This window comes from Henckelia pumila, chromosome 4 (assembly GCF_033568475.1).
Source record: "Henckelia pumila isolate YLH828 chromosome 4, ASM3356847v2, whole genome shotgun sequence".
NCBI classification, from domain to species: Eukaryota; Viridiplantae; Streptophyta; class Magnoliopsida; order Lamiales; family Gesneriaceae; genus Henckelia; species Henckelia pumila.
Genome location: NC_133123.1, coordinates 121,531,258 through 121,603,346, shown reverse-complemented (window position 1 = coordinate 121,603,346; position 72,089 = coordinate 121,531,258). Strand labels below are relative to the sequence as shown.

Here is a 72,089-nt window from a genome sequence, read left to right as displayed (position 1 = left end):
AGAATTGTGTAAACAAAATGAAAGGAGGTTGGGAGTATTTATAGATAAAATCATAAAAAGTAGGTTTTTTTTAAAAAAAAAAAAAAATTAGACGGTTGACCCGACGGGTCGAGCGGGTCGACAACGGCCACAAGATCATGGCAGTTGATCTCAACGGCCACGAAATTGTGGCCGTTGAATGATCCAACGGCCACTTGCTAGTGGCCGTTGGATATGGGCGCCCTGATGGGCGCCACGTGTCCAACCCGCCGAGTTGCTGGTTTTCCTAAGGGAAAACCGGGATCGGACCGCCTAGTGGCCGGTCCGGTCCCGGTTCCGGGTTGGGCCCGTTGACCCAGTTAACCGGCCCATTGACCACGGGCTGGGTCCGGGCCCAACCCGGCCCTTGGCCAGGTCTAGTCCTTTCTCCATATACATTCCGATTGGTATGTTGTATGAACAATATAAGGCTGAATACTTTGCAGCTTATATTGACTCGGGAGCAGAAATTTGTACAGCAAAAAGGGGAGTCTTCCCTGAAGAATGTGAAGAAGAATTGCCAAAAATTGCTGGACGAGATTTCTCTCGAAAAATTTTAATTCTTTGCAAAGGAATAAAACAAGCAGAGATCCTTATGGGAGGAGCAGGTCAAACACCCTGATACAAGGTTAAAAAACCACCAATCTATTTCCATGATACAGAAGCAGACATCCTGTTAGGAAATAACTTCTTACAAATGTTTAAGAAGTACACACAAGACAATGAGTCAAGAAGACTTATGTTCACTACAATTTGTGATCATAAAATTATCGTTCAAAGACTCAAGGTTGCTTTTTATCGACAATTGCTGATAATATTTCACAGCCAGCGTGGTGATAAAGGACAACTTTTTCACCCAAAAATGAAAGATCCAAGAAGGTTTGGAGAAACCATGTTGAAAATAACAACAGAACAAGAACTTCAAACAGAGGATATGGAGCTTCTCAAAGTAACTCTAAATCACAGAGATATAGAGTTAGAAAATAAGGTATCCTTTGAAGATGTCAAAAAGAGGATCAAATAAAGTTACAATGAGCATCCTTTGGCATGGTGGGATAGAAATCAACTCAAAGCCAGTCTTACTCTAAAGGAAGGCAAAGAGTATGAATTTTTCAGATATAAGCCTATCCCAATGAACATAATAGATCAAAGGGATATGAGAATGATTATCAAGGAACATTTGGACCTTGGTCTAATCAAAGAAGGAGTTTCACCATATAGCAGCCCAGGTTTTCTGGTCAGAAATCATGGTAAAATAAAAAGAGGAAAACCCAGGTTAGTTATTAACTACCAAGGTATTAATAAAATCCTGGAGTTTGATGAGTACTTCATACCTAGTAGAGAACATCTAATTAGCTGTGTACGAAATGCTAAAGTGTTCTCAAAATTTGATTGTAAGTCTGGATTCTACCAGATTCGAATGGAAGAATGCAGTAAGAAATTCACAGCCTTCTCTACACCACAAGGACATTATATCTGGGAAGTTATGTCTATGGGATTGGCTAATGCACCCCAAATATTTCAAAGAAAAATGGATAATCTTTTTAAAGATTATTTCAACTTCATGTTTGTTTATATTGATGATATTCTTATAGCATCAAAAAACATAGATGAACATGTTAAACATTTAGAGATTTTCTCTAAAATTTGTAAAGAAAAGGATTGGTTTTATCTGAAAAGAAAGCAGTCATAGCCACAAGAAAAATTGAATTCCTTGGGATTGAGATTGATGAAACTGGAATAATTCTACAACCCCATATTGTGGAAAAGGTAAAAAAATTTCCAGATAAACTCAAAGATGTAAAACAACTCCAAAGTTTTCTAGGAGTAGTTAATTTTGCAGGGATGTTCATAAAAAATCTGGAAATGTACAAAAAGGTGTTCAGCCCTTTGTTAAAAAAGGATGCAAGGTTTATATGAACCGATGACCATACTAAAGGGGTGAACCAATTAAAGGAGATATGTAAGAATCTCCCAAAAATGGCTATACCCATGGATGAAGATGATCTGGTGTTATTTACGGATGCTAGTGATGAATGGTGGGCAACAGTGCTTACTAAGATCACTCCGGATGGAGAAATACCATGCAGATACTGTAGTGGTTATTTTTCAGAATCAGAAGCTATCAGATGGCATATCAACGAGAAGGAATTTTATGCAGTTAAAAGGGCTTTCGAAAAATGGCCATTATTTTTACTTGCTAAAAAATTCACTTTGAAGGTTGATAACACTCAGGTAAAAGCTTTCCTAAAGAATAAGATTGAATCTAAACCTGAGAAAGCTAGGTTATTAAGATGGCAAGCTTTATGTCAAAATTATATTTTTGATATTGTTATTATTAAATCTCATGAAAATATTCTTGCAGATTTCTTAACAAGAGATGGAAGGAAGTGACGTAGATTCCATCATGAAAATGCAGAGGCATCTCAGGGAACACCTTGGGCTGCTTCAAACCGAGTTCAACCAGCTTGTCCTAAGTGCCGATATGGCGGGCAGGTTACAACAAGCTGATCGGATCAAAGTATCCAATCGAATCACAGGATGTATGCAAGCTCAAACTCAACTATGGGCTGCTATTCAAGGGCCAATTATGCGTGCCATAGAAAAACCACTGGTTTCTCAAAAACAAGAAATGTTAAAACCATTGGTTTTACAAGAACAAGAAATACAGCCACCGGTTGTAAAACAATATGTTGAGGATTTTAATACTCAAGAAACAAGCGCTAATCTACCATCAGCTTTTGATGATCTAGATAAAGCAACAATTGATGATGATAACTCATCAAGTCAACCCTCCGCCTCTGAAGTAAAAGAGAAAGAGATCAATCTTAGGTCCCACACTGACAAGGGCAAATCTAAGATCGATACTAACCTAGCTGTCATTTTTCCATTTCAGGTTTATCAACAAAGATGGGAGAAATTAAGCACAAAAAGTGAAATCAACCCGATTACTTGCAGGGTTGATGTTGCAGGAATATATCCAAGGGTTTGGCTAAAAAACAATGTCAATCCTAAGGATGTAAAACTATGGTATGAATTTGGGGCTCTAGCCTCAGTTTATACAACTTCACCAGGCTTCCAGGAAATATCACAACTACCAAAATGGATTCAGGAAGCAGTCCAAGAAACATTTCAGGAAGCAGTCCAAGAAACATGGGCAAATAATGATCATTTGTCCAGAGGAGATGTGCTCGAGTTATACTTCTTTAGTGCAGCTCCAGAACCAACAGGAAAAGGATCACACGAGCCCTTTCATTTCATCAAGCTAAGGAGACCTGACATGAATAATCAAATATTTATCAAGGATCCTATATCTGAAGAAATACCATTGGTGTCCACTTTTGGAGAAAATGAAATTTCAACCAGAAGGGCATGGGGTATTTGGGTTTGTCTCACCGAGATGGATAAGGTCAAGTTTTCGTTCAAATTTTATCAAAATTCTGTGAACGGATCATTCCTGTTAAACACAATGACAGAAAAAACTACGGCTTTTGCGGAAGAACTCTTCGAAAAGAAGAGGAACTTTTTGTGGAACAACAAGCTGACGGGGAAGTAAAGAAACTCGCCGAAAATTTTGTAACATGGCTCATATCGGAAGATGGTCAGAGAATATCTGCCCAGAATGTCCAAACCAGAAGGATCCAGAATTCGGAAAAACCTTCAAACCCCAAACGGATCAAAAAGATTTTTCCGAGACAAGAAAAGTGGACAGGGACCACCAAAACCGCATTTTCCCAGGGGCCCACTACAAAAGCAAAAGATGCCCCGACAACAATAAAAAAAGGCATGTGAGAAGAATAAATCCAAAAGAAAAAGTCGAGCATGTGACTCCTCCACTAGTAAAAGATGTCATCGGGCATGTGACTCTCCCACTAGCAAAAGATGCCATCAATAATGGCATAAAGAATTCAAGACAGCTGTAAGATTCCCTGAAGTTTCTCGGTGAAACGAGTGGAACTTCGGCTATAAATACAGGATTTTGAGGAAGCTGAAGACATCGATCATTCCCTTCAGTTTTCTTACGAAATAAAAATTATTGTAATATTTCTCTTTCTAAGTTTGTGTTACATTTCTGTTTCATGTATTTCAAGAACAAGGCTACTATGAGTAGCTAAACTAGTTATCTCCTCCTCTTCAAAGGAGGTTGATTTATGTAATAATATGTTGTCTGAATAAATTTCCTAAGTCTCTTGTTCATCCATGCTTATATTTTATAATTAATTTTATATATCATACGCCTTAAGGTAGAAAATGAATTAAGGCTGTGCTGGGTGTCGTTGAAGGAGCTTGTGCAGAAACCATCTGTTGCGACTGTGTGGTTGAGTGTGAGGAGCACTTCGTAAAATTCGGCAGGTATGACCCAACGACACTATGGTCAAAGAGGTATTTAATTTTAATTAATCTTACGGAAGCATGATGGGCTTATGCATAACTTTAATAAAATTGGGAAATAAAGGGCAGAATAGGTATTATTTAGTTTCAAGGACATGTTCGAGACACTTTTTAATTGAAAAGGGATATTTTCAGGATACGAAAAAACAAAAGGGATATAATTGGCTCAATAACGAAACTAGAGGGATATATTTAGGAATTATCCCAAAAATGAACATATTAACCATTTCAATTGAAAGTTCTGAACGAGGTCAAGTCAACGTCGGATAAATACGAATACCATCATTTCCATCCGACGAACAACCATGAAAGCATGTAAACAAGTGAATAAGGATACACCGGAACAAGGCAGATATACGCTTTCCAAGAAGAAGATTAACATTTCTTATAATTTCAATTTGAATTTGACAGCATCATGAGTAATCACATTAATGTTCGGGGGTAGACACAATTTTGTTCACCATGAACAGGAGAAATGTGCAAAAACAACTTGGCCTACAAGAAAAATGCCGATGCCCGTAAACGAATAAAAGAAAGAAAAAAAGTACTTTCTCATCAACAATTACTTGACCATCATTCAACAATCAACATTAAAACAAAGAGTATATGACGATCATTGCACCCATTATGAAAAAGAAGCAGAGAACAAAAGTGCTCAAGTTTAATCTTCCCTTGTTGATTCTAAAATAATGTGATGACAAGGATGGAATTTATGACTACGAGGAAGCATTGTTTTCTCTTTGGCCTATAATTATACGAATTGGATATATTTTACTGATCCTTGAAAAAATTTATGAAGATGACTTTCATCAGAAGTGCCTTATGTCAGCCGCAGACCATTATATATTCCAACAAAAGCTGTTGAAATTAACAGAAGACAAAAAATTGTTTCCCTCACTTTCTCTTGTAAATTTGATCCCACTTTTTATTTATTCTAATCTACCTGGCCTTACCTTTCCTTATAGAAGTTATTCAAAACAAAAAACTACCCAGCGATCGACTTTTTAGAAACAACATAGCTTCTATTCTAATCTAGCTTTAGCCTAAAATCTCATAAGCAACCAAAAAAAATGCTAACCATCGTTAAACCTTCAAAATATTCTTCCACATAAGAATATGACTAATCAATAAAATGATTTCTCAAGTCCAACAGAATTGTGCTGACTAAGGTTAGATTGCTTCAGTATTCAATTAAGCTAACTCATATATTTTTGAGCAATTATATAACTTTCAGAAACACATAATAATGTGACTAATACATTGGTTTCTTGAGCCAAAATAAAATGCGGGCATGTGGCCAATAAGATCAAATTGTTTTAATTTTTTAATTTTGATTCAGCTAACTCATATATTTTTTGGCATTTATCTAACTTTCAAAAAGACCAAAATATTTATTGTCGTCACGCATTCAAGTACGAAATTACATTAATATAACAAGTGAACCAAACACCGTGAAAGTGCAGGTCAACAGATCAATTAATTGTACTTGAATAACCAACTTTCAGCTACAACATTTGTCACACCACCAAAAGAGGGTTCTGAACTACAATAAAGATCCGAAGAACTTCCAATCATAGAAAGAATAACATGCACTATCGGTGCCATCAATTTACCGCCCGAGATGATGCTGAAGAAGGCGTTGGGAATATGATATCAAGTCATATACATTAGCATGGCTGCTGGGAAAAAAAAGCTTACATTTTCTTTTGCTTAAGAACCCTCATAGCTCTAGCTTTGACAGCTTCTTGCGCAGGACCTGGTCGTGTCTTTTTTATCTCGCTAGCTCAGAATCAAGTTTCTTGATCTTATCATCAACACTGTCACCTCTTTTACCAATCTGCAACAAAGATCATGAGCAGATTTAATCCAACAGTTATTGAAGCCCCAAATCACGATTATAATTTGGGACCCATAAAACAAAAAGGCAACACAATTCTCAACATAAAACGATCACAAGTCAATCATGATATACATACAAGAAACGAAATAAAGAGAAAAACCCGATCGGTGGTGTCTTGAATGAATGGAGGAGGTTCTTTATCTTTCTTGGCCCCAAAAACTCTCTCATTCTATCAATTACAATTATAGGAATTAGGGTTTTGGAATGGATCAAATAAAGAAATGCTGTGTGGAAGAGAATAAGATTGATTGTTTGGAGAGCTAAGGAAAGTGCTGAATGGAATGGGTTGGTCAAATTAATTGTTTATTTCAAAGAAATTTGAAATCCGAATTATTTTACACAAAATACATATGAATAGCGTTATTATCCATGTTCCGTCTTCAATATAACCGACAATTGCTCAAAAATCCCTAAACCTAAACCCAACTTATTTATCACTACCTACTCACAAAAAATTAGTTTCCACCTTTTTCTCATAGAAACGTTTTCCCAAAATCCCTAAAATACCCTTATACTTGTAAATAAATAAATAAAAAGTGCGAGAATGGATATAAAAAACAAAACTAATCCCAATAGTATTTACATAAAAATTCAAATTAAAATTAAAGAACATAAACCATACCATATACAAGCTCATGTTGATATAGGAGCAAATATGTGTTTAGCAAGTAAACATATACTTCCAAGTCATTATTGGAAGAAATATGATAAATGATTAAAAGTTTGAATAGGAGATGGATCAATTATCATGATTTATACAGTAACGGAAAAATTAAAAATAGAAATTGAGGAAACAAAATTTATAATACCATTAATATACCAAATAGAATCAGGAATGGATATTATACTAGAAAATAACTTTTTAAGGCAATATCTTCCTTTTAAACAATTTGAAGATCATATAACTTTAAACAAAGGATCATCAATGATTTACATTCCTAAAATACGAACAACATTTCGTGTAGGAAATGAAGGAATTACCAAGAATTTTCATAAACGAAATACAAACCCAATAGAATTGAAAATAGAAAATATTTTAACATTTAATCCTGAAAAAAAAATCATGAAGAAATTTCATGATATTTGTTTTGAAAACCCTCAGGACAAAATTAAGAAAAGAAAACAATTTATTGCTTCAATAAAACTTAAAGACCCTAATATTACAATCCGTGAAGCACCAAGAAGATGCAACATGGATGACGTAAAAATATTCGAAAAAGAGGTTCAAGAATTACTCAAACTTAAGACAATCATTCCAAGCAAGAGTCCACACTCTTCACCAGCCTTTTATGTCAGTAAGAAAGATACTGATAAGGAAAGAATGATAATTGATTATCGAAAAATGAATAATGCAACAATTATGGATGGATACTACATCCCGAAAAAAATGATTTACTATCTTACATAGGAGGAATGAAATATTTCTCCAGTTTATATTGTAAATCAAGATTCTGGCAAATTCAGCTAGAACCACAAACACAATTACTTACAACATTTAGTTGTCCAAAAGGACAATATCAGTGGACGGTATTACCTTTCGGACTTAAACAAGCACCAGGTATTTTCCAAAGATACATGGATGAATCTTTTAAACCATACGTAGATTTTTGTTGTGTCTACATAGATGACATATTAATGTACTCAAAAACATTATATCAACATTATAAAGACCTCATGACAATATTAGATATTTGTCATAAAGATGGAATTATACTTTCTGGAAAGAAAGCACAGTTGTTTAAAACAAAAATAAATTATCTAGGATTACAAATAGAAGACGGAAAACATTGTTTACAACAACATATACTTAAGAAAATTCATGATTTCCCTAGTGAAATCAAAGATAAAGATCAATTAAGAAGATTTCTAGGATTATTAACATATTCTGGAAATTATATTAAGAAACTTGCAGAGATAAAAAAAACCTCTACAAGTAAAACTTAAACAGGACTATAAATGGAAATGGACGAAAGAAGATACTAATTACATAGATACTATTAAGAAGGAAATAATTAGTAATCTTCCTGAATTATATTTTCCATCAAATAAAGATATAATAATAATTGAAACAGATGCATCAGACGAATACTGGGGAGCATGTTTAAAAGCTTATACAGGAGAAAGAAATTTGGAAGAACTAACTAAAACAGCTACCAGGAATAATGAAGAATTATGTAATTATACATTAGGAACTTTTCAAGGTGCACAACTAAATTATCACTCAAATGAAAAAGAATTATTAGCCTTAATATTTACAATTAAGACTTATGAAATTTATCTTATCTCTAAACCATTTTTAGTAAGAACAGATAATATGAATTTAACATATTTCAAGTCAAGGAAAATATCAAGAAATGCAGGGAGAAATGCAGCAAGGTTAATTAGATGGCAATTGGAATTAAATCATTATCAGTTTGAGATCCATCATGTCAAAGGAACGGATAATTCATTACCCGATGCATTAACCAGAGAACTTCACCCAAATTATACTATTTGTAGTAACGGGATAACAAAATAGATCCTAAGTGATCCAAAAAATGACTACGAGTCATCCGAACATGTAACGCCCCGATTTTATCTTAATTGACTTTATTTGAGATAATCGGAGATTCCAGAGTTCAAGAGCCGACTTGATTTTGATTAGGGTCTTTTTTGCAAATTTTGGATTTTTCAAGGACTAAAATGAAATTTTGGACTTACATAGATATTTAAGCTTGGTTGACTCTTTCTCCTTCATTCATTCTTCTCCTCCAACGTTTCTCCCTCCATTGAAGGCGTCCAACATGAGTTTCAAGCTTTCAGATTTCTTCCCGAGCTCGATCCGTCCGTTGGAATTTATTTCTGAAGGCAGATTAGTGATCACGGCTACGAGAGCTTCGTTCTACCGTAAGTATTTCTCCGATCAGATACGTTTCGTTTTTGGGATGTCGTTAGAATCGATTGAGTTGCTAGTATGTTGTTCTTGGCAAAGTTCTGATCGTTTATTATCTGTCGGTTTTGAAATAGAGCGTCGTTCGGATTTGTTATGATTTTGAAGGGATTTTCGAAATTTGAGTTTTTATGATTTGTTGGAATTGGATTGTTATGGTTGAATGTTGATTAATAAGAGTTGTTTGGATTGATATTATGCTGTCTGCTTTCCGGTTTGATCAGAATACAGCCGTTATGCCGCCGGTTTGAGTTTTGAAGTGTCAATCGGTTTGTAGTGTTTGAGCCAAGTCTTCGATTGAGTTGTATTTTGATCTCGAGCCTTTATTACTTCTTTTGACAGATTCGTTTGAAGGCCGTTGAGTTGCGAGATTGAAAGAGTTGTATCGCTTTGAATATTGTAGCCGGTATAGTATCGATTTCTTATTATCGATTGAGGAAGTTTGATTGAATCTTGATTGAGAAATTGTTGTTGTTTCCAGGTTGGAGCATCGACGTTTGAAAGAGGTATAAGATGACTTAGACTGGAATGGAACGTGGGACTCGAATTCGACTTGATTCGAGTGTTCCGCAGAATCACATACTTGCATGTTATTTGCTTTTACTCGAATTTAGTTGATTGAGTTATGTTTGCATTGCATTCATCTTGAGCTAAGAATCCTTGATTTTATCGGGCAGGATGGCCCTTTTATGTTAGACGTTTTGGGGGCTATATTGTGAGTGGCCTGGGTGTAGCCGTTTCACCTAGTGCTAGCATACTCCTTATAGTCGCACCAAAGTCTAGAGGATGGAGATACGTAGCACCACCTCGATCGGGAGAGTCGGTGAGTTGTTTATGTGACCTCATCCTCGGGATCCCCAAAAGCAAAAGCAGCAATTTCTTGATTATCCGGACTTGATAATCCCACATTTAAAGACATGCATTGCATTATGCATTTGAATTAAGTTTTGAGATGATTTTTGGAATTGCTTGTCTTGTATATATATGTATCATGTTTTGATATATTATTTGATATGCATGATTGTCTCTTTTACTGGGAATATCATTCTCACCGGTTTATCCGGCTGTTGCTTTGTTTTGTATGTGTATTTGGCAAAAGGAGGGGCAGGACCAAGTCAGAGTAGACCTGGTTAGCGTCAAGAGCAAGAGATAGAAGTGAGACTCGTTTAGAAGTCGAATCAGCATGTCAATCTAGTTTATGTTTTGCGAACATGTTTTGTCATTCGAACTTCTCGTTTTGTATTGTAAGCAAGAATCGATGTAGGTACTACCGAATCAAATGTTTTTCTTCCCTAAACGTTTCTTGTATTGTTATTGGCTTGTCAGATACTTTAAATGCAAATGTTTAGGTTTGGTTGGATTTCTTTTCGGTGCCTTGGATTTCTGGGCGAGAGGACGGCGCGGGCGCGCGGCCTTTTGGCGAGGTAAGGGCGCGGGCGCGCTGGTTCTTTGCTTCGGCGCAGGCGCGCGGTCGTTATTTTTTTTAAAAAAATCTTTTGATGGCTTCGATTCTTGTTTTCTTGTATGTTTAATTGTTGTTTACTCCGAGATTAGTTGTATAGAAACGAGGTCTCACATTAAGTGGTATCAGAGCGATAAGATTTTTGGACTGAATTTAGAAGTGAGCGGGGTAGATCGAGTCCGCATGAATTGAATTCTCGTATGTGATTGAGTTATTTAAATTGATTTGTTTAAATACCATGCGAGCATGCTTTATTAATTGAGAATTATTTAAATTACATGACTATGTGATTTAATTTATGAAGCATGAATTATTTGAGATATGAACTGTAATTCACCTGTATTCGGAATTTTGAGAGATTGCAAAGACCGAATTGCAGCGATTGAGATATCTTGTGTCCTAACCTTTGATTATCAGATGGGTCCTCGACGAGTAATTAACAGGAACCCACCTCCAGTTACTCCACCGAATGAGCAAGCTAGTACCGAAACTGTTCAGATGGATGCTACAGCGACGCCGATGGAAACCTTGCTGAAGAGGTTCCAATCGTTTAATCCACCGTTGTTGTTGGGTACAGAGAATCCAGTTGACAGTGAGAGCTGGTTGGATGACATTGATCAGTTGTTCGATTCCCTCGATTACTCCGACGACCGCCGAACTAGGTTAGTCATTCATCAGCTTCGTGGTGTGGCTAAGAACTGGTGGATCACGATGAAGAGGTCCTTGGAGAACCGAGGTACAACTATTAACTGGAATCTGTTTAAGTCTGAGTTTTATAAACGGTTTTTCCCAGTTTTGTACCGAAAGGACAAGGGAGCCGAGTTTGCAAATCTAAAGCAGGGGAATTTGAATATTGAGGATTATGTGGCCAAGTTTGATAGTTTGCTGAGATTTGCACTGCACATTGCCGACAACGAAGAAGCAAAAGCTGGTCAGTTCATTAATGGTTTGAACCCGGATATCTTCACGTTGGTAAACACTGCTAGGCCAGATAATTTTGCGGATGCCATGAATCACGCAAAAGGAGCTGAAGCAGGTCTGTGGAGACAGAGAGGAAATCAGTTTGTGCCTCAGCAGCAGCAAGGACAGTTTCAGGCACAATCTTCTCAAAATCAGAACCAACCGTTCCATTACTAGAATCAATCTTTTCAGATTCAGAATCAACCACCGAGTTCTGAAGGTGGTAGCAGTGGAGGTAATAAGAAGGATTACTACCTCCCGAAGGGGAAGCAGTTTAAGAAGCACAGAACCAGTTCTTCGAGCTCTAGTGGCTCGAGGCAGTATGGATTGGGATAGAGTTCGAGTCAGTCAGGCATGTCTTGTGCCAATTGCGAAGGTCGTCATTCCAGTGATCAGTGTAGAGGTATTTTTGGAAGCTGTCATATCTGTAACCAGGTGGGGCACTTTGCAAGAATGTGTCCTCAGCATGTCCCTAAGCAAGCACAGAGTGGAAGTTCTTCGAGATAGTCAGCTCAGCCTCAGCAGCAAGCACCTACTGTCCACTCTTTCCAACCTCAGCAGCAGAATAGACAGGAATTTAATCAGTACGCGAACCAACCTCCCAGACAGCAGGCACGTGTTTTTGCTCTGTCTGAGGATCCGCAGACTCGGGCTGCACCCGAGAATGACTTATCATGTAAACGTTTGATTTGGTTTTCCTACTCTTATTGAATGTTAGATTTTGGTGAGTCTCTTGCCTTCTTATTGAAGAATCTGTTTAATGTTAATCGTGCTCCTTAACTTTGGTTGAATCGCTTGAATTGTCGAATGCTCCAGTAGTGTTGGTAAATTCTATTAACCGGATCTTTCAGAAGAATTAGTTGAGACTAGGAATTCTTATCGTTGATTTCTTACCTTTTTGGAATGAGAATTGTACTGATCTTTCAGAGCTTTTGAGAATCGTATAGCAGATGTTGGTACCAAGCAGTTGTATGTTATTCTTCGATGTCTGAATTCTTTTTGGATCGAATGGTCTTCTTCGATTGTATGATTTGATAATGGAATTTATGTCGATCAGCGCCTTCTTCTTATTGAGATTTCGGGATGTATTCTTATTCAGAGGAATCATACTCTAATCTAGACATCGAGACAACTGAAGACGCTCGAGACTCAATGTCTGAATCTGGACATTGAACTCGCAGCGATCTTATTGATTAGAAGATCTGTTATCTATTGTCTTATGAGGAAATTTACACGATCTTTTCCAATCTTAAGAGTTGGAATAATTGTTTTCGCAGACGGAACTGATCTGGAGGCAGATAAGAGGATTAGATTGTAGGATATTTCTGACTTCGAATCTTTATCTGAGGAATTGTATGCAGCAACTGATGTTTTGAGCTGTTCTTATTTTATCTACTATCTGACTTCGATTGACCGATTGTTGGAATCTGCTACCGTTTTCTGTACAGAATGACTTTCAGTCAAGACTAGAGGATTGATATCTTGTCAGAGGTCGTCAGATGTCATGTTTTGCCGAAGTCTGTCAGTTTAGACAGAGATCTTTGATGCACTCGTTCTTTCGTCAAGGACTTCGATGATATTTTGTTGTCTGATTTCAACTTATTCAGTTCGATATCCTCAGAACGACGGACAGCCAGATCAGAAGAGTCGAACTTTAGATGTTATGCCTTGAGTTGGAACCAGAGATGTTTCGGATTGTGACTAAGCAGAGGAGGATTATGCCGACGAGAATAAGTCAACTTTTGATTGGAGGACTTGAAGGAGTATTTTAGAGACACGGTTCGCGTTGGAACCATGTTTGATTTCGAGGACGAAATTTTTTCTTAGAGGGGGAGAATTGTAACGCCCCGATTTTATCTTAATTGACTTTATTTGAGATAATCGGAGATTCTAGAGTTCAAGAGCCGACTTGATTTTGATCAGGGTCCTTTTTGCAAATTTTGAATTTTTCAGGGACTAAAATGCAATTTTGGCCTTAAATAGATATTTAAGCTTGGTTGACTCTTTCTCCTTCATTCATTCTTCTCCTCCAATGTTTCTCCCTCCACTGAAGGCGCCCAACGTGAGTTTCAAGCTTTCAGATTTCTTCCCGAGCTCGATCCGTCCGTTGGAATTTATTTCTGAAGGCAGATTAGCGATCACGGCTACGAGAGCTTCGTTCTACCGTAAGTATTTCTCCGATCAGATACGTTTCTTTTTTGGGATGTCGTTAGAATCGATTGAGTTGCTAGTATATTGTTCTTGGCAGAGTTCTGATCGTTTATTATCTGTCGGTTTCGAAATAGAGCGTCGTTCGGATTTGTTATGATTTTGAAGGGATTTTCGAAAGTTGAGTTTTTATGATTTGTTGGAATTGGATTGTTATGGTTGAATGTTGATTGATAAGAGTTGTTTGGATTGATATTATGCTGTCTGCGTTTCCGGTTTGATCAGAATGCAGCCGTTATGCCGTCGGTTTGAGTTTTGGATTGTCAATCGGTTTGTAGTGTTTGAGCCAAGTCTTCGATTGAGTTGTATTTTGATCTCGAGCCTTTATTACTTTTTTTGACAGATTCGTTTGAAGGCCGTTGAGTTGAGAGATTGCAAGAGTTGTATCGCTTTGAAGATTGTAGCCGGTATATTATCGATTTCTTATTATCGATTGAGGAAGTTTGATTGAATCTTGATTGAGGAATTGTTGTTGTTTCCAGGTAGGAGCATCAACGTTTGAAAGAGGTATAAGATGACTTAGACTGGAATGGAACGTGGGACTCGAATCCGACTTGATTCGAGTGTTCCGCGGAATCACATACTTGCATGTTATTTGCTTTTACTCGAATTTAGTTGATTGAGTTATGTTTGCATTGCATTCATCTTGAGCTAAGAATCCTTGATTTTATCGGGCAGGATGGCCCTTTTATGTTAGACGTTTTGGGGCTATATTGTGAGTGTCCTAGGTGTAGCCGTTTCACCTAGTGCTAGCATACTCCTTATAGTCGCACCAAAGTCTAGAGGATGGAGATACGTAGCACCACCTCGATCGGGAGAGTTGGTGAGTTTTTTACGTGATCTCATCCTCGGGATCCCCAAAAGCAAAAGCAGCAATTTCTTGATTATCCGGACTTGATATTCCCACATTTAAAGACATGCATTGCATTATGCATTTGAATTAAGTTTTGAGATGATTTTTGGAATTGCTTGTCTTGTATATATATGTATCATGTTTTGATATATTATTTGATATGCATGATTATCTCTTTTACTGGGAATATCATTCTCACCGGTTTATCCGGCTGTTGCTTTGTTTTGTATGTGTACTTGGCAACAGGAGGGGCAGGACCAAGTCAGAGTAGACCTGGTTAGCGTCAAGAGAAAGAGATAGAAGTGAGACTCATTTAGAAGTTGAATCATCATGTCAATCTAGTTTATGTTTTGCGAACATGTTTTTTCATTCGAACTTATCGTTTTGTATTGTAAGCAAGAATCGATGTAGGTACTACCGAATCGAATGTTTTTCTTCCCTAAACGTTTCTTGTATTGTTATTGGCTTGTCAGATACTTTAAATGCAAATGTTTAGGTTTGGTTGGATTTCTTTTCGGTGCCTTGGATTTTTGGGCAAGAGGACGGCGCGGGCGCGCGGATATTGGCACGGGCGCACGGCCTTTTGGCGAGGTAAGGGCACGGGCGCGCGTTCTGAGAGCGCGGGCGCGCTGGTTCTTGGCGAGGCGCGGGCGCGGGTGCGCGGTCGTTATTTTTTTAAAAAAAATCTTTTGATGGCTTCGATTCTTGTTTTCTTGTATGTTTAATTGTTGTTTACTCCGAGATTAGTTGTATAGAAACGAGGTCTCACAGAACATGTCTCAGAAAGCACGTGGAATATAAATTGATGAAATGAGATTTATATTCAGAAACATGAATTATTTTATGACTTTCAGTCATCCGAACATGCCTCAGAAAGCATGGAGAATATAAATTGACGAAATGAGATTTATATTCAGAAACATAAATTACTCTATGAGTAAAATAATCAATCTCATTTAAAAATATTGGTTCAATTCTTGCAAAAGAATTCATAAATGCAATGATACGCATAATAAAACTATCCGCATTACTCACGACAAAGAGTTAAATTACTAACCATTTTATATATATATATATATTTTCTTGTGCAGGATGGACACATTAAACCAATTAGAGGAAATATTGATCGACATACAGGAACAAATTCAAATTCTTCAATAAAAGGAAAAAAATTTAATTGGAAAAATTCAGAGGATAAAAGAAAAGATAACAACCTTGTCATCATCATCCTCGCCAAGAACTTCAATCAAGTTAGCAACTCCATTTGACAAAATAATAGAGATGAATGAGAAGAAACAGTCATGAAAGAGTGGGTGCCCGGATAGCCAACTTGTGGCTAAGGGCTTTTATGACTCTTTGTGTAAACAATCTTTGTTTAATATAATTTACATTTTATTAATGGCAATGACTTTGTCTTTCTTCATATTGTTATATTGTAATATACTATTGTTGTTTTGATAAAGACCTTGAATATACTATAGTGTATGTAAGATGTGGTAGTACATGGGGATGACTATCATGAAACACATCTTATAGTCACTGTATATTCTAAACAGTTCCTAGTCGATTGAGCCGTCCGATAATAAGGATAAGGATCGCTCGAGTTTGAGACTAACATTTGCGATGCAGAGTACCATGTTTCATTGGTAGGGAACATAGAGATGTTCGAAGCATGCAAATGGATATTCATATGATGAATGATCAAACTACCCTATTCGGACTTTCCAAGTGGTTATCACTTATCAAGTGGATAAAGTCCGCGGTTTTGATTGTACACCATTAGTCCTTATTACTTGAAACATCATTGAGACTCTATATACTAGTACTGTGCTTTGACTCGTTTACCGACTCTATGGGGGTCATCAGGTGTCGGGATTGGGTACAGTTACGACGCATATAGGAGTCGATGCTTTGTTGTCAAGGATTCACCACATACTTGCGAGTGTGGATATCCTATGCGATCTGAGGAGATATTAGTGTGACAAATCTCTGGCCAGAGTACATGATGTGTTTTAGGTTAATGGGTTATCCTAGTAACACATGCGATGTCATTAATAGATCTCCAAGATGTTGTGCATAGTTATCGAATCTCGAACGACTCTCGATGCACCAATGGTTGTTGATTCGATCGGGATATTTGGTTGAAGGGACCGTACTGTATGCTAACCAAAATCTACTGGTTCTTGCAGGCACTATCAGTAATACCTAGGGAATCATGGGGCGATGTTGCTAGACGCTCTTACCATGATTCGTTGGGTAAGTCGGAAATTGTTTTTCCGAGTCACAAGGAGTTGTGAGCCCACGGCTAGCTGTATTCCTGAACCATTGAGGGTTACATAAGTAATGGATTACTAAAACCCCGTAGAGATAGTTAAATTTAAAGAGTTAAATTTAATGAAAGAGAAATTGGATTTCTCAACTAAAGGGAGTGAAATTTCCTAAAATGACATAGTGATGGGAATTTTTGGAAATCACTGAATTCGGATTCAGAAAAATTATCTTGACTCTAAAAGATGCAGAAATGGTTTCTGTGCACATTGGTGAAATCAGTTTATCAATCGGAGTCACGATGAATTTTATATTAATTTCTATAACAACGGGCTTGGCTTGTTGGGCTTAAGTTATGAATTGTGGGCTTTAAGGAGTTAGAGTCCTGATACAATTATAACTAGAAATTATCTATAAATATATGTGCAGTGTTCGAAAATTGCAGGCAATTCATTATCAAATTTTCGAAAATCACACATATTATATTCTAAGGGTTTTTCGAAATCCTTGTCCCTCCCGGAGAAAATTCAGACTTGTGATTTTTGTGAAAAATTACAATTCTGAATTAACAGATTATATCTGTTTATTCTCTACGCAAACTTTTGATTGATTTCTAGTGCAGTCAATCAGAGGGTTCAGTTTTCTGTTTGTGGACCTGATTCCGGAGATTGATCGTGACGCAATCGGTTCCCGGGATATACAAGAAGAGCAGATCTAAATCTGTTGGTGTCAATAATCTCGCTTCGAGATTGGAGGTAAAATATTTAATTGATTATTATTTATTTTACTTGTGTGATTTAATCGTTAAACGTTTTGATACCCATGATATGAAATTGTTTCATATCAAGAAAAATAAAATTTTTAAACTTCCGCTGCACCGGGTATCAATTCAATTGATCTGAACACAGTTTTCCAACAGTGGTATCAGAGCCAGGTTGCTCAGATCAAACGATTAAATTAATCGATTGTACAAAATTTTTGGCCTCGGATTTTTGAATCAAAAATTTTATTTTTTCTGACGGGCAAGAAAAACGGGCAGCGATTGGATCGCTTCCCATGGGCAGCGATGTAGGGCAGCGCCGTGGCTGCCCAATGGGCAGCGGCGGGCTGCCCAGCCCGCACCCGGTCAGAGCACGGGCTGCCCGGGATTGTCCCGGGCAGCCCGGAAAAATTAAAAATTGATTTTTTTGAAAAATTTGAATTTTTGAAATTCTAGTGTTTGATCCGATCGAAAATTGTTTTTGATAAGATCACGGGGTATCGGATCGAATTGTTCGAGTCCGAAATTTTAAAATTGATTTTTGGATAAATTTGAATTTTTGGAAAATTTAAATATTTTATCCGTTAAATTAAATTTTGAAAATTGATTATTTTGGTACAATTGATGATAAGATGTGATCTTATGGATGGATAAGATAAAATATGATTTTATCTTTTAAATTATGATGCCACAACATGTTTATCCAATTATTTAAATTTTGAATTTAAAATTGGATAATGGGATGATCGATTGCCATAACCAATTTTGTAGGTGTATGTTAGGAATTTATATTTGTCTTATTGTTGTTGGTGTTTATTAATGGGCTTGGTTTATAGCCCAATATGATTGTCATATGTAATAAAAGTGGGCCTGGTTTATGGCCCGTTCCCACCCCTACAAATGTATCCCATATTTGTCATCGAAATTTATTGTAAATTTATTAGACTTAGTGGGAGACAAAGATTTGAAGAAATGGTGGGCCCAGCAGACAATGAAGACTGAAGAAATGTAAATTGGAAGCTCAATGTAATAGGATTGCATTGCATACCTGCATATTACCTAGGATTGGACTTAGACTCGTGATTGGCAACCACGGGTCGAATAGATAATGGGATCGATCATCCTTAAATAATATATGATATTATTGATGTATGCATGTTTAGAACAAATTGTATGAATCCCGCAAGCATACATAAAAATGAATGATGAGACAAATTTTCAAAATTAAAAATCCCTCATTTTAAATATGATTTAAAATTTATATCAAGATTAATAAAAGGGAATTTAAATATTGTTTAAATTTTTCTACCTTCCATCAACGATCAATGTATGAGATGCTACCCGCGGATATGGTCCGGCTCATATTATTGGGGGGGCCCGTTCGTCAGAAAGCTGTACATTGGATCGACAAATGTTGTAAGTTGGGTGGAACTCCCATGGGATCGGCTCATATTATTGGGGGATCCACATGGCGACCGTCCATCATAACTTAATATTGATGGGTCATCTTGACATGTCACAATAAACGGCGTCATATTATTGGGCCCTTATTGGACATGAGGTAAATACATGGGGGTTACTTTGGAAGTAATTGGACTCTACCTTTTGAAAATTATGGTTGGCTGATATTATTTGGGACTATGATTTGTCAATTGGACTCCATGTTCTCACTAAGGAAAAAGTTTCCCGTTTTCACTAGAGGGTGGTGAAATCGTTAAAATAGTGGGAGTGTAATTCATAAAATTAAAATTCGCCATATTTTATGTCTTAGTAAATTAATTAAACAATCACTGATTATTGTCTGTTTCCTTTTCAGTATATCGTTACAATGAATTCGCGTAATCCACTATTTGCAATTCTCGAACAAAACAAACTCACTGGCGCAAACTATACGGAATGGTTCCGTAAGTTAAAAATTATTCTTACTTCGGAAAAGGCTTTCTACGTGTTAGAGAAGCCGCCTCCGAAGGACGCCCCGGCTAATACAAGTCCGGAAGAGTTGGCCAAACTTGATTTATGGTGGGACCATGATATCAAGGCCAAATTCTACATGCAGGCTTCGATGTTTGATGAACTCCAAAGGCGATTTGAGGATGCCGTGAATGCTGCTGACATTCACAAAGCACTCAAGGAGCTATTTGGAGCTCAGTCAAGGTCGGAGAGGTATGCCACTGTCAGAGAGCTCATGACAAGCCGCATGCGAGAGGGGACTTCTGTCCGTGAGCATGGGGTGCGCATGATTGGGCTCATTGAAAAGTTGGTAACACTCGACTTGACTTTGGAGCATGAACTTAGCGCGGACTTGTTGCTCCTTTCACTTCCTTTGTCGTTTGACGGTTTTGTGGTGAACTTCAACATGAACAAGATAGAGGCCACCTTTAAAGAGATGGTCAATATGCTTGCCACATATGAAGCCACACTAAAGAAGGATAAACCGGTACTCTTGGTTGGGTCTTCTTCTAACTCGAAGAAGGGGCCAAGTGGAAAGGGTAAGAAGCATTCTGCCCCGCCCAAGAAGAGTGTACCAAATAAGTAGGGGAAGGCCAAGGTTTCATATGAGAAGAAGGATGAAAATGTTTGCCATTACTGCAAGAAGCCCGATCATTGGAAACGTAACTGCTAGGAATACCTCGATCAGTTGCGAACTGAAAAGGGTATGTTTTACATTGAAATAAATGTTCTCTTAATACTTATTCTTGGGTATTGGATACCGGATGTGGATCTCACATTTGCAATGATTTGCAGGTGATGACAAGAAGTCGTAAGCTAAGGATGGGTGAGACCCAACTGAGACTTGGGAATGGTTCAAGAGTCGAAGCCAAAGCGATAGGAGACATTTATTTAATTTTGCAAAACAATTTTAAGTTATTTTTGAGAGATGTTTTGTATGTTCCGGATTTGGTCAAAAACATTATTTCTATTTCTATGCTTGATAGAGATGGTTATTCTTGCAATTTTGTGAATGGGATTTGCAATATTTACAAGAATGAATGTTTGATTGGAAATGGACAACTTGAAAACGATCTATATAACTTAAAATTAAAAGACGTTTCAATGAATTATGTCGATAAACCGGTAACAACAAATAAAAGGAAAAACGATAGTCAAAACCCGGCAAATCTTTGGCATGCTAGGCTAGGTCATATTTCCTCAAGGAGGATGAACAAGCTAGTGGGAGAGGGCATGTTTGATATGTCTGATATTAACTCTCTACCTACTTGTGAATCCTGCCTGAAAGGAAAAATGACTAAATCTCCATTCAAGGGGAAACCTGAGCGTAGTCAAAATCTGTTGGATTTGATCCATACAGATGTTTGTGGTCCATTTAGAATTGGTACTCAATTTGGCCACACCTACTTCATTACCTTTACTGATGATTATTCAAGGTATGGGTATTTATATTTAATGAAATATAAGTCTGAAGCATTTGAAAAGTTCAAAGAATTCAAGGCTGAAGTAGAAAACAAACTAGGCAAAAGTATTAAGGCACTTCGATCGGATCGTGGTGGAGAATACTTAAGTGCCGAGTTTTTGGACTATCTAAAAGAGAATGGGATTCTTTCTCAGTGGACTCCTCCTATGACACCACAGCTGAATGGTGTTTCGGAGCGTTGTAATAGAACCTTGTTGGACATGGTTCGATCCATGATGAGCTTCACTGAGCTCCCACCATCGTTTTGGGGCTACGCGCTTGAAACGGCGGTTTTGTTGTTGAACAACATTCACACTAAAGTAGTAGATAAAACACCATACGAGTTATGGAATGGCAAAGCTCCTAAGTATTCGTACTTGAGGATTTGGGGATGTCCTGCTTACGTGAAGCAGACAGTGGGAGATAAGTTGGATAGTTGATCCATCTTATGTTATTTTGTGGGGTATCCGAAGAATTCAATCGGATATTATTTCTATCATCCTGCTGAAACAAAGGTGTTTGTTCAAGGAATGCCACCTTCTTGGAGAAGGAATTCTTATTGGATAAGAAAGGCAAGATGATGGAACTCGAAGAAATTCGAGAAGAACCCGAAATACAAATTAACGATCCTACACCTCAAGAATCATCACAAGACACGCCTATTGCTAGAAGATTCGAGAGGACTTCTAGGCCTCCTGTTTAGATATGGTCTTCTTCTTGAAGGGGATCAAAGTGAACCCGATATTGGATGTGATCCAAAAAAAACTTCAAGGAAGCAATTTCTGATGCGGATTCTAATTTATGGCTTGAAGCGATGCAGACGGAAATAGACTCGATGCATTCAAACCAAGTTTGGTCTTTAGTAGATCCTCCTGATGGAATTGTTCCAATAGGATGTAAATGGATTTACAAAAGAAAACTTGGGCCTGATGGCAAGTTGTTGACCTATAAGGCACGATTGGTTGCAAAAGGTTATACTCAAAGACAAGGAGTTGACTATGATGAAACCTTTTCACCAGTCGCAATGTTCAAGTCCATAAGAATCCTAATTTCCATAGCAGCATGGTATGACTATGAGATATGGAAAATGGATGTGAAGACTGCATTTCTTAATGGAAACATTAAGGAAGAAATCTATATGATGCAGCCTGAAGTATTCACATCCATGGGAAGCGAGCATAAGGTATGCAAGCTTCAGAGATCAATTTATGGTCTCAAACAAGCATCAAGAAGTTGGAACCAGAAATTTGATGAAACAATAAAGGATTTTGGTTTCATCAAGAACCCGGAGGAACCATGCGTGTACAAGAAAGTAGTTAAGGATGCGGTAACATTCTTAGTACTTTATGTTGATGACATCCTACTCATTGGGAATGACGTAGGGATGTTGCAGTCAACAAAGATATGGTTATCAGGTAGATTCTCGATGAAGGATTTGGGTGAGGCATCCTATATTCTAGGGATACAGATCTATAGAGATAAATCTAAGAGAATGATAGGACTCACTCAAGCAACCTACATCGACACTATATTGAAAAGGTTTTCAATGGATGAGTCCAAGAGAGGACATCTACCTATGTGTCATGGAGTTTCTCTATCCAAGTCTATGTGTCCCAAAACTGACAAAGAGATAGAGAAAATGACACATATACCATATGCGTCAGCCATAGGTAGTATCATGTATGGGATGATATCTACTAGATCGGATGTGGCCTATGCTCTGAGCGTCACGAGCAGATATCAAGACAATCCAGGTCAAATGCATTGGAAAGCCGTGAAGGATATTCTTAAGTACTTGAGAAGAACTAAGAATATATTCATGGTTTATGGTGGAAGAGAATTGAAGTTGGAAGGCTACACTGACTCTAGCTTCCAAAGTGACGTGGATGACTCGAAATCAACCTCTGGATTTGTATTCGTGCTCAATGGCGGTGCTGTCTCTTGGAAGAGTTCCAAGCAAGACACCACAGCAGATTTCACCACTGAGGCAGAATACATTGCAGCATCAGCTGCTGCTAAAGAGGCGGTTTGGATGAGGAAATTCATCCAAGAGTTGGGTGTGATTCCAGAATCTGTTGGTCCAGTCCCGGTGTACTGTGACAACACTGGTGCCGTTGCTCAGGCAAAGGAACCAAGGTCTCATCAAAGATCCAAACACATACTGAGGAAATACAACATCATCCGGGAGATCGTGGAAAGAGCAGACATTACAGTCGAGAGAGTGGCCTCTGCAGACAATATCGCTGATCCGCTTACGAAGCCCTTGCCAGGACCATTGTTTGACAAACATCGCGAAGCAATGGGATTACGTAATATGACTAGTTGGCTTTAGGGCAAGTGGGAGATTGAAAGAGTGGGTGCCCGGATAGCCAACTTGTGGCTAAGGGCTTTTATGACTCTTTGTGTAAACAATCTTTGTTTAATATAATTTACATTTTATTAATGGCAATGACTTTGTCTTTCTTCATATTGTTATATTGTGATATACTATTGTTGTTTTGATAAAGACCTTGAATATACTATAGTGTATGTAAGATGTGGTAGTACATGGGGATGACTATCATGAAACACATCTTATAGTCACTGTATATTCTAAACAGTTCCTAGTCGATTGAGCCGTCCGATAATAAGGATAAGGATCGCTCGAGTTTGAGACTAACATTTGCGATGCAGAGTACCACGTTTCATTGGTAGGGAACATAGAGATGTTCGAAGCATGCAAATGGATATTCATATGATGAATGATCGAACTACCCTATTCGGACATTCCAAGTGGTTATCACTTATCGAGTGGATAAAGTCCGCGGTTTTGGTTGTACACCATTAGTCCTTATTACTTGAAACATCATTGAGACTCTATATACTAGTACTGTGCTTTGACTCGTTTACCGACTCTATGGGGGTCATCAGGTGTCGGGATTGGGTACAGTTACGACGCATATAGGAGTCGATGCTTTGTTGTCAAGGATTCACCACATACTTGCGAGTGTGGATATCCTATGCGATCTGAGGAGATATTAGTGTGACAAATCTCTGGCCAGAGTACATGATGTGTTTTAGGTTAATGGGTTATCCTAGTAACACATGCGATGTCATTAATAGATCTCCAAGATGTTGTGCATAGTTATCGAATCTCGAATGACTCTCGATGCACCAATGGTTGTTGATTCGATCGGGATATTTGGTTGAAGGGACCGTACTGTACGCTAACCAAAATCTACTGGTTCTTGCAGGCACTATCAGTAATACCTAGGGAATCATGGGGCGATGTTGCTAGACGCTCTTACCATGATTCGTTGGGTAAGTCGGAAATTGTTGTTCCGAGTCACAAGGAGTTGTGAGCCCACGGCTAGCTGTATTCCTGAACCATTGAGGGTTACACAAGTAATGGATTACTAAAACCCCGTAGAGATAGTTAAATTTAAAGAGTTAAATTTAATGAAAGAAAAATTGGATTTCTCAACTAAAGGGAGTGAAATTTCCTAAAATGACATAGTGATGGGCATTTTTGAAAATCACTGAATTCGAATTCAGAAAAATTATCTTGACTCTAAAAGATGCAGAAATGGTTTCTGTGCACATTGGTGAAATCAGTTTATCAATCGGAGTCACGATGAATTTTATATTAACTTCTATAACAACGGGCTTGGCTTGTTGGGCTTAAGTTATGGATTGTGGGCTTTAAGGAGTTAGAGTCCTGATACAATTATAACTAGAAATTATTTTTAAATATATGTGCAGTGTTCGAAAATTGCAGGCAATTCATTATCAAATTTTCAAAAATCACACATATTATATGAAAGAGTAGGTGCCCGGTGAGCCAACTTGTGGCTAAGGGCTTTGATGACTCTTTGTATAAACAATCTTTTGTTTAATATAATTTACACTTTTATTAATGGCAATGACTTTATCTTTCTTCATATTGTTATATTGTGATATACTATTGTTGTTTTGATAAAGACCTTGAATATACTATAGTGTATGTAAGATGTGGTAGAACATGGAGATGTCTATCATGAAACACATCTTATAGTCACTGTGTATTCTAAACTGTTCCTAGTCGATTGAGCCGTTCGATAATAAGGATAAGGATCGCTCGAGTTTGAGACTAGCATTTGCGATGCAGAGTACCACGTTTCATTGGTAAGGAACATAGAGATGTTCGAAGCATGCAAATGGATATTCATACGATGAATGATCAAACTACCCTATCCGGACTTTCCAAGTGGTTATCACTTATCGAGTGGATAAAGTCCGCGGTTTTGGTTGTACACCATTAGTCCTTACTACTTGAAACATCATTGAGACTCTATATGCTAGTACTGTGCTTTGACTCGTTTACCGACTCTATTGGGGTCATCAGGTGTCGGGATTGGGTACAGTTACAACACATATAGGAGTCGATGCTTTGTTTTAAAGGATTCACCACATACTTGCGAGTATGGATATCCTATGCGATCTAAGGAGATATTAGTGTGACAAATCTCTGGCCAGAGTACATGATGTGTTTTAAGAAATGGTTTTTTAGTAACACATGCGATGTCACTATTTGATCTTCAAGATGTATTGCATAGTTATCGAATCTCGAACGACTCTCGATTTACCAATGGTTGTTGATTCGATCGGGATATATGGATGAAGGGACCGTACTGTACGCTAACCAAAATCTATTGGTTCTTGCAGGCACTATCAGTGATACCTAGGGAATCATGGGGCGATGTTGCTAGGCGCTCTTACCATGATTCGATGGGCAAGTCGGAAATTGTTGTTCCGAGTCACAAGGAGTTGGTGAGCCCACGGCTAGCTGTATCCTGAACCATTGAGGGTCACACAGAGTAATGGATTTTTAATCCCCGTTGAGATAGTTAAATTTAAAGAGTTAAATTTAATGAACGAAGAAGTTGGACTTCTTATTTAAGAGTAGAGGAGTAAGATTTCCTAAAATGACATAGGGATGGGCATTTTTGGAAACCACTGAATTCGGATTCAGAAAAATTTATCTTGACTTTAAAAGGTGCAGAAATGGTTTCTGTACACATTGGTGAAATCGGTTTATCAATCGGAGTCATGATGAATTTTATATTAATTTCTGAATATGCGGGCTTTGCTTGTCGGGCTTGAACTTATGACTAATGGGCCCTAAGCTGTTAGCGGCCTGCATTATAAATAAGTTATTGCAGTACAGAAATTACACAAAACAGGTCACTAAATAATTTTCGAAAAACCCTAATTTTATTAAGTGTGGCCGCCGCCCCCCTCCCCTCTACTCGGAAAATCCAGTCTGTGAATTTTGAATTACAGTCTGGTTTAACGGATCAAATTCGTTAATTCTCTTCGTAGAAACTTCTGATATATTTTCTAGTGCAATCTATCAGAGGGATTAATTATCCGTTCGTGGACCTGATTGAAGAACAGTTCGTCCATCAGTTCAGGGATATACAACAAGAGCAGAGCAATCTGTTGGTGTCCATAATCTCGATTCGAGATTGGAGGTAAAAATTTATAATTGTTATTTAATTTTTACACACACAATTTAATCGTTAAGTTTTGATACCCATTATGGAATCGTTCCATATATAATTTTTAAACTTTCGCTGCACCGGGTATCAATTCTGATTGATCTGATCGCCATGTTCTCCAACAGTGGTATCAGAGCCAGGTTGCTCAGATCAAGTGATTAAATTAATCGATTGTACAAAAAAAAATTTTAAGCCTCGGTTTTTGAAACAAAATAAATATTTTAAAAATAAAAAAATTTTTTTCGGGCAAAACCCGGGCAGCGATTGGATCGCTGCCCGGGGTGGGGGGCAGCGATCGTCGCTGCCCTAGGGGCAGCCGGGCTGCCCGGGAGTGTCCCAGGCGGCCCGCGAAAAATTATTTTTAATTTTGAAATTAAATTTTTAATATGTTAAAATTCTATTTTTGGTCCGATCGAAAATTGTTTTTGATTGGTCCACGAGGCGTCGGATCGAATTGTTCGAGTCCGAAAATTTTAAAATTGATTTTTGGATAAAATTGAATTTTTGGAAAATTTAAATATTTTATCCGTTAAATTGAATTTTGAAATTAATTATTTTTGGTACAATTGATGATAAGATATGATCTTATGGATATATTGAGTAAAATATGATTTTATGTATAAAATTGGATTTTATAGATAAAATATGATTTTATTTGATAGAAAGATAAAATATGATTTTGTATGTAAAATAAGATTTTATATATGGAATATGATTTTATCCTTTTAAATTTAAATTGCCATTGCATGTTATCCAATAAATTAATTTTGAATTAAATGTTATTGGATAAGGATGATCGATTGCCATGACCAATTTTGTAGGTGTATGTTAGGAATTTACATTTGTTTTTATTGTTGTTGGATTTATTAATGGGCCTGGTTTATGGCCCAATATGAATTGTCATATGTAATAAAAGTGGGCTTGGTTTATGGCCCGTTCCCACCCCTCAAAAATGTATCCCCTACTTGTCATTGTTATTTATTGTAAATACATTAGATTTAGTGGGAGATGAAGATTTGAAGACGGAGGTGGGCCCAGCAGACAATAAAGACAGAAGAAATGTAAATTGGAAGCACAATGTAATAGGATTGCATTGCATACTACATATTACCTAGGATTGGACTAAGACTCGTGATTGGAAACCACGGGTCGATTAGAAATGGAATCGATCATCCTATATAATATGTGATATTATTGTTGTATGCATGTTTTAGACAAAATTGTGTGAATCCGGCAAGCATACAAAATTTTAAAAATGATGAGACAAATTTTCAAAATTAAAATCCCTCATTTTAAATATGATTTAAAATTGATATCAAGATAAATAAAGGAAATTTAAATTTGTTTAAATGTTCCTACCTTCCATCAATGATCAATGTATGAGATGCTACCCGCGGATACGGTCCGGCTCACATTATTGGGGGGGGGGGGGGGCGTTCGTTGGAAAGCTGTACATTGGATCGACACATGTTGTAAGTTGGGTGGAACTCCCATGGGATCGGCTCATATTATTGGGGGATCCACATGGCGACCGTCCATCACAACTTAATATTGATGGGTCATCTTGACATGTCACAATAAACGGCGTCATATTATTGGGCCCTTATTGGACATGAGGTAAAAACGTGGAGGTTGCTTTGGAAGCAATTGGGCTCTACCTTTTGAAAATTATGGTTGGCTGATATTATTCGGGACCATAGTTTATCAATTGGACTCTATGTTCTCACTAAGGAAAACATTTTCCCGTTTTCACTAGAGGGTAGTGAAATCGTAAAAATAGGGGGAGTGAGATTCATAAAATAAATTTCGCCTATTTTATGTCTTAGTAAATTAATTAAACAATCACTGATATTTGTCTGTTTCTTTTCAGTATTTCATAAAGATGAATTCGCGTAATCCACTTTTCTCGATCCTCGAACAAAATAAATTAACTGGCGCAAACTATACGGAATGGTTCCGTAAGTTGAAGATTGTCTTGACTTCGGAGAAGATGCTCTACGTGTTAGAAAAATCTCCTCCGAAGGAAGCACCAGCTGACATAAGTCCGGAAGAGTTAGCCAAACTTGATACATGGTGGGACCATGATATCAAGGCCAAATGCTATATGCAAGCCTCGATGTCTGATGAACTCTAGAGGCGATTTGAGGATACCGTGAATGCTGCTGACATTCACGTACAACTCAAGGAACTTTTTGGGGCTCAATCGAGGGCTGAAAGGTCCGCTACTGTAAAGGAGCTAATGACGTGTCGCATGCGTGAAGGGACTTCGGTCCGTGATCATGGGGTACGAGTGATTTGGCTCATACAGAAGTTAGTAACCCTTGATTTGGTGTTGGAGCATGAACTCAACGTGGACTTACTACTTCTATCTCTTCCTTCTTCGTTTGACGGATTTGTGGTGAATTTCAATATGAACAAGATAGAGGCCTCCCTTGAAGAGATGGTCAATATGCTTGTGACATATGAATCCACTTTAAAGAAGGATAAACCGGCTTTCTTGGTGGGCTCCTCTTCTTCTGCTAAGAAGGGGCCAAGTACAAAGGGTAAGAAACGTTCTGCCCCACCCAAGAAAATCGAACCCGAGAAGAAGTACAAGACAATGGCTTCAAACATGGAAAAGTCCAAGGATGTTTGCCATTACTGCAAGAAGCCCGGTCATTGGAAGCGTAACTACAAGGAATATCTAGAGCAGTTGCAAACTGTGAAGGGTATGTTCTATATTGAAATAAATGTTTCACTTAATACTACTTCTTGGGTATTGGATACCGGATGTGGATCTCACATTTGCAATGATTTGCAGGTGATGACAAGAAGTTTCAGGCTTAGAATGGGTGAGACCCAGCTGAGGCTCGGAAATGGTTCCAGAGTTGAAGCTAAAGCTGTGGGAGATATTTATTTAATTTTGCAGAACGGTTTTAAGTTACTTTTGAGAGATGTTTTATTTGTTCCGGATTTGATTAAAAACAGTATTTCTGTTACTATGCTTGATAGAGATGGTTATTTTTGCAATTTTGTGAATGGGATTTGCAATATTTACAAGAATAAATGTTTGATTGGAAATGGACAACTTGAAAATGATCTATATAACTTAAAACTAAAAGACGTTCCAATAAATTATGTTGATAAACCGGCAACAACAAACAAAAGGAAAATCGATAGCCAAAACCCGGCAAACCTTTGGCATGCTAGGCTAGGTCATATTTCCTCAAGGAGGATGAACAAGCTAGTGGGAGAGGGCATGTTTGATATGTCTGATATTAACTCTCTACCTACTTGTGAATCCTGCCTGAAAGGAAAAATGACTAAATCTCCTTTAAAGGGGAAACCTGAGCGTAGTCAAAATCTGTTGGATTTGATCCATACAGATGATTGTGGTCCATTTAGAGTTGGTACTCAATATGGCCACACCTACTTCATTACCTTTACTGATGATTATTCTAGGTATGGGTATTTATATTTAATGAAATATAAGTCTAAAGCATTTGAAAAGTTAAAAGAATTCAAGGCTGAAGTAGAAAACAAGCTAGGTAAAAGTATTAAAGCACTTCGATCGGATCGAGGTGGAGAATACTTAAGTACCGAGTTTTTGGACTATCTGAAAGAGAATGGGATTCTCTCTCAGTGGACTCTCCTCCTATGACACCACAGCTGAATGGTGTATCAGAGCGTCGTAATCGAACTTTGTTGGACATGGTTCGATCCATGATGAGCTTCACTGAGCTTCCACCTTCGTTTTGGGGCTATGCGCTTGAAACGGCGGTATTATTATTGAACAACGTCCACACTAAAGCAGTGGAAAAAACACCATACGAGTTATGGAATGGCAAAGCTCCTAAGTATTCGTACTTGAGGATTTGGGGATGTCCTGCTTACGTGAAGCAGACAGTGGGAGATAAGTTGGATAGTCGATCCACCTTATGTTATTTTGTAGGGTATCCGAAGAATTCAATCGGATATTATTTCTATTATCCTGCTGAAACAAAGGTGTTTGTTTCAAGGAATGCCACCTTCTTGGAGAAGGAGTTCTTATTGGATAAGAAAGGCGAGATGATGGAACTCGAAGAAATTCGAGAAGAACCCGAAATACAAAATAACGATCCTACACCTCAGGAACCATTGATAGACACGCCTGTACCTAGAAGATCCGAGAGGACTTCTAGACCTCCTATTCGATATGGTCTTCTTCTTGAAGGGGATCAAGATGAACCCGATGTTGGATGTGATCCAAGAAACTTCAAGGAAGCAATTTCTGATGCGGATTCAAATTTATGGCTTGAAGCTATGTAGTCGGAAATAGATTCGATGCATACAAACCAAGTTTGGTCTTTAGTAGATCCTCCCGATGGAATTGTTCCAATAGGGTGTAAATGGATCTACAAGAGAAAGCTTGGGCCTGATGGTAAGGTATTGACCTACAAGGCGCGATTGGTGGCGAAAGGTTATACTCAAAGACAAGGAGTTGACTATGATGAAACCTTTTCACCAGTTGCAATGTTCAAGTCCATAAGAATCCTTATTGCCATAGCTGCTTGGTATGACTATGAGATATGGAAAATGGATGTGAAGACTGCTTTTCTTAATGGAGACATTAAGGAAGAAATCTATATGACGCAGCCTGAGGGGTACACATCCATGGGAAGCGAGCATAAGGTATGCAAGCTTCAGAGATCAATCTATGGTCTAAAACAAGCATCAAGAAGTTGGAACCAGAAATTTGATGAAACAATAAAGGATTTTGGTTTCATCAAGAACCCGGAGGAACCATGCGTGTACAAGAAAGTAGTTAAGGATGCTGTGACATTCTTAGTACTTTATGTTGATGACATCCTACTCATTGGGAATGACGTAGGGATGTTGCAGTCAACAAAGATATGGTTATCAGGTAGATTCTCGATGAAGGATTTGGGTGAGGCATCCTATATTCTAGGGATACAGATCTATAGAGATAGATCTAAGAGAATGATAGGACTCACTCAATCAACCTACATCGACACCATATTGAAACGGTTTTCAATGGATGGGTCCAAGAGAGGACATCTACCCATGTGTCATGGAGTTTCTCTATCCAAGTCTATGTGTCCCAAGACGGATGAAGAGATAGAGAAAATGACACATGTACCATATGCGTCAGCCATAGGTATTATCATGTATGGGATGATATCTACCAGACCGGATGCAGCATTTGCTCTGAGTGTCACGAGCAGATATCAAGCTAATCCCGGTCAAATGCATTGGAAAGCCGTGAAGGACATTCTTAAGTACTTACGAAGGACTAAGAATATGTTCATGGTATATGGAGGAAGAGAACTAAAATTGGAAGGCTATACCGACTCTAGCTTCCAAAGTGACGTGGATGACTCGAAGTCAACCTTTGGATTTGTGTTCATGCTCAATGGTGGTGCTGTCTCTTGGAAGAGTTCCAAGCAGGACACCACAGCGGATTCCACCACTGAGGCAGAATACATTGCAGCATCAGCTGCTGCTAAAGAGGCCGTTTGGATGAGGAATTTCGTCCAAGAGTTGGGCGTCATTCCTGAAGTTGTTGGTCCAGTCCCGGTATACTGTGACAACACGGGTGCCGTTGCTCAGGCAAAGGAACCAAGGTCTCATCAAAGATCCAAACACGTACTGAGGAAATACCACATCATCCGGGAGATTGTGGAAAGAGGAGACATCACTGTCGAAAGAGTGGCCTCTGCAGACAATATCGCTGATCCACTTACTAAGCCCTTTCCAGGACCATTATTTGACAAACATCGCGAAGCAATGAGTCTACGTAGTATGACTAGTTGGCTTTAAGGCAAGTGGGAGATTGAAAGAGTAGGTGCCCGGTGAGCCAACTTGTGGCTAAGGGCTTTGATGACTCTTTGTATAAACAATCTTTTGTTTAATATAATTTACACTTTTATTAATGGCAATGACTTTATCTTTATTCATATTGTTATATTGTGATATACTATTATTGTTTTGATAAAGACCTTGAATATACTATAGTGTATGTAAGATGTGGTAGAACATGGAGATGTCTATCATGAAACACATCTTATAGTCACTGTGTATTCTAAACTGTTCCTAGTCGATTGAGCCGTCCGATAATAAGGATAAGGATCGCTCGAGTTTGAGACTAGCATTTGCGATGCAGAGTACCACGTTTCATTGGTAAGGAACATAGAGATGTTCGAAGCATGCAAATGGATATTCATAAGATGAATGATCGAACTACCCTATCCGAACTTTCCAAGTGGTTATCACTTATCGAGTGGATAAAGTCCGCGGTTTTGGTTGTACACCATTAGTCCTTACTACTTGAAACATCATTGAGACTCTATATGCTAGTACTGTGCTTTGACTCGTTTACCGACTCTATTGGGGTCATCAGGTGTCGGGATTGGGTACAGTTACAACACATATAGGAGTCGATGCTTTGTTGTCAAGGATTCACCACATACTTGCGAGTGTGGATATCCTATGCGATCTGAGGAGATATTAGTGTGACAAATCTCTGGCCAGAGTACATGATGTGTTTTAAGAAATGGTTTCTTAGTAACACATGCGATGTCACTATTTGATCTTCAAGATGTATTGCATAGTTATCGAATCTCGAACGACTCTCGATTTACCAATGGTTGTTGATTCGATCGGGATATATGGATGAAGGGACCATACTGTACGCTAACCAAAATCTATTGGTTCTTGCAGGCACTATCAGTGATACCTAGGGAATCATGGGGCGATGTTGCTAGGCGCTCTTACCATGATTCGATGGGCAACTCGGAAATTGTTGTTCCGAGTCACAAGGAGTTGTGAGCCCACGGCTAGCTGTATCCCTGAACCATTGAGGGTCACAAAGAGTAATGGATTTTTAATCCCCGTTGAGATAGTTAAATTTAAAGAGTTAAATTTAATGAACGAAGAAGTTGGACTTCTTATTTAAGAGTAGAGGAGTAAGATTTCCTAAAATGACATAGGGATGGGCATTTTTGGAAACCACTGAATTCGGATTCAGAAAAATTTATCTTGACTTTAAAAGGTGCAGAAATGGTTTCTGTACACATTGGTGAAATCGGTTTATCAATCGGAGTCATGATGAATTTTATATTAATTTCTGAACATGCGGGCTTTGCTTGTCGGGCTTGAACTTATGACTAATGGGCCCTAAGCTGTTAGCGGCCTGCATTATAAATAAGTTATTGCAGTACATAAATTACACACAACAGGTCACAAAATAATTTTTGAAAAACCCTAATTTTATTAAGTGTGGCCGCCGCCCCCCTCCCCTCTGCTCGGAAAATCCAGTCTGTGAATTTTGAATTACAGTCTGGTTTAACGGATCAAATTCGTTAATTCTCTTCGTAGAAACTTCTGATAGATTTTCTAGTGCAATCTATCAGAGGGATTAATTATCCGTTCGTGGACCTGATTGAAGAACAGTTCGTCCATCAGTTCCAGTGATATACAACAAGAGCAGAGCAATCTGTTGGTGTCCATAATCTCGATTCGAGATTGGAGGTAAAAATTTATAATTTTTATTTAATTTTTACACACACAATTTAATCGTTAAGTTTTGATATCCATTATGGAATCGTTCCATATATAATTTTTAAACTTCCGCTACACCGGGTATCAATTCTAATTGATCTGATCGCCACGTTCTCCAACATTATATTCTAAGGGTTTTTCGAAATCCTTGTCCCTCCCAGAGAAAATTCAGACTTGTGATTTTTGTGAAAAATTACAATTCTGAATTAACAGATTATATCTGTTTATTCTCTACGTAAACTTTTGATTGATTTCTAGTGCAGTCAATCAGAGGGTTCAGTTTTTTGTTTGTGGACCTGATTCCGGAGATTGATCGTGACGCAATCGGTTCCCGGGATATACAAGAAGAGCAGATCTAAATCTGTTGGTGTCAATAATCTCGCTTCGAGATTGGAGGTAAAATATTTAATTGATTATTATTTATTTTACTTGTGTGATTTAATCGTTAAACGTTTTGATACCCATGATATGAAATTGTTTCATATCAAGAAAAATAAAATTTTTAAACTTCCGCTGCACCGGGTATCAATTCAATTGATCTGAACACGGTTTTCCAACATGTCAGTGGTCACAGCCAACACTGACAACAAAGAAAAAGAAAAAGAAAAAGAAAATAAGAAAGAACCGGTGGACACAGTCAACACCGAGAAAAATGAAAAAGAAGAAAGGACGTATAAAAACGCCCTTGAAACAAGAGAAAGAAAGATGGTCAATTTACGACCACAAAAACAAATTTTTGAAAAAATAATTTTTTCAGAAAAATACAGGACTGAATTCTTCGAAACATTAAATTATTTGATAATAGCCAAACCATCTACAGGATCTTGGCTACAAACTTGTGACACACAAAGCATATCAAGAGCAAGAACACTGCAAGGTGCTCCAGCGCATGAGGTCGCAAGATTCTTTTCAAATGGATTATTAAGCGGATTAGAAGTCAGTCTCAATAATCAAGAGATAGAATTATTTCCATATCAACTGAGAAATAGTATTATCCAGTTCAAGAAAGCAGTCTTCAAGGACGATCCAGTATTAACATTGAGTATTCATTCAACCCTTCCAGATTGGAATAACGACAAATTCTACCAACCAATGGTATACATTCAATGTCGAAGAAATAAAGACAAATTCTTATTTGAAGGATCAAATGAAGAAAAACTAGTAATGGATCTCTCGACAATTCCGGAGATAAGAATAAAAACATTAATCGACATGATCTCAAAAATTGGAAAAATTGATGGAAATTCAAAGGTTAAAATAAATTTTGCATCTAGTAAAATTTTATTAACCACTGGACACAAGGAGACAATCCAAAAGAAAGATCAAGCCATGTTAGCTCAAATCGAAGCTCCGATCTATGAAGCAAGAGTTGACATGACCAGAGAAACGCAACAGATGTTATGCAAGAAATTAAGTACAATAATATCTACTCACAAATGTGAACATTGTCAAAAGACAGAAGAAAAGACAGAAGAGATAGCTGTCAAAGAAGAGAAAACAATAAAGAAGTGGTCTGAAGCCACTAGTGATACAGACAGTGAATCAATGTAAGAAGATTATAAATCGTGGACCACACCACGTGTAAAGGCATCAATTCAGACGAAAAATGAACTGTCTTCAATAATGTTGTATTTTTAATTATGTAGTGTCGGAATGGTCCCTCCATGAATTATGAATTATTATCTTCAAAGCGTTTCTCCACGCCTATATAAGGAGGAGTCTGTATTGTGAATGAATAAGCGAAGTTTGAGTCTCTCTCTCTCTTCTTAAGTTTCTTTCAATCTGGTTCATACAAGACGTATGAAAACTATCAGAAACAAAAAAACATAAAAACCAGAACAAAATTAAGCTTTATGGCAAATAACTAAACAAGGCGGGCGTAAGGAGGATAAGGTTGGAAGCCAACCATTGAAGATTCATGGTAAGAGTAAACCTGGAGATCCACGCAGCAAGTACCATCTGATCAAGGTGATCGTCAAGGAAAATCAAGGATTTGGCCTCTGCTCAAACCAAGATTCAATTAAGGTAACCTTTCTGAACCTCCTGCTGCCCTTAATTCAAAATTATTCAAAACTTTATCATGCCTGAAATGACTCTGAAACAAGAAGTACTCATGTTAAATAAAAAGTTTCGAGATTTGAGAAATAAAATTAAAAATTTAGAAAACACAGATCCAGTTTACATTCAGATCTATAATGAAATGAATACAATAAATCACCGATTGTTCATTGTAAAAAATTATATAATTGTTCGATTTGGTGAACATAGTATAAAGGAAATATATAATGAAATCGATGATGAAAATAATAATTAAAGAAGCATTCAAAGCATATTAATCATGTCATTGTCTTTTATAAGAAATGGAAAATTAGTAATTAAAAACTGGTTTGAAATAGAGGATGATCATGAATATGATATATTTCATGAATTACATATAAATAATTTTGATTTAACCATTTTTGAATCAATTTATCAATTGAAATTTATAATAATAACTAATGAATGGAATCAAATTGGAATCAAATCATTTATCTGTTACAAATGAATCAGAATGAATCAGAATTCCGCAACCTGGTATCAGAGCCATAATTAATGTCTGGATTAACTTTAGACTTTGAAATTAATAATTTATTTGATAAAATAATCGTACTAAGAGATTTACATCAAATAAATCAATTATGAAACAGATTAAAAGATCTTCAAACCTTTTATTTCAGAAACCATAAACAAGAACATTTTTCAAGCAACTGGAAAATGATAATTCAAATTTCTGAAAAATGAAGAAATTGAAGACATAACAATCTGTTATGAATAAGAATAGGTTTTGTTATCGAAACCCGATCAACAAAAACAAAATAGTAAAAATAATAATTTTTACTAAATGGAAAATATATGAAAATACAAAAATAAATATTTTTAATTTATATTCTCAAAATATAAATTTTGATATAGAAAATTGTGAAAATAATTTGAAACATCTCAAAATTTGTCAATCATCAATTGACAGTTTTGAAGATTTTCAGAATCTATTAGAACAAATAGATTCATCAAAAAGACTTTTAATGGCTTTAAGAAAATTAAGAAGCTTTATCATCTGTTAAAATGACAGATTTAACAACTTCAAATCAAAACATTCAGATTGATGAATCCGAAGAAAATCAAGAGTATAGTTTGAATATTATATTCAATCAAAGTAAGTTTGCTGAAATACAGAAAACAGGATTTTCGAATTCAAAAGCTAATCTAATAGATCAACCAGGAATATTATGTAAGATTTCAAATCTTATTAATCCCAGAAAGAATTTAATTTATTATTCGATTCTTACAAAAGAACGATCATGTAAAATAAATAATGAACTAAGGTCTAATACTCTGAAGTTATTAACAACTCAAGATATTGATACCATCATGGCAAAAGCCAGTGAAAAAGAACGATCTAAACTGAAATATGTTCACATCGGAGGAATTGAAATAATTGTATCAGCTCATTAACGAGAAGAAATAGATACACCAATTGAAATCACAGTTCGTGATAAGAGGATACGTAATTTTGAGGATTCTATCCTTGGAAAAATTGAAGTAAACTTATGTTACAAAAAGATGAAATTTTGTATTTATCCACAATACAATATATCTCTTTTTGACAAAAACATAAATGATGTGCTAACATTAGATTATTACTTTCATAGAAATAATATTATGTTAACAGGAAACCATTCAATCAATATAAATTATGTTGTCGGTTTAGCAATGAGTAATAATTCTCAAACAGGAATAATTTCAACAAAACCAACCATTTATGTTGAAATAATGTTTGAAAATATTACAAGAATTGAACACCCTCGAAAAGCATTTATTGAAGAAATAAATTCCCATAAAAAAATGGAGTTCGAATGACCTCCAAATCACAAAACATTCTTTAGAAAGAAGATCATTATCCTTTGCTAGAAATGATGAAGATATTCTTGAGAAGATTGGAACCATGGATCGAAATATTCTTAAAATTAAAAAAAACTATTGTTAATGAATCAACCTCGTCGTAATGACGTCCTTAATAAAATTAGAAAAAGATCTAGGAGATTTAGAAAATAAAATTAATAAGATCAATCTAACAATACAAGAATTAGAGAGAAATTTTAAAGAATATGTTGATCTAGCTACGACTAGAATACTAATAGAACAAGAAAGACATAGTAATGAAATAGTAAGCTATCTTAAGGAAGTTCTTCCAATAGATAAAGGAAAAAGAAAACTGGAAGAAGAACCGCCTTTCAAAATTGAATCATGGTATAAAAATCCCCTTATTTATGGAAAAACTAAGAATGGAGATGTTTAGTGAAACAGATCAATCTGATTATGAACAAATAGGAATAAATACAGAAGAATTGTATCATTCTCATCAAGAAACAGAACAATATAGAGATATGGATATCTCAGAACCAGAATCAGAAGATGATTCTAGAGCACGATTAACTCTACGAATGAATGTAGGTAGTGGTAGTGGTAGTGGTACGAAAAATAAACATTTTGAGTATAACAGAGACCAATATTCTGGAACATATAAAGATATTAGATATATTATCAGGGAATCAAAAACATCAGGATTTGAAAAACAAAACATTCTAGATTTAGGATGTTCTACTACAAAAGAAAGAAAATCAAGGATAGATCATTGGGCAAATGAACTATCAGTACAAATTCAATTAACACTATTATTAGATAAAAGTGAAAACATACAAATATTAACTCACGGAATGATAAAAATGACTTTGGTAGGATCAGTAAGAACTTGGGCTGAAAACCTAGTAATTGCTAATATACCACACGGAATGACAGGACATCAATATTTTGAACTATTCGTTGATGCCTTGTATCAAGAATTTTTAGGAGTTTCTAATAATGATGCTAATTTAGTAGCAAAAAAAACATAGAACAAAATAAAGCTATATTTATCCTGGATAATATAAAATTATGCAATTTATGTTATCTAGAAGAGTTTATCTGTGATTATGAAACGAATTATTATCAGTTAATAGACGCTGATAAAAAGGAACATTATAAATTAATTATTTTTAATAAAATACCTAATATACCAATAAACAGTAAAGATGAATTTTTAACTAGCTCTTACGCAAAAACTTTGGGAGGAGCTATTAAATTCATCAAGATATAATAAGAAAGAGATGTCACGAAGTGACGCTAAATAAAAGAATATCTAAATCATACAAACAAAACAATAAACTTTGTTGTGACAAAATGGAATTCACAGTAAAAGAATATGGTTGTAAAACAAGCATGCCACACAAACATCTAAAACGACATGAACAAAATAAATCTAATAAACCTTATAAATCATTTAATAGGAAATTTATTCCTTATAAAAAAAAAAAGAAATTTAAAAAGAATTTCTTCAGAAAACCTTATAGACGAAAATTTTATAAAAAAGTTTGATAACAAAAAACCACCTTGACCGAAGGGTAAAGGAAAGAATTGCACATGTTAGTTGTGCAATAAAGAAGGACATTATGCAAATGAATGTCCAAAACGAAATGAAAAGCAGAATAAAGTTAAACTGCTTGAAGAATTATATACTATTGGATTTTATCCAGTAAAAACAATTGAATTTTCATCTGATGATGAAAATATTTATTACCTTGATGAATCAAGTATTCCACATTTGATCAAAATAATTAAAATTAAGACAAGGGCATTTTTGGAACAATTTACGCAATAGGGAGTTGAAACAAAGTTGTAGTCAACTAGGGAGTAAACACAAAATTAAGTTTTGTTTGGGGAGTGATTTATAAGTTGCCCCCAATATAACCAAAATATATTCAAATTTTATTAATTTATAATGATGTTATTTAATCAATAAATCAATAATTTATTATTTTAAAGAGTTCATTTTTTATTTAACTAATATATAGTAATTAAATTGATCTAACATTAATATTTTTGTTATATATTTTTTTAAAAAAATGTTTCTATATTATCAAGTGAAAATGAAAGTTTTCACAAGTACAAAACTTAGAAAAAATTACAGCTAACACAATTGAAAATCACATTGATGGTGAAGTTGATGATATACTATATTCGTAACTAATTACGCGTAAAAAAACATTTATCGAAAAAAAAAATTTCACAATATTTCATTATAATTCAAAAATGTAACGTCAGAACTTTTGGATACCATCAAAAGAGTTAGATATGAATAGATTTGAATTTCAAAAAAAAAAAAAACAATAGAATCATATTTTGCTAACTTATCCTAATTATATTTTGTAATTTTAAACAATTATTAATTTATAATATTGATAAAACTTTATGTTTGTTTAGTATCCCGAAAATTTATTATCATGTTTTAATAACTTGACATGATCCTAACATTTTTTTAATGTATATTTTGTTTTCTCTCGTACTATATATTAACTTTCATTTCTAAAAATATATATATATTAACTTTCATTTTTTTTTTTTGACAAAGACATCACTTGTAATTTATTAAAATAGAGAAATATCTTTAATTACAAGATTAATCAGCCAAAAAAAAAAAATTTCACGCTCCCAAACAAAAGGAGAGGTGGAAGAAATAGAAAAATCGGCAATCGAATGAGCAACATTATTCGCAGATCGCCTAACATGAGTCAGAGTGGGACTCCCCGGAGATGCCAGTAATCTTCTGATGTCAGTAGCGAGAGCACCGGCATAACTGAAATTCTCTTCTTCAGTCATGACTGCTTGCACAGCAAGAAGTGAGTCCGAGGTAATATGTTGAAGCTTAATGCTATGAGCCTCAGATATCTTAAGACCAGCACATAATTCAGCAAACATCACCGAGAGAGGTTTTTCAATCTTTCTACCAAAGGCTAAAATAGGTTGACCATCAAGATTCCTAATTATTCCTCCAATGGCATAACTGTTAAGGTTGTCCCTGAATGCCGCATCAACATCAAGACGGAGGGTGCCATGGGTTGGAGCTAGCCAAGAGGTCGGCGAATATATGAGCAACCGGCTAGGGGCAGGATGTAATGTGCATCGAGCAGATTGGAAGTCCCTCAAAAAAGACTCACACCATTCAACACAAAAACTTTTTGATCGGCCATCTTTATTATGAATGAGTCGAAATCTCTCACTCCAAACTGCCCAAGTGCTACAAACTGGTCAGGGCCGACGGAGTATATGACGGATGAGAATAGCTATCTGTTGCCTTTAGCCGAAATGATTGAAGTGAGAGAAGGAGCATTTAAAGGGCATCTATGGGGTGAGCCTAGTAGTGATAAGTTGCAGGTTGTGATGAGGCATGTTGTGAGCAATCCTAGTGTAGCTAAAGTTAGAGGGAGGCAAGCAAGGGTGGACATGATGAGAAGCTTCTCCCCTCAAATTGTTGCAAACATACTTGTTCCACATTTACAACATATTTTTTATAATCAAGGTTGACAAAATTAGGAGCCCTTTATTTATATCACATCATATATTCATTGCATTTGTCTCTTATAATGGTTTTAATTAAAATATATTATTTATGAGCAAAAACTTTTGATATTTATATGAATTATCACATCATGTAAGTTAATATGTTAGCAATTTGAATCTTGAAATATAATTGTGTTTTCACATTAATTATAACAAAATTACATGGATGGAAGTATTCAAGATGAAGAAAATGATTCTAATTATATGAAATTAATAATGGATTAAGAATGAAAAATGAAATTATGTTATTATGGATTTGGGCCAACTCAAGATAAATACCTAATGAAAAATTGGATTTAATGTTCAGTCCCTACCCAATAATATTGTATTATGCACTACCTAATACATCAAAATCTTTTTTCTCACTCCCTAGTTCATATTTTATTTAATATTTCCCTTAAACTTATTATTTTATTCTATTTTTTAATTTGGTTCAAGCCCATCTTTTCTTCTCACTCTCCTTCTCCACCGATCTCTGCCGATTTTTTCATCTTTCTCTCCTCCCTCGATTTCTCTCTACCCATTTCCATCTATTATCTTCTTCCTCAATTGTTCTCGACAGATTTCCATATATTCTCCTCAATGTAGAGAACCTACGCAAAATCCATGTGCCGTAGGAACCTTGTGGCCTGCGACACCTACTGAAAAAGATTTGGAAGGGGAGACGAAGAGGGACAATGACCTGAAGCAAAGAAAACAAGGGAATGGGTTTTTTATGATCTGTTTGTTCTGTTTGTCTCACTTTTCATGCAATTTATGGTAGATTTTTTTGATCTTGCTTTTATTTGTACATTTTGCATTCTTGTGTTCATTATTGTTTTGAATTTGGTTATGTCGATTTTGAACTATGGTAAATGGTTGGTTGTCATTGTATATTTTTTAGTAAATTTGGGAAAATCCCCAAAGTAAGCTTTTTTTTTAAACTAGACAGTGGTTGAGTTTACTTAAAAAAATAAACAGTATTGTCGAGGTGCAGAGAGAGTCATCCCAAAAGCTTTATTTTGCGTTTATATGTTATGGATTGGTTGTTTTTCATGATATATTTTAGTTATGAGGATTTGTTTATAAGGAAAAGTTGAAAAATTGAGCCAATAATAGCAATGTTTTCTATGAGTAATTACAAGAATCTGCCCAGAAGTCCTAATACTTATCTTCATTAATATTGTAACAATAACACTTTTTTTCTGTGTGAAGATATTGGAGTCTATATTGAAGGTGGTATGATGTTGCTAGGAAGTTTTTCATACAATAAGCATTTGTTTATCTTCACAATAGAGGAGGATGTGAGCCTGATGCAGATGTATTTGCATCTTGGCAAAAAATGTGATCAAATCAATCCTTCTTCAACCATCTTACAATATCTTGCACCTCACTGAAAGTTATATGTGACATTGAATGAAGATCAGGATGTCAGTAATATGATCCGCTTGTTTGTATACATGAAAGTAAATATCATTGACATGATAGCAATCCGAAAAGAAGAAATTATTCCAATTAACAAGAATACTCTCGGGTAATTCATATCTTTTTTTTGTTTGTAGTTGTGCTACACCTGAACATTAAAAATGCATAATCCAATTTACCGTTTAATTTATTCATACAATTAGTAAGTACATTTTATTTAAGATATGGATGTTGGTATTTCAATTGATTTATTGAATTATTTATTGTTGATTTTTTTAAGAAATGAGTTTGATGTGGATGTTGGTTCTTCGAGTGCTTCTCAATATGAAATGGTTCTACAGAGTAACTCCGTTGATGCTTGGAGTCATTTGATTCATGGAGATGGGAAAATTTTCAAAAATGCTGATGAGTTTCGAAAGGTTCTTAAAAACTATGCTATTGCTACCATGAAATCGTTTGTGTATAAGAAAAATGACAGACAAAAGGTTTTCGTTGTTTGTAATGTCAGTGGTTGTGCATAGAAAATATATGCATCCAAATATAAGGCAGATGGAACATTTGGAATTAGAAAATGTTGTCTTCAGCACGTATGTGAAGAGGCAAATCTTCGGAGCAAAGACCATCCAAAGGCTGATTCTGTTTGGGTGGCAAATATTGTCAAAGATAAATTGAGAGGGAAGCCATCATATCGACCGTCTGCAATTGTAAGAGATATTCATATGGCGTTGAATTGAAGTATCATACTGCATGGATGAGCAAGGAAATAGCAATGCATCAACTTTATGGGACATAGAAAGGATGTTTTGATAAATTGAGGTGATATTGTGATGCTTTGAAACAAACAAATCCCGGTAGTTGGGCTGATTGCGAGGTTGATGAAATGAACAAGTTTCGACGACTTTTTATCTCTTTACATGCATGTATTGTTGTATTTTTAAAGGATGCAGACCATTTATTTTTTTAGATGGAACACATATTAAAAATAAATTCAAAGGATGCATAATAAGTGTCGTGACAAAAGATGCTAATGATGACCTATTCACTTTAGCATTTGCGGTAGTGGAGGCTGAGAATGATGCTAACTGGGAATGGTTCTGTTTGAAGTTGAGGGGTGTCTTGACAATGCAAAATTATGTAGTTTTCTCACAGTTCACATTCTTTTCTGATAGACACAGTGGTCTTGTTAAGGCAATCCCCAATATATTTACTGGTAGTCACCATGCATATTGTTTGCGACACTTGGTGGATAATTTTCACACGCAGGTAAGTACTATTACAGTTCATTTGCTTTTAAATAATATATTTTGTATATGAGATTTTTAATATTGTGTTATTTAAATTTTAGGTTTTGAAGAAGTATCCATTGCACAACAAAAAACATTGGGAATCTATATTCCAAAAAGCAGCATACGCGGCAACGGAGAGTGAGTTTATTGTTCATATTCCTAGTATAATCAAGTCAATGCCTCTTTCAGAAGAATTTATTAAAAATTCAGATCCCAAAAATTGGGCAAATTGCTTATTTTCTGGAAAAAATGGGGCATAATCAACAACAATCAAGCAGAATGTTGGAATGGTTGGGTTAAACCCGCAAGGCATTTGCCAATTGCATCCATGATTGATACCATACAGTTACAAATTATGAACATGATGAATAATCGACGAGAGTCATCTCTACTAATGGTTGGAAACCTATGTCCTAAGCCAGAAAATAGTTTGTTACGAAACTACACTAAATCTCGAAATTTGAAGGTTGATAGGTCTAGTTCATGGCTTTTTGAGGTTCTTGATGGTGATAAAAGTTGTGCAGTGGATTTGGGAAACTCGAGTTGCTCATGTAGAATCTGGAAAATTAATGGGATCCCTTGTAATCATGCTTGTGCTGCGATTGAATCTAAGGGTTTGTCAATATATGACTTTTGTGACTCTTGCTAGGGCTGGAAAATTTCAAAAAAATCCCGACCCTTCCCGATTCCCAACCCGTTCCCATCTCGAATTTTTTCCGTCCCGAACTATTCCCGACCCGATCAATTTTGGGATCGGGATAGGCAACTTTAGCCGACGGAATTTCCGACCCGACCCGACCCGAATATATAAATAATATTTTGTAATAATATTTTTTAAATAAAAAATAATTTTTTTTAATAATTTTCTATTTTAATATTAATGTTTTATAATTATCTACCATATAATTATTTTTTATAATTATATTTATTTTTTTAATATTAACATTGAGTTATAAATTTTTATTTTGTTTTTTTATTATTATGAATAATTATATGTTTTTATTGTATTAATCAAGTAGTTGTTTTAGTTTATTTATAATGTACTAAGAAGATGTTTTAGTTTTTTAATGGTTATATACAAAAAAAAATTAATTTATTTGTAATTTACTAAGAAATTGTTTGAGTTTTTTCATAATTTTTTTTTAAAAATTTATTTTCATAGAAATCTTTTTTAAACAAATATTGTTCGGGATTACCCTCTCTCGACCCGACGGGATCCCGAATGTTCGGGATCCCAAACATTTGGATCCCAACACTTCTCGGGTGCGGGATCGAGAGAAAAAAATATCTCATTTCCTATCGGGACGGGAATCGGGTAAGGGGGTTACGGGACGTGTCCCGACCCGATCCCACCCCTATGTTTAAGTATTTCATTATAAACTTATTGGTTATTTCTAGAGATTGACGGATCTTGATTTGATTTTTATTTTTGAATATTATTTTGCCTACTATTATTAGTTCTTAACAATTTATTTGTATATTCTTGTTTTGATTGTCTTTCAATTTACTGTCCATAGATTAAATCTTATATTTATTTGAAATCTGGCATTCGGGAGAGGAGGTTTTGAATAGGATCAAAGGAAAACACAACCTAGGAGTTTTGTAGAGTTCGGAAGGCCTACAAGTTCCTTTGAGATCATTGAAAGAGAACCATAAAACTTGATTAAATTATTTTGTTGTTTGATTTCTCATAGAGATATCTGAATTGACATTAGAATACTTATAAAATTTACTCGGCACTCAAGAGAGGCAGTAAATAACAATTAAGGGTTCTTTGACCTATAAATTAGAATATATGATATAATCAATTTATATGATTTGCATGAATGAAAATTGAGTGATATCTTGTATCTATAACCCGTCTCAGATCGTGTAACCAAGGCCTTCCTTGAATTTCCGGTCTGTTTAATTTATTTTAGTTTAATAAATTCTAAACTTTTATTCTCTAAACAAAGTTGAGATTATTTTAGTTACATTATTTAGTGTGAATATAAATTTTCAATCCTTGTGAGAACGATAATCTACTAATCATATATTAAAACTTGACATCGTGCACTTGCGATCAAGAAAATATGCAACATCAATTCACTGGAATCACTAAGGAAGCATTCAACCTCTCAGCAAGCCACATCCCATTAAGTATTAGCCAAGATGATTGAGATAGTTGAAACAAAAGTTGGCAAGTATCAAGCCACGTCTCATGACACATTCGCCAAGATGATCGAAAGTGTTGAAACAAAGGTTGATTAGTATCAAGATACTTGTAGTGACCCTTACCCGGATCACCTACTAAACAGAACTTAGGTATGCAATTAACTTAATAAAACAGATATCAGAATAAACTTGCGGAAACCATAAACAAATACAATTCCAAGGAAAGAAATCTGTAATTTATCCAAATATTATACAACCAAATCGAATAGCTGTATCAACCCAAAACAACAGAAATAAAACCTAGACGAAGCTCCAGCTGGCCAACCACTGGCTAGCCCCTCTTGGATCCACCCGCCTCGTCCAATCGCAAACCTTCCCATGGAATAGGGTGTCCAAAACACAGAGTACGAGGCGTGAGCATAAAACGCTCAGCACGAGAGTATGAGTATACATGCATGCAAAGTGAACTCCCTATAAACTCGAGGTCAAGGATCAGATAACAGAGACAGACCGGGCCCTGGTATGTAGCACGCTGTGCCGTCGCTTCAGGAGGTGGCTCCCATACCATAATACCAGTGGATATGCCGGACCCAAATCGATGGAAGTCCAACCACTAACAGGATAGAGAAAAACCTTACTAACAGACATCTCGAAGGAGATAGCTCAGTATGCAAATGAATGCAGCATAAATCAATGACATATAAATCATGCAGTCACATAATACATGCATACTCAGTCAAGATATCTCAAACATTACTTCCGTACCTCAAATCAGTGCAAGCTCTACCAACTCTAGGTCCACGCCTATAGTCTGCTCTACACTGCCAAATGATACTACTATCATTATAGTGCTCTAAAAGCCTTAACTAAGCTATTGCATACTCCTAAATATTTATAGGAAGCAAAAGCTATACCTTCGTCCGTCGTTAGCCCTTTGATGTCGATGCCTCCAGAACTTGGGCACAACTCCGCTACGACTATCGAACGCCTCGACGACTCTCGGGTCAAGCCTAGGAAGGCTAGAACAACTCGAATACGACTAGAGTAAAGAGGAAATCCGGAATTGGCAATTGAAAATGAATTCTCGGCCTTCTATTTACAGACAACGATCGGAGCCTCCGATCCTCGATCGGAACGTCCGAACCTCGATCGGAACGTCCGATCCTGCCATCGGAGCTTCCGAAGATCCTGATCTGCCACGTGTCAAAATATCACTTGTTGACTTCAGATAGGGGTGATCGGAGCTTCCGATCCAACCACACTTCATGCCTGACGTAATACCATCGGAGCTTCCGATCCTGCATCGGAGCCTCCGAACTCACCTTCAGAGCTTCCGAACTCTTCCCAAGTAATTATGATTAATTCCTTAATTACTGATTTCGGGTACGGGCTACTACATTCTCCCCCACTTAAGATGTTTCGTCCTCGAAAACAGATCTTAAGTACTGAATGTAAAACAGAAATCGGAAACATTCTTTATTCAAATCAAACGTTTACAGAGTTTGCAACTGAATACAACTGAAAGAATGAAATCAAAACAACTCAGGATGGTCTTCACGCATCCTTTCTTCAAGCTCCCAAGTAGCTTCCTCAGTGCCTCGGCGCTGCCACTGAACTAAAACCAAAGGAATGACTTTGTTCCGCAAAACTTTATCCTTATAATCCAGGATACGAATAGGTTTCTCAACATAGGTCAAATCCTTGTTCACCTGAACCTCAGACCGCTGCAGAATATGAGATTCATCCGCCACATATCATCGCAACAGAGATACGTGGAACACGTCATGAATACCGGAAAGATGCGGTGGCAAAGCTAGCCGATAAGCCAAATCGCCAATGCTCTCCAAGATCTCGAACGGACCGATAAACCTGGGAGACAACTTGCCCTTAAGGCCAAATCTGAGAATCTTACGGAAAGGTGACACTCTCAGAAACACTTTCTTCCCGACATCGAACTGCAAAGGCCTACGCTTGGTATTAGCATAGCTGGCCTGACGATCCTGTGAAGTCTTAATCCGTTTCTTGATCTGATCAACAATGTCTATCGCTTACTGGATAAACTCTGGTCCCTCAGCCTGTCTCTCCCCCACTTCTTCCCAGAAGAGTGGAGTATGACAACGTCGCCCGTACAATGCCTCAAAAGGTGCCATTCCAATACTAGTATGATAGCTGTTGTTGTACGTGAACTCGATTAATGGCAAATGATCCTGCCAGGCTGAACCAAAATCCATGACGCACGCTCTAAGCATATCCTCCAAAGTACGGATAGTGCGCTCTGACTGACCATCAGTTTCCGGATGATAGTCAGTACTCAAACTGAGAGTAGTACCCATCGCACGCTGAACACTCCCCCAAAATCTAGAAGTAAACCTGGGGTCCTGATCGCTGACAATGCTCACAGGCACTCCATGAAGTCGAACGATCTCCTGAATGTACAATCGAGCCATACGATCCACATTGTACTCCCGGCTATAGGCAATGAAATGCGCTGACTTGGTGAGTCGGTCCACCACAACCTAGATAGCATCATAGTTCTTCGGCGATACCGGCAAATGGGTCACAAAGTCCATTGTGATAAACTCCCATTTCCATTCAGGAATAGGCAGACTGTGAAGCAATCCTCCAGGTCGTCGGTGCTCTGCTTTGACCTGTTGACACACCAAACATCTCGAAACAAACTGATAAACACTGCGTTTCATACCCTTCCACCAGAAACGAGTACGTAGATCCTTGTACATCTTGTTGCTCCCGGGATGAATACTTAACTTAGTGCGATGCGCCTGAGACAAAATCTCCTCTCGCAACTCTTCATCCTGCGGAATCACAAGCCTACCAGACAAACACAGAAAGCCATCTGACTGATAATGAAATCCAGACGAGCTACCCTCGTTAGCTAGACGAGCTAAACGCTGGGTCTTCGATTCAGACATCTGAGCATCTCGAATCCGCGAATACAAAGCTGGCTCAGATAGTATCGCAAACATCTGGATACTCTGCATACCTTTCTTATGCTTGAAGGTATATCCTGAAGTACAACAGTCACTGATCGCACTAGACATCGAACAAGTCTGAAGTGCGGATAGTCGCACCTTGCGACTCAAGGCATCAGCGGTGATATTAGCAGCTCCCGGATGGTACTTAATCTCGCAATCATAGTCCTTAAGTAAGTCCATCCAACGTCTCTGCCTCATGTTCAACTCCGCCTGATTGAACAAATACTTGAGACTCTTATGGTCAGTAAAGATCTCAAATTTCTCGCCATACAGATAATGACATCAGATCTTCAAAGCGAACACAATGGCTGCTAACTCCAAATCATGGACTGGATAGTTGTCCTTATGAAGCTTCAGCTGTCTAGAAGCATATGCGATCACATGCCCATTCTGAGTCAGAACACAACCTAACCCCTGAAGAGAAGCATCAGTGTATACCACATACCCTCCAGATCCTGACAGTAATGCTAACACCGGCGCAGAAGTCAACCGCGTCGAAGCTCACAGAAATTCTCCTCACACTCGGAGGACCACTCGAAGTCCACACCCTTGCGGGTAAGCTGCGTCAAAGGTCGAGCTAACTGAGAGAAGTTCAGAATGAAGCGAAGATAATATCCTGCTAGACCCAGAAAACTACGGATCTCAGCAACCGTCGTCGGACGCGACCAATTAAGTACCGCTTTAATCTTGCTTGGATCAACAGAAATCCCCTCCCTGGATATGATATGGCCAAGAAAGACCACTCGATCCATCCAAAACTCACACTTGCTCAGCTTGGCGTACAAATGCTCATCTCGAAGAGTCTGCAGTACCAACCGCAAGTGAGAAACATGTTCTTTCATATTACGTGAATAAACCAAGATGTCGTCAATAAAGACCACGACAAACTTGTCCAAATACTCCCTGAAGACACGGTTCATCAGATCCATGAATATAGCCGGCGCATTAGTCAAACCAAATGGCATCACTAGAAATTCGTAATGCCCATAGCGAGTACGGAATGCAGTCTTGGCTACGTCCTGATCACGGACTCTCAACTGATGATACCCAGATCTCAAGTCAATCTTGAAGTAAACTGACGTGCCCTGCAGCTGATCAAACAAGTCATCAATGCGAGGCAACGGATACTTGTTCTTCACTGTAACACGATTCAGCTGCCTATAGTCATTGCATAGCCGCATCGACCCATCCTTCTTCTTTACAAAAAGAACAGGAGCTCCCCAAGGAGATACACTAGGATGAATGTACCCCTTGTCCAAAAGGTCCTGTAGCTAATTCTTCAACTCACGCATCTCTGACGGAGCCAGACGATACGGTGCTCGAGAAATAGGCAAAGTACCCGGCATAAACTCTATGCCAAACTCGACTTCCCTAACAGGAGAAAAACCCGGAATCTCATCAGGAAATACATCTGGAAATTCATCCACGACCGGAATACTCTCTATCCCAACTCTCTCAGTGGACAAATCAACTGCATAGATAAGGTAGTCTTTCCCGCCAGACTCTAGAGCTCGACAGGCTCTCAAAGCTGATACCAAAGGCATCGGGGGTCGCGCTCCCTCACCATAGAAAAACCAGCTCTCACTCCCCTCCGGATGAAAGCGTACTAATCTCTGATAGCAGTTCACTGAAACTCGATAGGTAGTCAACATATCTATTCCCAAAATACAATCAAAGTCGTCCATCGCCAGGACCATGAGATTCGCTAACAGAATGTTCCCTTCGAACTCTAAAGGGCAACCCATCACTAGACGCTTAGCCAAAGCAGATTGGCCCATCGGAGTAGAAACAGACATCACTACATCTAGTGCAATGCATGGTAACTTATGCCTCTTAACAAAACGTGCAGAAATAAAGGAATGAGATGCACCAGTGTCAATAAGTACAAGAGCAGGTATACCATAAAGCAGAAATGTACCTGCGATGACTTTTTCATTCTCCTCCACTGCCTGATCATGTCTCAGGGCAAACACCTGGCCAGAAGCTCGTGGCCTCAAATGAGAACTCCCAGCAGCCTGTCCCTGCGACCTTTGCTGTACGGTGGCCTGAGAACCAGATCCTGAACCAGAACCGCCTCCCCCAGATAGTGGACAATCCCTCCGGATATGACCAGTCTCTCCACAATGGAAACAAGCTCCAGAAGCTCTACGGCACTTGTCGGATGGATGGTTCTTCCCACAGTGATCACACTTGTCCTTCTTACCGAAACGGACAACACCAGCAGAGCCAGAGGAAGAAGAAGTAGATCCAGACTTCTTAAAAGATTGGGTACGGGGACCCAAAGAACTAGCAGGCCTCGACTGAGGGAAAGACCTGTTTTGCCGAATGCTGTCCTCCGCCTGGTGACAACGGCTCACCAAGCCCTCGTAGGACATGTCGTCGCCAACCGCCACAGGGTCATGAATCTCAGGGTTAAGGCCCTGAAGGAACAGATTATACTTCATCCCAGAGCTGTCAGCAATCTCGAGGCAATAGGATAGCAGATCAAAGAACTTCTGCTGATACTCATCAATAGACATGGCTCCCTGTCGCAGACTCAGAAGCTCGCCTGCCTTCGACTGACGGAGTGCAGGAGGAAAATACAACTTCTGAAAAGTTGTGCGGAACTCGGCCCAGGTGGCCACTCCTCTCGCCGCAACAAAAGGTGCAGAAGTAAACCTCCACCACCTGCGCGCACATCCATCCAGAAGATAACCCAGGGTCTCCATCTTCTGCTCCTCGGTGCATTGGAAAGTCTGAAAAGTCATCTCCATGCGGTCTAACCAGTTCTCCGCATCCTCCGGAGACTCACCTCCAACTAAGGGCTTAGGACCCATAGCTAAGAATCGACGCACATTAAAACACTCGTCGTCATGATGATGATGACGCCGTTCTCGACGACGCTCTTGGTCGGCATCGCCCCAACGACCGCCTCCACTTTCGTGGCTACTCTCATCATCGTAGTTTGCCATCTACAAAAATACCTCATGATGAGACTAAATCCCAAGAATACTTTTGCATGCTCTGATACCATAAATGTAGTGACCCTTACCCGGATCACCTACTAAACAGAACTTAGGCATGCAATTAACTTAATAAAATAGATATCAGAATAAACTTGCAGAAACCATAAACAAATACAATCCCAAGGAAAGGAATCTGTAATTTATCCGAATATTATACAACCAAATCGAATAGTTGTATCAACCCAAAACAACAGAAATAAAACCTAGACGAAGCTCCAGCTGGCCAACCACTGACTAGCCCCTCTTGGATCCACCCGCCTCATCCAATCGCAAATCTGCCCCATGGAATAGGGTGTCCAGAACACAGAGTACGAGACGTGAGCATAAAACGCTCAGCACGAGAGTATGAGTATACATGCATGCAAAGTGAACTCCCTATAAACTCGAGGTCAAGGATCAAATAACAGAGACAGACCGGGCCCTGGTATGTAGCACGTTGTGTCGTCGCTTCAGGAGGTGGCTCCTATACCATAATACCAGTGGATATTCCGGACCCAAATCGATGGAAGTCCAACCACTAACAGGATAGAGAAAAACCTTACTAACAGACATCTCGAAGGAGATAGCTCAGTATGCAAATGAATGCAGCATAAATCAATGACATATAAATCATGCAGTCACATAATACATGCATACTTAGTCAGGATATCTCGAACAGTACTTCCGTACCTCAAATCAGTGCAAGCTCTACCAACTTTAGGTCCACGCCTATAGTCTGCTCTACACTGCCAAATGATACTACTATCATTATAGTGCTCTAAAAGCCTTAACTAAGCTATTGCATACTCCTAAATATTTATAGGAAGCAAAAGCTATACCTTCGTCCGTCGTTAGCCCTTTGATGTCGATGCTTCCAGAACTTGGGCAAAACTCCGCTACGACTATCGAATGCCTCGACGACTCTCGGGTCAAGCCTAGGAAGGCTAGAACAACTCGAATACGACTAGAGTAGAGAGGAAATCCGGAATTGGCAATTGAAAATGAATTATCGGCCTTCTATTTATAGACAACAATCGGAGCCTCCGATCCTCGATCGGAACGTCCGAACCTCGATCGGAACATCCGATCCTGCCATCGGAGCTTCCGAAGATCCTGATCTGCCACGTGTCAAAATATCACTTGTTGACTTCGGATAGGGGTGATCGGAGCTTCCGATCGTGATCGGAGCTTTCGATCCAACCACATGTCATGCCTGACGTAATACCATCAGAGCTTCCAATCCTGCATCGGAGCCTCCGAACTCACCTTCGGAGCTTCCGAACTCTTTCCAAGTAATTATGATTAATTCCTTAATTACTGATTTTGGGTACGGGCTACTACATACTCTTTCTTCCAAATGGACTCCTTAACATATCAAATAGCTGCTCTTGCTAGCACCATCCAAAACCAGTCAGCAACCCTGCTGGTGTTGACAAAAAAGAGGGAGACCAGTCAAGAAAACCTTCCAACGGTGGCTCAAAAGCAGACCAACCAAGAGGCCATGAGGGCCAGAGCAGAAGCTAGATGACTTCTTTCTTATTTTATCTACACTTTGTACAAGTCATCAATTTTTTTCTCAAAATCTATCAGATCTTATCAGTCTTATATACTTCATAGTTTCAGAATTATTAATTTTATCAGTTATTTCATTTATCTCGCAAAAATCAGTTAAGTTTTGCCTAAGACAACTAAATGAATATGCATAAGTTTTGTCAACACCAGAAAGGGTGAAAATGTTGGTACACTTAGTTTTGGGGATAAGTTACTTAAAAGACAAAACTGGTACAAGGTAAAACTGAAAAAATACATTTAATTCAACTATCCATAAGAGTAACCGACTTCTACAAAACTGGACCAGACGACTGAAATATTCAAAGGACTGTGACTGAAAGCAGTTGTGTATATGACGACTATAAATCACGACTGAACGTAGCACCTTGACTAAACGTTAACTGGATATACTCATCGACTAGTCAAAGATGCCCAACTGGTCTCAACTATAACTAGAAGACATGACAACTGATGTACGTCAAGGAATATTCAAATATTTCAGTCAGTCTTTTCAGAAAATAGCCAGTTGTGATTCAAGCTATTTGTGTATAAACTTTTCCATACATTTTAACGGTTATATTTAAAGCCTCAGCCATTACCAGTGTACAAGGAATAATACAAATGATGTGGACAAAACGACACTCAAATGACTATTGTTTTCCGCATCATATCAACTTCAAAAAATGTGATTGTTACATTAGGTTGCCTATAAAGAGTCGTGGAGATTCAGTTGAGAGCCATCTCGCAATTTATAGATTATAAGAATACTATCAAGCTTTCAACACTCAACTAAATTACCAAAACTCAAAGTTTCCAAAAGCTATAGTTGTGAGTCTAGGCGCAAATTTATTTTTTTATACTTGTGGTAACGCAGATGAGTCCGGTTGTTAGGCCCATGAGTCTAGGGAAGGGCGTGTCTTACTGCTGGTGTTGTCTCATATCTCTTCGAGATCAGTCTTATCATTTTCCTATTTTCGGACATGTCCCCAGAAGAGACAATATTATCCGTTAAGATCAGGTGTCTCAATTTTATGGCCCAGCTAGACAACCAGATCAAACAACGCAACGTCAGCAAATTGACGTACTAAAGCTTCCCTTGAGGTCATCCATCCTAGTACTACTCTTACTCATGCACATTTAACCCAACATGATCGTTGAATGATCAATTTGTACTTAGAATTCACTTGTAAATCTTTGTATTGTTAGATAATTTGAGAACTATTATTGTAATCAGTTGAAATATTATGAGTTTCAGTTTTGGCAGTGTGAAGTCCAAAACTGGACTGAGGTTTTGCAAAGTATTGTAACACTCAAATTCTTCTAGTGAAATCCTTCTAACCTTAGAAAAAGAGATGATGTAGGAGTATTTGAAGTCTCCGAACATCCAGAAATAACCTTTTGCATTCTTACTTTTACTTTTGATCTACACTTTATTTTACCAAGTCATTTCACACATTATTCCAATCTATCAGTTGACCTTATTTCGCACATTTACTTGTTGTACAATTGATATTGACAGTCGAGAAAGATAGAGTTCAGTTACCAACCCAACACAATTCAGTTTTGAAGGAAAAAATTTCATAGTGTGTGTTAGTGTGTGTATTCAAACCCTCCCCCACACTCATCCGATCCAACAATATCCCTAGATAATCTATTTACCATTAAAGAATATGCGAGACTCAATTTGCATGGTTTTTAGATTTATGTCCTCAGATTTTTTGACATCGATTCCTACTTTGAGTGGTGACAAGGGGTATGCAATTTTACTCCCATGTTTAGCATCATGTATGTGTGAGCTATCGTCAATGCATTGACATGCATAAAAAATCAATGTATATGATGAAAACATAAAAAGCTACCTAGCTAGGATAATAATGGTTCAAGGGACGAACATTTAGATGCCAAAATTTCTAATGTTCCTCTCAACTAAAATAATATCGCAATCAGCTAAATCCCATAAAATGGTGATAACTTCTTAACTCACTGTTGGATTTTTTTTTTTTAATGTGTATATTTTTTAAACAAACGAGGTTTCATCGTCTAAGGCTTCGTTTGGTTTCAGAAGCTAGGCCAAAAAAGCATTTTTTTTTAAAAAAAAAAAAAAGTGTTTTTCCGGATAATAAGGTTCTTTGGATAACAAAAAAAATGCTTAAAAAGTGTTTTTCTAAGTAAAAAAAAAAAAGCATTTTCAAAAGCCAAAAATTATAGTTTAAAAAAACACTTATTTTAAAAAATGTCTAAAAAAACAAACGAGTTTTACGCATAGAGTAAGAAGATATTTGAGCAAAGAGTTCTGTTAAATAAAATTGTAGGCATGGCAAGTCCATTTAATTTATCTAAAAAAAATAATTATTATTTTTGAAACCCTAAAAACCCTGAGGCCGAGCTTCTCTCTCTGGTGTTAGCGGCCAACGAAAATGGAGAAGAAAAGACTGATAGCTTTAGGATTTGAGAGCTCAGCCAACAAAATTGCGGTGGGAGCGGTGACGCTGGACGGTAGCATTCTCTCTAATCCACGCCACACTTACATCACTCCGCCGGGGCAAGGCTTTCTCCCCAGGGAAACCGCCCAGCACCATCTCCAGCACGTGCTGCCCCTTGTTAAATCGGCTTTGAAGGAGGCGCAGATTACGCCCAATGACATCGACTGCCTCTGCTATACCAAAGGCCCTGGCATGGGAGCCCCACTCCAGGTAATTTTTTTTAGTAATTTTTGGTTGGCTGGGACGTTTAGAGTTGCTTTTTATGTAGATTGTGCTATTGAAGTTGCAAAAAATGACCCCTTCCAAGTGTGAAACAAACATGGTTTTACTGTTTACATTTGATTGTACACAAGTTCTGATGTGCTTTGACCACAGAAAAAGGAAAAATATACTACCGCGTGATTTTCTCTTATCCTCCTTGAAAAGCATCTATATTTATCAAACGGAAAGTTGTAACTATGATTCGGATGTAAAATTCAAATTTGGTTCAATTCAGCCATTTTTTATTGGGGAATTGGAACGTTCTATTCTAATAAATTAAATGATAAATGAGCCTACAACATCAATTAGAATTAATTCAGTTTTGCTCCTGGAGAAGAGATTGATAAAGTAATAAATTGAATTAAATTTTTCCTTGACATGATCAAACTATCAATAACATGGTGTACAATTTTTGTTATATTTTTTAGAAAACATTGTGTTTATGTGTGATGTTAGCAATAAATCATGGTGCACGCCTTGCGGATGATATGATCACAAAAAATGATGTGTCTCGTTGACAAGCTTTGTACTTGTCCATAATAATTGTGATATAATCTGGAAACATGAAATATTTTGGATGGCAGGTATGACTGATTGAGCTCGTGCTTGTTGGATTTTTATATGTCGATCGTGTTAGAAAGTTTTTGAATTTATGATAAGAATGAAGCTAAATATTGAGTGTTCTGCCTTGCAGGTCTCAGCCATTGTGGTTCGCATCCTGTCACAGATTTGGAAGAAACCAATTGTTGGAGTTAATCATTGTGTAGCACATATCGAAATGGGGAGAATAGTAACCGGGGCTGATGACCCAGTTGTGTTGTATGTCAGTGGGGGAAACACTCAGGTTATTGCATATAGCGAGGGAAGGTACCGAATTTTCGGAGAGACGATAGATATCGCTGTTGGAAATTGCTTGGACAGATTTGCAAGGGTTCTCAAGCTCTCAAATGATCCTAGTCCTGGGTACAACATAGAACAGGTATGTGAGTGTCTTTGTTTAAAGGTTTTTTTTTTCTTTTTAAAAATGCAACAAATTTGATAGACAAATTGACAGAAGCAACAGCTTGTAGGAAATGAACAAAATATTATAGCCCGGGATACTGGCATACATGTATCTGGACCAGCTCATCCTTTTTTCCTTTTTAGTAAATAGTGCCAATATCAACCAGTAGTATCTAATGCCCTTAATTTTTTTGAAGTGTGTCCTTGTTGATCGGTCAACAAAATAATTGCAGTTTGCATGAAAAACATTTCACACGGAATGATAGTAATGGTATTGGTATTGGAGTGGAAGTCGTAGTAGCGGCAGCTGACCAGCAATGCCAGTAGTAGTAGATAATATGCTTTCCACGGTCTAAAATAAGAAGCATCAATTCTCAGAGCAGAAAATACTTTATCTTTTGGATGATTTAAATATTCTGGCTAATTCATTATCTATTTATATATATACAATATATATAGTATCTGTACATAGTACATACATAAACGCCACAGCCCACATATATACTTTTATGTTTATCATTATTGTTGCATGTGGCAAGAAATTACTTGTGGATTGGACTGATTTGCGTGACCTGTTGTCAGCTAGCGAAGAAGGGAGAAAAGTTTATAGACCTCCCGTATGTTGTAAAAGGAATGGATGTCTCTTTCAGTGGGATATTGAGTTATATTGAAGCCACTGCTGAAGAAAAACTTAAAAATAATGAATGCACCCCTGCAGATTTGTGTTATTCCCTGCAGGTAAAATTATTGGGAAATATATTTCCTGTTCCAAGTCATGTTATCTCATTGCTCATGTTAAAAAAAGGCGGAAGTTGACAGCTCTGGAATATCTTGAATTCTAGGAAGTTTTGTTTGCAATGCTTGTGGAAATCACCGAGCGAGCGATGGCACATTGTGACAAAAAGGATGTACTAATTGTTGGTGGAGTGGGATGTAACGTGCGATTACAAGATATGATGAGAATTATGTGCTCGGAGAGGGGTGGGAAATTATATGCAACTGATGACCGGTATTGTATTGACAATGGGGCAATGATTGCCTATACCGGTCTCCTTGAATACGCCCATGGCGCAACAACTCAATTAGAAGAATCAACTTTTACTCAGCGGTTCAGAACAGATGATGTATTGGCAATCTGGAGAGGGAAGGAATCTTCCAAAGCAAATGGCCATGAAGTCTAAAGCATCTGAAAAGGTATTATTCAATACTCAATTCATTGTGGTCCTCTGTTTAATTTTATGAATTTCGTCTTTACAATGTGAAGTCCTCCCCAATATCCTGGATCATAATATCAATTATTTCAAGCACTCGGTCTGGAACTTCCAATCCATACTCAAAGAACTCATGTTTTATATTTCTTGTTGAAATTATTCGCATACATCTATTGTTTTTGCCCTTCCAGGACAAATTGGAGACGCCTTCTATATGATTCACGGAAATGCATTTCTCGAACTCTGACATCATCCTCATTAACGTGCTGCATTTTGGGATTTTGTCATGTATCACTATGTATTTGCAGAGTGTTTATTTCATGTTTATTTGATTCTGGTCGAGGTAATAGATGATACATTTATGATGTGAAATGGTACACTATTTATTTTCAACCCATTCCCTGCTCGCGGATGGAATCTACCACTTTATATGCATCGGTTTCGTCCTTGGTAAGAGAAAAGAGTCCAACTCCGCTGTGCTGTGCTGCACTTATCAGATTTTCTTGAGTTCTCGCATGTAAAACACTTGGGTGTAAATAAAATTGAAGTTACAAGTATACTTTGTTATAACGATACAACATTGAAATTCGACATGAGTACGACAATTAATGGGGTAGCAAGTAATGCATTTTGCAATACGAGAATATTAGTAAGAAAAATAGTTGGAAGGGGCAGTGTGGGAATGATCGTAGGACCAGTTGATCTGTACCTAAAATATTTAAATAATTATAGTCTATTTTTATATTAAAAAAAAAACTAAGAATGAAAATATTTTATCTGATTAATAAATTTTATTTAATCAAAGTGTTGTTTTTTTAGAATAAATGTGATAATATGTCGGTATTTTTAAAAAAGGCATGTACAGCCACTCCAAGAGAAACATCGATTTTTTAGGCGAAAGTAACACTTTTTTACAATCTATATCTATATACCCAACAAAACTTCTATATTTACATATTTAATTTAACCTTCCAACAAAACTTCTATATTTACATCATTACATCCACTAAAATATTCATTAATATAATTACTTATAATTAAAACATCAAGACTAAATTAATTACCCACATTTTTCTCAATTAACTAACTAACTATTTTCATTAATAAGCATTGTTTGGTTTGATGTATTATTAATCTATGTATAACTTATCCCAATTAATTTTGCCTTATTTTCGTCATATTATTTATCTATTTATTAATTAATAATTTTACATCAATTATATCAAATAAATTATAATCTATTCATCAAATCAAATAATGTATTAACTATTTTTTCCTATTTATTTTTAATTTACATTATATTACTTATCTATGGATTATTTATCTGCTTATAAATTTTCAGTTATTTATAACATCAAAAATCATTAATCATTAAATTAAACCATCAAAAATCAATATTGTTTAATGAATAATAAATTATTAATTATTGATAAAATTAAAAATTAAACATAAGTTCAATATAACTTGGAAGGTAATATTTTGATCTATTTTTCAAAATCACCACATTATGGTTTGCCATTTGTACACTCTCAAATTAAACTCTTTAGCCAAAATATTGTATCCAAAAAATTTACATGTAATTTTAATAATCGGGTTAATAAGTAATTATCAAATAGTACTTAATCATAAAAATAATCTCATGACAATTTATTAATTTCATACACATAAAATGACAATTTATTAATTTCATACATATCGACAAAAAAACAATCAAACATTAACTAATAAACAAATATAATAAACAAATAATTTGAATAAAAAATATAATATATTTTGGCTCATTCACCAGCACTTAATCATAACAATATATCAATATAATTGTAATGACATGCAATGAATGTTAAAAAAAAACAATGACCACCGAGTTTTAATTTTTTAGACATCTTTTTGGTAACAATTTTTTTTATTTATTAATCAAAAAATGAGTTGATATATGGCCTATTAGTATCACATGAAATTATACTACTTTAATGGATAAATAATTAACTATCGATAAAATAAAAAAATAAATAAAGAGTTTAATTTGAGAGTGTACAAATGGCAAACCATAATGTGGTGATTTTGAAAAATAGATCAAAATATTACCTTCCAAGTTATATTGAACTTATGTTTAATTTTTAATTTTATCAATAATTAATAATTTATTATTCATTAAACAATATTGATTTTTGATGGTTTATTCTATTTTTCACATTTTATAATTTATTATATCAAATTAATTTGAATGATATAATCGTCCTAACATAATTGTACCCAATAAAATATATAGTTAATTTAATTTATAATTTATTAAATGAAGTTCATAAAATGACATCATAATTGTAGTTAGCAGAATACCACCTAATATATAATCATTATCTGAAATTATACAATTTGGAAATCAGGAAAAAAATCTAAAAACTTGGTCAAATTTTTTTTATTAATATTCTAATTTATTGGTAATAAAGCAAGTATAAAAAAAAAATTAAATTAAATTAAATTAATTAAAGCAGTAGTACAATATCCAATAGTTTCTAAGAACCAATAATTATGAACAATTAAAAATAAATTACTTATCTCTTTCATATAAATGTACAAAAAAAAATTAACAAGATAGAAGATAATTTAACATAATGTTATATGTTCAATTTTTTTATAGACTCTCTTTATTGGTTAGTTATGAACATTATAGTTTGATACATATTAATGTGATCATTAGTTATCATTATATATTTATCTAAATTATTGATTTATTCTGTTTTGTAACTCTTTTTTTATTGTATGATTTTGTGGATGTATAAATATTTTTTTTCTTCAATTCATATTGTTTTATATGTGTTATGCTTATTATATTATCATTTTTTTTATAACACAAGCTTCAGAGATTCAATTTTTTTAATTATATATATGTTTTTAATTCATATATATTTAATTGGTGTAAACGTGCATCGCACGTTCTTTTTGCTAGTAAAAACAAAAGGAACGAACATTGACGTTGAGTAGTCATATAGGATATGTATTGCAACAAACAAAAAACTGTGGTCAAATTTGTGCATTGAGTGGATAAAACCAACTAGTCTTTACATGTAAAGTACTCAATGCAATACTTGCAGAGATAAAAATTTTAGGATATCTATATATATTGAGTTTGTGAATCTGAGGATATTGAAACAGCAAGAATTATAGAATTGCCAGAGATCAGTGGAGCAAAGCAGCTGCTATAAAAATACACTTGCAAAGGCTTGCCCTTTTCCGCTTTTGCAAATGGAATTGGAAGGCGTTCCCCCTGATGAACAGAAGGAGAAATCGATCAGGCAACAACAGAATCTCAAACTGTTACGGTGAACACATGAACGAGACATCGACATCATTCCTCCATTCAAAGGCCAGATTTTATTGGCTTTGACAAGGCAACTAAATACAATACAGATGACTTCCTAGATCACAGAAGCTCTAAACTAGACCAACAAACGGAGCTTCTTAAAAATCAAGTAACAACATTCACGGCGGAGATGTCTCGTCCCAAAGTTCCACTTTTTAGATCACGATAAAGAATAGAAAGTGCAGAGATATGTTAACAAATTATATGGCACACACCCTTTTATGACATCAAAAGTGTTGTAATTGCTTACTTCAATAACCCGATGAAAAAAAACAACTATCGTACCATATATCTGGGTTGAACACAGTTACAAGTCTACATTAACCCATTAGCATTGTAATCTAAACAACTGAGAACATTTGTGGTAATGGAGTCAAAAACTGGTGGCTGAGGCCTACGTAACAAACATCCAACTTTTTTCTAGTGAGAGTAGGTATTTCTTATATTCGTTCTCTTGTAGCATGCATGTAAATATTCGAAACAGTTGATAACATCAAGTTGGCACTTTGCAACACAGCCATCGATGTAAAGAATAACTCCTCAAATATGTCATCCATTTCAACCTCATACGTGTTATCTATATTCATGGAACCTGTCCCCTAATTTGACCAAAAATTTTTCAATAAACAAAAAAGAAATGAGGGGTGAAACGACATAGTTTGATTCAGATAGTGTTTGGGATTGCTTCCAAAAAGTGTTTATACAAAATTTCAAACTTTATGGAAGTAATCCCAAGCACTACGTTAATTAGTCTTTTCGAATTCTAATTTTGCCAAAGAAATAGGCATAGGCATAGGCTGGTCTTTTACATATTCCAATTGATCCTTCAAGTCTATTAGAGAGATATCCCCCCTCCATAATTGAATCCATTTGTTGTTATCACTTGGTTTCTTTGTTTCCAATTTAATATCAGTGTATCAAGAACCGATGCATTATACAGTATTGGGAGATGGGTATATAGAAATTCATCACTGTTGCAATAAAGAGACGAAATTTGAACCAGAAATCCATAACGGAGTTGTCAATTATGCACGATGTTGCACAAAGAATGCAATTTGCGAAGCATATTTCCTATGCAAACCAAGAAATTCAGCACTTGCAAAATGTGGAGGATCGCTCCCAACAAAAAATTCATACTGAAAAAAGCTCTTTTCCTAAAATCAGAAATAATTTTTAGCAAAGGCCATTGATCTAACCTTGTGATTCCAGTGTGCTGGAACTGGAGCATTGTCATCATAAATCCCATTTGTTTCTCGTAATCCTTGCCTGGTAGGAAAAACATGGGCTTAAATTTAGGTGCTACCAGAATCTGGCTAATCAAGTTTAGAGCTGTTCCGTCTAGTTAGATTTTAACTCCAAATTTTCATCACAGTATTCTTCTTTGTTGGACATCTACCCGGAAAAGGAAAGAGAAAGGTCATTTTTGTTAGAGACCTTATTAAATAACGAAAAAAACAAAATCTTTGAATGATCGTTCAACTCCAGATTTTTTATGTGATTTTTGAATGTATTTTAGCATCAATCATAAACTTTAAGTACACATCAATGTAAAGAACCAATAAAGCAAGAAAATAATGAAAATTCATCAAACCGTTCTTTAGAAAAACGACAGATATATGAAAATCCCAGATCTTACAGATTCCCAGAGGTCCGGGGTGTCATGGCTGCACTTGTGCCTGTGGTAACCTGACACATCCACTTTACTCAGAATAGGATTCACAAAAGATATTCTTGACTGGCTTTTCCTGCTCTTCACCTTCAGTTTCGCAAGCACTGATTGAGAAATTAGAATGAGCAGTGAAAGTTTTGAATTCCCAAAACATTTTATTCCATGATTTATATTTTTCTGTGTATTTCACCAAGTTTTTAAGTGACCTTAATTTTGGTGTAACATTCCATCTGCAAATGTGAAAAAACTACAGCATATTTCTTAAAATTGGCATTTTTGAAGACGTGTTTCAGAAAATCAAAGGAAAGAAAGGGCCAACCAAACAACTTTCTAGTTTTCATCAAGTACGAAACACAAAAACATGACTCAATCACTCACACACACAGGTCTCGGTATTTTCTTGTTAAAGAGATTGGATTTGGACCTAACTCAACAAGAGACTGGATTTGGACCTAACTCAACCCCAAAAGCTAGCTCAAGGGGGGAGGATTGTCCAACACTATATATGAAACTCCAAGGAACTTTACCTAGTCGATAAGGTGGAGTTGGACCTAACTCAACCCCAAAAGCTAGCTCAAGAGGAGAGGATTGTTTAATTTCATATATGGAACTCCCAGGAATTTTAGGTAACCGATGTGGCACAACTAACACACCAACACCCCCTTCACGCTCAGGAATGAGCATTTGAAACGTGGATATATTAACGGGTGACCCAATTATCGGCAGTCCAACACATAACAGTGGGCTGGGTCAGGGTCGGAACCTGGCTCTGATATCATGTTAAGAAGGTAGACTTAAACCTAACTAAACCCCAAAAGATAACTCAAGGGAAGAGGATTGTCTAACTCCGTATACTTGGGCCACACGTTATTCCCATAGTTGGGTCATTCGTTAATGTCTCCATGCTCGAGTCGTTTCATTCCTAGGCGTGAGAGAGGTGTGTTGATGTGTTAATGGTGTCCCACATCGGGTAGATAAAATTCTTGGGAGTCCTATATATGGAATAGGACAATCATCGCCCCTTGAATTAGCTTTTGGGGTGGAGTTAGGTCTAAGTCCAAACTTTAACAATTATAAGTGCTATATAGCACTCTAAGAAAAATTTGAACTGTGCAGATTATCAGCCTTTGTCCAACCTCAGAAGCGATTGATTAAGTTTTCCAGAACCAGAGCTAGCAAAGGGCCAATGATCCCAAATGAAAAAATTTCAAATTTTACTAAAAATTCAAATTTCTACTCTTAAAACACATTAGGACACCTCATCCAATCCAATCCAATCCAAATCCTTGGTATGCCTTACCCCTAGAAGTTTCTCCATGAGGCACAATAGATTTTATAAGATTATGAAGGAAACAAAGAAACCTAAACAAGGAGAAAGCAACCTGACCACGAATCAGAATTGTTTACTTTATCTCTTGCGTATAGCAACACCTCTGCCAATGAAATTAGAATTCAAGAGCTCTTCATTGTTCTCAAAGATCAATCATCTTTGTAGTGTGTGTGTAAATGCCACAGTTGCTTTAGTTCAGAATACAAGAAATTAAATCAGCAAAAACTCAGGCAAAGAATTTCAAAGACTTTGTGTCAAGCAAATCTGTTTATTGAGGAATTTGTTTAGAACCCGTGGATTAATGATTGACGTTATATAAGAGAAGAATGGAAACAAACACTTACAACCATTTTGATTAACTGTCACACCACTCAATTTCCTCTCAAGCTCATGCTTTTCCGCTTCTGATTCAAGGCGACTCTACGTGCAATAGCAGGGTTGTAGAATTTTCTCATGTGCTCTGACAGTCTATGAATTGACCCAAGATCACCAACTTTAGAAAGCTGCGTCAAGAAGGCATCAAATTTCACATATGGCAACTTCATCCCCATGTTTATAACTTGGTTCAAAAGGAAACTTGCATCTTTAGCATTATTGCATCCGAAAAGCCCTTCAATCATCACACAATAAGTATTACTGTCGCGTGAACAACCCCTCTCATCCATATCATCCCAAGCCTCAAAGGCACCATCAGTATCACCAATTCTAAAAAACATTGCAATCAGGATATTATAAGTTTGTACACTTGGGATACAACCTGCCTCAATCATTTTATTAAAAAGTGCAAAAGCTTCATCGCGGTTCTTATTATCGCAGAGAACTTTGAGAAAACAATTATACGTGACAATATCAGGAGGGTAGCCTGTTCTTCCCATCTCTTCCAAAAATTTATAAGCTGCCTCAATCTTTCCAGCAGAACACATGCCCTCAACAAGTTCTTTGTATGTTGACACATCAGGAAGGTATCCACTCTTTTTCATATCATTTAACATTTTAAAACATTCCTCCATCCTATCATTTTCAGCAAGTGCTATCATCATAATCACATAAGATTTTGCAGTGGGGGAGGATATAGACGAGCCCTGGGAGTTCATGAACTCCAAAAGCTTGGCAGCTTCAGTTACCATCCCTGCTTTGCAGAATGTGTTGATGGCTGTGTTATATGTGAAACTTTCAGGTGAATGACCCTCATTAATCATTTCTTGAAGCACATTCATTCCTCTTGTCGGATTCCTAACTCTGCACCACCCGAAAAACAAAATATTGTAAGTGTCAGCATTTGGATGGATCTTGACCTTCACTCTCTTAAACATCGCCTCCGCATCCTCGACAAGAGAACATTTGCACAAAGCATCCAGCAGTAGATTAAATGCATTAATCTCTGGTTGGGTTTTCACTCTAATCTTCTTCTTCTGCGCAAACTTTCGAAGATGAGTCAAATGCTTCTCAGCATAGCGCCTCAAAATGGTCAACAACTGCTCAATGGGAACAGAAGTCTTTTTGCTTTGTTTCATGTAATATAGAAGATCACAAACAATACGAAACTGCTTGACCTTGTATTTAGTACTAGACAGAATGTCAATCATCTTATTATATGCTTCAGGCTCGTGATTATAATGTTCTTGAAGCGCCGCCCACTGAAAGAACCTTAGTGCTAATTTCTCCTCGTAACGAATCCTGTGCAAGACCTCTATTACCAAAGGGGTTGTCAGTTTTACCGCTAGTCTATCAAGAGCCTCCTCCATTTTATATTCTGGATTCGAGTAATCCAACACTATTTTGTAAACCTCATCAGCACAATCAACACTACCAATATTAGATATCTCCTCAAAAACAACCCCTTCCAGTGTACAAAATTTCCGAAGAATCAAACCCAAAACCAATGAACTATTCTTAGCAGCGTTACTTAAATACGTAGCATGCAGAAAATATTGGCTGATGAACACAGTTTGATCCAATGCAGACAATGGACGTCCGGAAATGGCGTTTCTGCTGAAACAATTGAATGAATCCGTGCGAGGTGGTGGGTTACCGTAACATGCGAGCGGTAGCGAACAAAAAACGCTCAAGAATCTCTGAGTTGTATAAAGAGCATGTGAAACTGAAAGTTGACGCAACATCTCAAGAGAATAACAACCAGTAGCAAATCCAACGCGTTGAAGTTGATGTACAATGAAAAGGATCCGGCTTACGGTTTATACTTACACACCAAACACAAATGCACAATCACTTGTTGAGGCAATTCGTCGAACAGGTACACCGCATTACAAATTCTCCGCTCGCATACCAAACGACGGGTACCCAATTGAAACTGGAGTCACTCCAGTATTGTCATCCAACTTCCGGAGGAAATAATCATGGTTCTATCTCAGATTCAGGCTGACAAAGAATGAGCGAGTATTTCAGAGAAAATAACAAAATGAAAAAAATTGTAGCTAGTATTCTTTATTTTCTGCTGATAATAAATTTGACGTTTTATATCATAAACTAGTGAATCCAATACTTTAAAATTCATTTGACATTTCGTTTTGTGCCAATGATAAATTTGATGTTTTATATCATAAACTAGGTTGCGTTCATGATAGCATAAAAGTTAGTATCTTAATGTTGAATTCAGTTTATTATAAATTGATTTGGGACCATAAATATATAATGACTCCTTACAATCACATAGAAATTAGATTATTGGAGTCTTGAACATGTTGAAAATTCTAGCAAGTGTACTAGGTTAAGTTATAATAAATGAATAATGAATCAAAGCATCGATCCACATAGACTAATATTTAATTACTATGATATGAACTCTTTACACTTTGTTTGGAATCACGGATTTACATGGAATTTTGTGGATTTGGAATTGAAAATATCGTTTTAGTGTTTGGCAAAACGGGATTTCAAAACGGGATTGATATTTGATGGGATTTCATAGGATTTCATTTAATTAAGTGAAATCCTTATAAAGCTGGTCGGATTTCATGAGATTTTATGGGATTTGGGTTTATAAAAATAATTAAATTATTTTTAATAATAAATGTATATACGTTAGTTATAAATTTTAAGTTTTCTTCAAATTTTTTTTTACAAAATATCATTTATATAAAATTTATACTATCAAATTTCAAAATATATTTTAACTTTCTGTCAAATACCAAAATGGAATTCCAATTCCATGTATTTAAAATTCAATTCCAATTTCAAATCCAAATCCATATTTTATTTTTTAGACATCCAAACACACTGTTAATTTAATTTAGGCTAAATCAAATAAGTGATTTTTGTTAGTAACTAAAATAAAATAAGTTATTCTAAATCTTAGAACACAATTAAATTAAATGACGGATTAAGCTTAGGAGAAATTCAAATTCAAATAAAATGACAAAGAACACACAACGGTGCCAAATATCAATTATTGTCACGTATCGGATTAATTTATCAAGCAAGAATTATTTAGAGTCACGATGAAATTTCCTATCTTAATTATTAATCTATTCTAAAATTAATAATCATATTTTATTTAACAACCCAATTATTTCTAATTGAATTTAATTAAACAAAAATGCATTCAACAACTATGAAATAAATCAAATCATTAATCAATTCAAGAGCAATGCTATATGTACAACGAAATTTGTACAACAATTTTTACACCACACAAAATTCAATACAAAAATTTAATTTATCAAATCTCATGATGCATTGAATGCAAAATCTCACGATATAATATCAAAATCTCACGAGATAATAACAAAATATCATGACATAATTGTTGTAAATATCGTTGTACGATATATTGATTGTACCTCTAGCATTATTCTTAATTCAATACTCAAACAATGATCAAAAGTTTGACCCTATAATGGTTCCAGTCAAAAGATAATTACTCCATAAAATCAAAATTAAACAAAAATATAATGTTTGAATTCATGATAAATAAAGAAATAAAAGAAGATAAGGAATCTTAGTGATGGCACGTGTAATGCGTTTTCTTTCCCTCGCTTTAAGCCCTAGTCCTCATATTAAAAAATTGTCAAAAATCCTCTCAAGTTGTGCCATGCTTTTCTTTTATATTACCTCGTAAAAAGCCCAAAAAATTTCTTTAACTCGAGCCCAAATATGTGTAAAAATCGAGCTCAAAAGAAAGTTTTCAAAATTTTCGGAATTCTGTGCGTAAAGATGGAATTTTTTTGCAAAAAGGCACAAGGTCCGTGCCAAGTCCAAAGGTGGTGTCACATCCATGCATGGTCCAAACATGAAGGCACAATTATGGAGTCAAGGAATGCTGTATTCTTTGAAAATATCTTTTCATGTAAAGAAAGGAAAGAAAGTAGTTCGAACAAGCGAACTCATGAAAACACAACTGAAACTTCACAAAACAACGAGAAACTACGACGTAGCAAGCGTGTAAGAGTTGAAAAATCGTTTGGTCCTGATTTTCTAACATACATGTTAGATAATGAACCAAGAACTCTTCAAGAGGCTTTATCAAATCCTGAGGCTCCTTTTTGGAAGGAAGCCATACAAAATGAAATAGATTTCATCATGCATAATCATACGTGGGAGTTGGTTGATCTCCCTCCGGAATGTAAATCTTTAGGATCCAAGTGGATTCTTAAAAGGAAATACAAAGAAGATGGATCTATAGATAAATATAAAGCTCGACTCGTGGTTCAAGGTTTTAGACAAAAGGAGGGATATGATTTCTTCGATACCTACTCTCCGGTTTCTAGAATAACATCCATTTGTGTTCTCATAGCTATTGCAGTTTTGCATGATCTTGAGATACATCAAATGGATGTTAAAACAGCGTTTTTGAATGAAGAGTTGGATGAAGAAATATATATAAAACAACAAGAAGGGTTTATTGTACCCGAAAAAGAAGGAAATGTGTGTAAACTTTTCAAGTCGTTGTATGAACTCAAACAAGCACCTAAACAGTGGCATCAAAAGTTTGACACTGCAATGTTGTCAAATGGTTTCACAATAAATGAATGTGACAAATGTGTCTATATTAAAGGTACTACAAATGCATATGTAATTGTTTGCCTTTATGTCGATGACATGTTAATCATGGGTAGTAACCATGAATTGATTGTGAAAATCAAGAAAATGTTGAGAGAACATTTTGATATGAAGGATTTGGGATTGTGTGATATAATTCTAGGGATTAAAGTCTCTAGACTTCCTGCTGAAATTATGTTATCCCAAACTCATTATGTAGAAAATGTTCTTGAACGATTTAATGCCACAAATCGTCCTCCGGCTAGAACACGTATGAAATTGGGTACACATTTAGCCAAAAATAGAGGAGAACCTGTTTTACAAGTGGAATATGCAAGGGTGATAGGAAGTTTAATGTACTTAACTAACTATACACGTCCTGATCTTGCATATACTGTAAACAAACTGAGTCGGTTCACAAGTAATCCAAGTGAGGATCATTGAAAAGCATTAATGAGAGTGCTTGGATATTTGAAATATACTTCGAGTTATGGAATAGTGTATACAAAATATCCTGCAGTCCTAGAAGGATATTGTGATGCAAATTGGATTTCTGACACGAAAGACTCCAAGTCTACGAGTGGATATGTGTTCACAATCGGTGGAGGAGCGGTGTCATGGAGATCCTCTAAACAAACTTGTATAGCTCGGTCGACTATGGAGTCCGAGTTCATTGCTCTAGATAAAGCTGGAGAAGAAGCCGAATGGCTTCGTAACTTTCTAGAAGATATTCCATGTTGGAATAAACCGGTGTCTTCCATTATGATTTATTGTGACAGTCAGTCAACAATAGGAAGAGCACAAAGTAGTATGTACAATGATAAATCTCGACATATTCTTCGAAGACATAATACCATAAGACAATTGATCTCGAATGGGGTTATTTCGGTTAACTATGTGAAGTCAAAGGAAAACCTTGCGGATCCACTTATAAAAAGTATAAATAGAGATCAAATGTACAAACTACTTGGAGGAATGAGTTTAAAATCTACAAATTAAAATATTTATAGCGGTAACCCAACCTTGAGAATTGGAGATCCCAAGACCTTGGTTCAATGGGACAACTAAGTTATAAATGTTAGTTTGAGTACTTGGAATAATTACTCACTCATTCCTGTAATATCCAAGTATAAATGACCTGCAAAATGTGGTGAGGTTAAGTTTTCTTTTAATGATTCTTATACCTATGAGGTGGAGTAACGCAGGATACTCTTGATAGGAGATCACCTATATAAGTGCAAAGTATTGGCCGCTTTGATTGCAACACTTATGAATCTAAGATACGGTCCAGGGCCGAAATGGACACAACGTGAGAACAAAATAAGTAAGAGTATTGTTATGTAAGTACTATTGTCTTGGTTTACATAAACGATTGACTAGTTCAAAACATCGCGCCACTATGCAACTAGTAAATCCGATAGTATTTTATTAAGGTAGGTTCAAAGCCACAAGCTACCTATCCTGATGTAACAATATCTCATAAAGACTTTCTAGTGAGAATGATAATGTACGTCAAATTCATTCATGTGGGGGATTGTTGGAAATTATTGAATGAATAAATGGGCTTGGCTTGAAAGCCTTGTACCAAAAATTTGTAAGAAATGAGAAATGAGCTTGAAAGCTTGTCTTAAAAGTTTGAATTGCTTGTCCCAAAAATTTGAATTGTGGTGAATAATTTGGAGGGAAACAATATCCCACATTGGAAGATT

At 36.5% G+C, this 72,089-nt stretch overlaps 3 protein-coding genes across 7 annotated transcripts; 1 reads left to right on the top strand and 2 right to left on the bottom strand.

The window, feature by feature from the left end:
• Positions 1–40,721: 40,721 nt before the first annotated feature.
• Positions 40,722–41,323, bottom strand: LOC140861647 (uncharacterized). The gene is made up of 2 exons (XM_073264670.1): positions 41,293–41,323; positions 40,722–41,197 (listed from the first exon to the last, which is right to left on the bottom strand). The coding sequence occupies exons 1-2, from the start codon at positions 41,321–41,323 to the stop codon at positions 40,722–40,724; spliced, it is 507 nt and encodes a 168-aa protein (XP_073120771.1).
• A 15,086-nt stretch (positions 41,324–56,409) lies between these two features.
• LOC140865296 (uncharacterized) lies at positions 56,410–59,610 on the top strand. Its single transcript, XM_073269892.1, has 5 exons — positions 56,410–56,758; positions 57,504–57,788; positions 58,394–58,549; positions 58,654–59,005; positions 59,214–59,610. The coding sequence occupies exons 1-4, from the start codon at positions 56,483–56,485 to the stop codon at positions 58,990–58,992; spliced, it is 1,056 nt and encodes a 351-aa protein (XP_073125993.1). The 5' UTR covers positions 56,410–56,482; the 3' UTR covers positions 58,993–59,005; positions 59,214–59,610.
• A 2,438-nt stretch (positions 59,611–62,048) lies between these two features.
• On the bottom strand, positions 62,049–67,968 carry LOC140862974 (pentatricopeptide repeat-containing protein At1g73400, mitochondrial-like). 5 transcript variants are annotated; one of them, XM_073266022.1, is made up of 4 exons: positions 65,727–67,968; positions 64,020–64,156; positions 63,580–63,649; positions 62,049–62,287 (listed from the first exon to the last, which is right to left on the bottom strand). In XM_073266022.1, the coding sequence occupies exon 1, from the start codon at positions 67,500–67,502 to the stop codon at positions 65,754–65,756; it is 1,749 nt and encodes a 582-aa protein (XP_073122123.1). In that variant the 5' UTR covers positions 67,503–67,968; the 3' UTR covers positions 62,049–62,287; positions 63,580–63,649; positions 64,020–64,156; positions 65,727–65,753. The 5 variants fall into 5 exon arrangements, with proteins under 5 accessions (XP_073122123.1, XP_073122124.1, XP_073122125.1 ...); XM_073266023.1 differs by having other exon boundaries at positions 64,020–64,139; XM_073266024.1 differs by having other exon boundaries at positions 63,580–63,775; positions 64,020–67,968.
• Positions 67,969–72,089: the final 4,121 nt, after the last annotated feature.

Coding starts and splice junctions, on each gene's coding strand:
- LOC140861647 (XM_073264670.1), bottom strand. CDS start 41,323: ATGGCCGATCAAAAAGTTTTTGTGTTGAATG. Junction 41,198..41,292: donor AAAAGTTTTTGTGTTGAATG/GTGTGAGTCTTT, acceptor CCTCTTGGCTAG/CTCCAACCCATGGCACCCTC.
- LOC140865296 (XM_073269892.1), top strand. CDS start 56,483: ATGGAGAAGAAAAGACTGATAGCTTTAGGATTTGAGAGCTCAGCCAAC. Junction 56,759..57,503: donor GCATGGGAGCCCCACTCCAG/GTAATTTTTTTT, acceptor TCTGCCTTGCAG/GTCTCAGCCATTGTGGTTCG. Junction 57,789..58,393: donor CTGGGTACAACATAGAACAG/GTATGTGAGTGT, acceptor ACCTGTTGTCAG/CTAGCGAAGAAGGGAGAAAA.
- LOC140862974 (XM_073266024.1), bottom strand. CDS start 67,502: ATGTTGCGTCAACTTTCAGTTTCACATGCTCTTTATACAACTCAGAGA.